The sequence below is a fragment of the Pholcus phalangioides genome, unplaced genomic scaffold (assembly GCF_987345545.1).
Source record: "Pholcus phalangioides strain wild (caught in Gottingen) unplaced genomic scaffold, Ppha-v1.0 ptg000014l_1, whole genome shotgun sequence".
Lineage (NCBI taxonomy): Eukaryota > Metazoa > Arthropoda > Arachnida > Araneae > Pholcidae > Pholcus > Pholcus phalangioides.
In genome coordinates this window covers 26,132,268-26,198,489 of record NW_028301607.1, presented here as the reverse complement: position 1 = coordinate 26,198,489, position 66,222 = coordinate 26,132,268, and the positions used below count along the sequence as shown (strand labels likewise).

At 38.2% G+C, this 66,222-nt stretch overlaps 2 protein-coding genes across 2 annotated transcripts; both read left to right on the top strand.

Annotated features, from left to right (window-relative positions):
• Window positions 1-16,027: 16,027 nt before the first annotated feature.
• On the top strand, window positions 16,028-26,104 carry LOC149078366 (uncharacterized). The gene is made up of 5 exons (XM_089241463.1): window positions 16,028-16,151; window positions 16,276-16,547; window positions 21,334-21,374; window positions 25,791-25,891; window positions 25,987-26,104. Exons 2-4 carry the CDS (start codon window positions 16,277-16,279, stop codon window positions 25,866-25,868), a joined length of 390 nt encoding a protein of 129 aa, XP_089097589.1. The 5' UTR covers window positions 16,028-16,151; window position 16,276; the 3' UTR covers window positions 25,869-25,891; window positions 25,987-26,104.
• Window positions 26,105-33,143: 7,039 nt separating this feature from the next.
• On the top strand, window positions 33,144-61,453 carry Pgi (glucose-6-phosphate isomerase). The gene is made up of 16 exons (XM_089242019.1): window positions 33,144-33,639; window positions 36,880-36,973; window positions 38,399-38,536; window positions 39,772-39,906; window positions 42,671-42,817; window positions 45,129-45,200; window positions 48,220-48,264; window positions 49,999-50,052; window positions 51,413-51,473; window positions 54,291-54,370; window positions 56,219-56,465; window positions 56,571-56,647; window positions 57,566-57,694; window positions 59,021-59,096; window positions 60,053-60,119; window positions 61,144-61,453. Exons 1-16 carry the CDS (start codon window positions 33,515-33,517, stop codon window positions 61,259-61,261), a joined length of 1,665 nt encoding a protein of 554 aa, XP_089098145.1. The 5' UTR covers window positions 33,144-33,514; the 3' UTR covers window positions 61,262-61,453.
• The last annotated feature ends 4,769 nt before the right edge of the window (window positions 61,454-66,222 follow it).

The window sequence follows — 66,222 nt, the reverse complement described above, 5'->3', positions numbered from 1 at the left end:
TACTTGAATGGCCCCTTAGCATCGTAGCATTTTGCTAAAGCTTTTCCCCCCATTTTCGCTTTTTTGCGAAAGGAATTTTTTATCCAGCGTAAACCCTGGAACACCCATGTGGGTAGTCCCCTGGCAGGGCTTTTTCACGGGGTCCAAAGACAACCCGGTTTTTTTTTTTTACTGTAAATTCACTATAGAGCAGGCTCACCAAAGATCTCAGTCTAAGGATCCCGGGTCAAGGTTGTGGGGGGGGGGGGCATGGTTAACCATCGAGATGCTCCGAGAAAGGTAAAATTTTATTCCTATATAAAAATGTGCCCTCTAACTTTTCTCCCCAGATAATGGGCACATTCTCTTTCATTGCAAATGCACAGACCTGTTGTTATCCATGCTCTCAGAATTTTGATATCTCGATATCAGTGCGCAATGACAAAAATAGCATGTGCTACCTTATACAAAATGTAGTTCATTTTTTCTTTCCCCGCGCTCCAAAAAAATCTCTGTACACGTGGAAGCATTCTCATTCTCAGACCCTAAACGTCCATAAACTTATTCAGCATGTCTTTATTCAGGTGTCCTTCACAGCTATTTTTGCCCATAACGAATTAACGGGTAAAAATAAAATTTTATCAGAAAAAATATGTTTTCTAGAAAATATTGAAAATAAGTATACAGAGTACCAAATCTCATTATGGTAGGGCCCTCCTATGCACTCAACCAAGGCCATGGGCTATGAATGATTGGGAGCATGTGTTAAGACGGCCCTTACTCTATGGGCAGTTCTGCTTCATTTGAAAGCAGTCACACTTTTTCCTCACCGTGCTTCACTTGAAGCTCAATTTCTTTATATCTGATTTTTTTTAGAGCTAAGCAATCTGTTATGGCTCACTCCCCTCAACTTTATTACCCATGCCCCCCCCCGGAGTATCTCAGGACCACAAGGGGACCCATATAGCCACCCAGGTTACGAAACACTGCACTATTATACAGAATACACACATCCACGCACGTTTATCATCAATTGCTAAAATTTCAAAGCAAATTATGATATAATACATATTAGACTTATTATTTGTAAAAAATTGTTTACAAATAATTTTGATTGAGTGATTTGTAAATATTCCGCGGGACACTTGAGTCATGTGTAAAAGAGTGCTGCGGGCAACTTGAGTGATCTGGAACTGTTTCGTGGGTTACTTAAGTGATGTGGAACTGCACCGCAGGTCCCTAAAGTAGTCTGTAAATGTGCCACTTGGTTCATTTTCACAAAATTTGTTTTGATGTCACATCAGATGACTCCGAGGTCCACATTTGACCCGCGGGCCGGTTGGGCACATATGGACTAGGGTGAACCATCTTCAGCTGCACGATCACGGATATCTTTCGCGATGGAAAGCCGAAAGAAGGACCGATAATTTAAATAAGGGATCTTATCCGGTTATCCCACTATCCGCAGTGGTAAGATACTCCTCTTCCACTATGAAGGTTACCGCCAAGGTCCATGGGCCCGAATCCGGGCAAGAACATCCGAGACACGTGCCCCCTGCTTACTCTTTTGGGCTCTCACATAACCATCGTTTTTGCGGTTTTTCTTTTGCTATAAATTCCCTATAGTAGGGCCTGTGAAATGTCTTGGTGGGGATCAGCCAAAGTTCCCAGACACTGCTCCTTATAGGGACACTGCTCCAGGATGTAGGGGCCCATGCTTGCACACAGGTCACTCTTTTGTTACTTCACTAACTAGTCCCTCGTTCTCCAGGTCACTCTTCTGGTCCTTCGCGCTCCGGGTCACTCTTTCGTCACATGTTTTCACACACACTGTAGGTCACTCACTGGCATTTCTCTTCAGTCTCTAAGTCACTCTTTTGGTCATTCACATGCTTGCACACGCTCTAGGTCACCCTCGTGATCATTCATATGTTTACACACGCCCTCGGTGACTCATGTGATCATCCACACGATCTAGGTCACTCTTTTTATCACTCCCATGCTTCCAAACTCTCTGGGTCACCCATTTCGTCACTCGCTGGCCTAGCCTCTAGCTGTCTAGGTAGAGGCGGATTTATCGAGGGTCATAGCACAAATTTTGCCGTTTTTCTCCCACCTTACTCATTTTCTTGACCAATCGTTCCTCGAATTTACCGCCATTCTGAATTTTCCGCACTGGCTATTGCCCGCTAAACCCACCGTGTAAATACGCCACTGGCTCTCTCTAAGCACTACACACACAAAATACGTGCTATTTGGTGCAGAAAAGTACGAAAACACACTATTTGAACAGGATGTTAATTTTGACGCAATTAGCGCTGAGTTGTTCCCACTCCCTGCAAATCCAAAGGAACATTAATTATGCATTGTTTGCGTAGCATTTTACGTGTCACGTCGAGTTCATAATCACGTGGGGAACTTGAACTTTGTTTTTGTTTATTCATCAAAAACCTCTAGGCCAGGGAGTACACAACCTTCCCAGTCCGCAGGTCGGGCCGCACGGCTCACGGGCAAAACAGGCAAGGGGTTAAATTACGCGGGTTTATAAAAGTTTATTATTTTGCGCCATCTATCAGAGAAGACATCTGCTATTGTCTGATTGTATGATTAATAGATGGCGACATCGGTTTGACAAAATAAATGGAAAAAAAAAGTAATTTACCCACAGCAGTGATATAAACCCGGGTTTTCCTAGGAGCAGGTTTCCTGTGCCGCGCGCAACGTGATTCGCCCAGCGCGACACGCCGTCCACTCACCAATAAGAAAATCAGCATGACTGTTTTCCTACAGAGCGTAATACGGCTCACGACGGCGCTTTACGTCGGGCGTGATTGGCCGACTGCTTCTGAAGGAGTCAAATGCGTCGTGCGCCGCCGGTTTCTCTTCACTCTTGTGTGTTTTCTTTTCCTTCCCTTCAAACCGGAGCATGCAGACGACAGAGTAGCTGATGCCAAAGCCATATACTTTATATAGCCGCCCTGATCTGATGCACCATGCTAGGAAAACACAAACGCGTAGCGTGATTATGTAACACGTTTCTGCCGGCGCGAAATAGTCTAATTCGGTTCACGCTGCGCAACAAACCTATTCCTAGGAAAACCCGGCTTAACACAACCTTTTTCAGTCCACGGGGGTAGATATACCGTATTTTTGCCACTCCCGGGCCGGAAAGTTCTACACATAGGTGTGACCATATGACCGCTATTTTTAAGAGACAACTTCTCGTATAATTTTGGCTATTCCAACTTTTTTGCAACGTGTCTCGTTTTTTCCCGTATTTTCAACGAGATATATAGAAATTTTCGAAATGAAAAATTGAGATTATTTTCATGACAATTTTTTTTTGGCTCTCATTGACTATATTTGCTTTTGACTTTTTTTTGGCTTTAACTGGCAATTTTTTTATCTACTTATAGTCAACAACTTTACTTGCTGTTGACGACTTTTCCAATTGTAATTGCCAACTCTGCTTGCTTTAGACTTTTTTCCTTGGGAGTCATTAAAGTATTAAGTCATCATCGATGGGGGGGAGGGAGTTTCCGATTTGCTGACTTTTGATGACAAGGGGGGGGGGGGTTTGGATAATGCTTACGTCATGAAAATATGGGTTAGGATTCAGAGGGGCAGAGCTGATGAAACTTTTCTGACAAGGGGGGGGGGGTCAAAAATGGCTACAAATTTGCTTGCGTAATACTTAAACGGCCCCTTGGCTGTAACTGACACTTCACTTGCCTTTGACAATTTTTTTTTTTGTATAATATGCAACTTTACTTCCCTTTAACAACTATACTTGCTTTTGAGAACTTTTCCGACTGGAATGGGCAACTTCTTTTTGGCTGCGATTCGCAATATCACGTATGGATCCCAATTTCCTATATTTTTATGAAGGAAATATGGTCATGCCAGGTATTTATCGTGTTAAGCGTGTGTGTTCTTACTTTTCTACCGAAACACTTTTCTCGGGCCTGATTGAATCCCTTAGCGGTAGGGCCGGATTAAGATGTTTGAAGGCCCTAAGCACTTAAATGATTTTGGTGCCCCCCCCCCTATATTTTACACAATGTTGAATCTATCAATGGAAAAAAAAAACATTGAATGAAACTTTGTATTTCAGAAGTAACTAATCTAAGACCAGCAGTAGATCCAGAAGTAGGGTGGGGAGTAATCATCCCTCACAAAATCCGGATAGTATTGTAAAACTTGGTCTGTCCCGTAAAATACGGGACAATCCTACAATCTTACGCAATTAGCCACCCCTCCTGACTCATCGCTGTGGATCCGTGACTGTGTCCAAGGTTGAACATATGATCTGGATATTTCTGAGCACTCACTTTATTTATCTAAAAGTTTTCCTCCTACTTTTTTCTAGATCAAAGTCTTTGATAACATCTTTAAAAGTAGTGTTATTTACCACATTTGTGGCCATACTTAGTAGAGATGAGCCACCATATATTTTTATACACTTTGATCGAGGAAATGGACCCTCAATCAAAAAGGGTTTTTTCCACACACACACACACACATTTTATATTTGCTTCTTAACGCATCTTAAGTTTTATTTCAGTGTTTTGATTCTCGCTTTGAAATTACAATGTTAAATTTTATTGGTTTTTCCATCCCCAAATTCAGCTTGATCTCTCTATACTTTTCTTGATTAAAAATTCTTATGGAAAATTTCTTAAAAGATGAATTTTTGAAATTATGCAAAATAGAGACGCGCATGTCAATTTTACCCTTTTTTTTGAATTCCCAAAATGCACGTTTTCGAACTTTTTTTTTTTTTCATTTTTTAGATAGACCATGTATTTACTATATAGGGTGGCCTTTGTTAATTCGCCCTTCATCTCATCAACTATTTGTCGTAGAGGTATGGTTCCAATTTGAAAAATGCTAAAAATGTGTCCAGGAACTACTCTGCTTCAGTTTTGAGGATGAAAATACGGTGTGTGACAAAATAAAAATAAAAATTGATTTTGCATGGACACGCTATCCTAGAAAATCCAATTAGAAATCTGTTGCAAATACAAAAATCTGATAAAAGTTGGGAAAGAGCATCGTAAACTAAGGGACAAGCATCTTTCCCTTATTTATGCTGTTCTTTCCCAATTTGTCTCCGATCAGGACCGGACTTAGGGGGAGGGGTGCGAAAGGTACGGTCGCACCTGGCCGCAAAATTTCAGGGGCCGCAATTTTTTCTCAAAAGAAACCTTTTTCCTTTCTCTGCAGATGCATTGGAAATTTTTGATTAAAATTTAGTTTTTTTCTCATTAAACTATTATTGATTGTGTAAAAGGAGGTTTTTAGTTTAAAGCCCCAACAATATTATTTTTAGCGTTATTAGGTTTGGCAGTAGCTTATTTCTAAAAGAAAAGAGTGTATGTTATGCAGGTGGTCGCATTCTTTATCCCTTAAAAAGGTCTGGCCTTTCTTTCTGCCGTTAAAGAATAACAGGGCTATATTAACCAAAAATGTAAAAAACATTCTTAGAGCATCAAACGAAAAGGGGGACTAGAAAAGATATCTAGCAATTTTTTCCCCTTGAAAACCTCCCCTCTCGTTGGAGTTACCATCTGGTCTGGAGGTACTAATATTGCGCACAAGGTGAATGTTTGTAGTTTCATTCGGCGATGCTTCCACTATTGATGTTCCATAGTAGACTGAAGCATGGATATCTCTAGATGACGATTGCCCCGGGGCGAGGCAACATCGACTGTCCTCTGGAGTGTTAATTACATACCTTCCTGGAAACCTCTGAACTGTCATGTTTCCCTAAGGAAGCTTGAGAATTTTTCAGTCGTAAAATAAAAAGTAAGACGTTCCTCTCTGATATTTTTTTCTCAATCTAATTATTCACCTAGTACAGGACCAGCATTAGAGATATTTTGTTTCATGAACAGAGTCGGATCTTGAATCCTGCGAACTACGCGGCCGCAAAAGGCGCCAACTGAAAGGGGTGATTTTTTTTATCACCAAAACATCATTCGCTTACGCTTGAAAAATGCCCAGAACTGACCCTGTTCATGAATAGAGAGTTCATGCATAAAAACATTTAAGAGCACAAATTTCGGAACATTTAGGATGTAGGGTACGTTGCTTACAGCCCCGGTAGTTCATTTTGCCTACTATTAAATAAATTATATCTGAGGTTTAGGCTGATTGCACAGCTAGTGTTGTTAATATTCGACACGACCTATTCCAGAGCGTCTTTATGAATTTCGAATTTGAACATTCAAATATTGAGATTGCAATCTTGGATTTTGTTTGTGGCAAGAAACTCTTGGTTTTAAACAAGTAATAACATTGAAGAGCTCATATGCAGTGAATCCCACTTATAGCGTTTTCCAAAGCTTATGAAAAACGTTGTTGGTGGGAAAACGTTTCAACGGGAAATTTCAATGAGTATTAGTAAAAGTTAGGAGATCACGAAAATAAGTCGTACTAAGCGGAAAAACTTTTTAAATGGGACCGTTAAGCGGAATATGCTGCAGTAATTTGAAATTAATCTACATTTTCAAATGTAGTTCTAACGTGTTTCGGAATGTTTTTCTTTATTTTTGTGAAATCCACATCCCCCACCCGACATCCTGGAGCAGGGCCCGTAGGTTGAGATCTTTAGCGGGCCCCAAGCGAGACTTTTCACGGGCCCTTCTGTAATGAATTTATTGCGTGAAAAAAAAGAGATGGTTATTGTTTCGGATCCCGGATCGAAGTTACTGATTTGTTTTTACTATTTAAAAATATTTATAATTATTTTTTAAATTTTACTTTTGTTTAAATTTTCCTCGAACGGCCGCGGAGCCCCTGGAGAGTGCACAAGGAGCCCCAAGGTCTCCGTGGAGCACCGGTTGGGAACCGCTGCTCTAGAATACTTTAAGACATTAACTTTTAAAAAATATTGTTGGTGCTGTTATGGGGGCCATTCAAGTATAACGTCATCATCGATGGGGAGGGAGGGGGTTTCCGATTTGCTGACTTTTGATGACAAGGGGGGAGGGGTTGGATAATGCTTACGTCATCAACCACTCTTTATGAAAATATGAGTTAGGATTCAGAGGGGCAGAGCTGATGACGAAATTTTGCTGACGAGGGGGGGGGGGGAGGGGGTCAAAAATGGCTAAAAATTTGCTTACGTAATACTTGAACGGCACCTATCTACTTTCAAAATCAGAAGTGCCTTATGTGATGATAACGAAGCTCAGGTATAAAAAACTAAATTCTTCGTTCAGCTTTTCTCCTTATAAACAAAGCTTATAAACTAACCTGATTTGAAAAATCAAACTTCCAGTTCAGTAATTTTTTCAAGACCAAAGGAGGCGTCCAAAACAAAGGTCCCCCGCGATAATGCATCAGCACACAAGCAGACGACGGAGAAGATCGTAAAAAGTGAATTTTTCCACACTACACTTTATAGTAATGTGCTGCCATCTAATCGCAAATTTAAAAGTGACTCATGTGGTGATGAAGAAGTTGAAAGTAAAAAACTATATTCTTTATTCCGCTCAGTTCCTTATAAACAGAGCTCATAAACTGAACTGGAAATTTAAACTGAAAGTTCGGTTATTTTATTTGAGCATAAGGAGACGTCCAAAACAAAGAACCTGTTAATGAGCAGACGACAGACAAGAAGTCGGTTCCCTACAAGCTAAGCTCACAAACAGAACTGGTAGTTCAAACTTCCAGTTCAGGGATTATTTCAGGACACAAGGAGAAGTCCAAAACTAAGAACCTCTTAATGAGCAGACGACAGACGGTTTGTTCCGTTCCCTACAAGCTGAGCTCACAAACAGCGCTGGAAGTTCGAACTGCCAGTTCAGTTATTTTTTCAGGACACAAGGAGACATCCAGAACAAGTGACCTGGAGAAAAGCAGACGACAGAGATTCTGACGCTTTCATCGAGCTTATTGCTGGAGGGAGCATCCCAGCCGTCGCGACGGCAGCGACATCAAATGCAAGAAAATCACGGACTCGGTGAAAACAAAGTTCGTTTCCCCATAGAAATGTATAGTTCGGTCTCTAAATATTTGGTTTTAAAGATAGAAAAAAACGATAAAGAACTCATCTAAAGGTGAAAAAAGATTCATTAGTAAATTATTTATTTCATTAATACTGGAATAATTTCTTTCATTAATGCTGAAAAATGTCTTTCATTAATGTTGAAAAATGTCTTCATAAATTCCTGAATTTTCCTTCATTATTTCTTGAATTTTCTTTCATTAATTTTGGAATTATTCCCTTTATTAATTATTATTTCTTTCATTACTTCTGGAATAATTGCTTTCATCAATTTTGGATTTGGTTCTTTAATTAATACTGAAATTATTTCTTTCATTAATGCTGGAATTATTTCTTTCATTAATGCTGGAATTATTTCTTTCGTTGATTCTGAAATTATATCTCATTGATTCTGAAATTATCTTTTATTAATTTTATTATTATATTTTATTAATTTTATTATCATATTTTATTAATTTTATTATCATATTTTATTAATTTTATTATTATCTTTTATTAATTTTATTATAATCTTTTATTAATTTTATTATAATCTTTTATTAATTTTATTATTATCTTTTATTAATTTTATTATTATCTTTTATTAATTTTATTATTATCTCTTTCATTAATGCTGAAAGTTATTAACTAAAATTATTAAATAATTAAACGCTCATCGATGCTGAAATTATTTTTTCATTTATTGTTTTAAACTCTTATTTACGCCATAAGAAAATAACGGGGGATCGTGTTTGTTTTCACCGAGTCACGTGATGCTCCGACGAAAGATGTTGGGGGACACCGACGTAATACTCTCTCCAGTAATATAAGCTCGATCTAGATACCTTCTAGAGCAGAAGGTCTGCTTACCAGGTATTGGCTCGATGGAGGCTTGATTTATATACTGTTGGTGCTGCCATCTAATCTCCGGCCGATGCACAATTTTGAGCGGTCCGAAGCTTACAGGAATTCCTCTCTTGAAACTGAAATAGACACGCCATCTAATCTCGAAATTGCAAGCAACTCATGTGATGATGAAAGAGTTTGTTTTATGTTTTAGCATAAAATGTTTTTACGAGACGAAAATGTTTTGGTAACAAAATTTCTACGTTAGCAATAATTGATTTTTTATGTAGAAAAAATAATTATTTCTTTCCAAAAAAAATTCGGACAATATGGATGATCGAACAAATAAGTGAAAATACGGGTTATGTGGTCTTCAGATAGGGTTACCAGATTCAAAACTGAAAAAAGACGACGCCTGGTGCAAAATTTAGGCAACGCCGTCTTAACGCATGCCTCTTCCACCCCGGGCCGTGCCCGAAGGTCCTCAAGAGAAGAGGTTGAAAAAAATGAGACGTAGTTGAATTTTTCTAGTAGGGCCTCCAAAAAATCCCTTGGCTCGGGGGTCCTTGATGCTATTACCACGATCCTGCCTGTCAGCCCCACCTTTGTGGGGGGGGGGGGTCATGGAATTCCTACTTGATTCCTTTACTTCTATTAATTTGCATTAAGTGAACAAAAACAGCAATAAAAAATTCGAAAAATGATCAAAGTTATCGAATTGCAACGTATATTTGATAAAGGGATGATGAAGCGCTTTTAAAAGTATGACAAAAATTTATGTCTGTTCAATGGGATTCGAGCCACGATGAAGTGCCAGCAGGTGGAATACGCCAATTACTATTAATAATTTATGAATTTTGTAAAAATTAATTTAAATGTCATTTCCTCTCAATGGATCGTGTTTAATTACGATCCGCACTATCAACGCGTTCCTGAAATAATGAAAAAAATGAGTGTAATAGAAAAAAAAAATTCCCCTTCAAGATTTACAGATTTACGTTCGTAACTCGAAAAGTTTGTAAGTCGGGGAGCAACTACATAAATTTTTTTAGGGGGGCCGCAATTTTTTTTTTTTGTATTGGGCCGTGAAATTCTCCTAAGCCCGGACCTGTCTCCGATTTTTGAATTTAAATATCTCGGGGAATAACAGTTAAAAACATGTAATTTGTTTGTTGGGCTCAGAAGAGAAAGAGCAACAACTGTCTAATTGGAAGTTAAGGGGGGGGGGTCGTATAAAAATCTACATTTTTTAATTTGTGTACACTGTGTTTCCATCTTCAAAACTCGTACAGGGGGATTTCTGGTCACATTTTGAGAATTTTTAAAATTAGAACCATACCACTGCGACGAACGGTTGATGAGATAAAGGCTGTAACAACATTCCCAGGAGAAACCATTGAATGTTAGAATGGCCATAATATTACCAATATGCAGGGCCGCAAGTAGCGGGGGGGGGAAGGGGAAGCAGGCGGGTCTGGTGCCCCGGGCGCAACACAAAAAGGGCCGCAAATTTCACCATTCAACCTATCCTTCAGCATTATGAAGGGGGTGCCTAAATAAGTGCTCGCCCCGGCTAACCAAGTATCCAGTTGCGGCCCTGCCAGTAGGTATCTTATTTCTGACGAATCACCGTTATATTGGGTATATTTTTTCTTTTAGATACATTCTCAAGTTTGTAATTTACATCTGGTAGCATTTCTTTTACTTCTATAGATCAAAAACTACACAGTTGATCTACTAATGACCCACAAAAATCATGTCCTTATTCTGTAGAACTTGGTATACTGCATGGGCCCATCTGGGCGCTTCTGGCACCGGGGTGTCAAGTGACAATTAGATTACCTCTTGTGCCATCCTTGTGATAATAATCTTCAACTATACAATCAAGTGTTCTTAAAATTTTAGGATCTTCTATCGGATGATCGATGTTGACAAAATTTTACATTAAAAAAAAATACCATTTGATATCTTTTTGTGGTGCCCCTTTAGTACTGATGCCCTAAGCACGTGCTTATTTTGCTTAATGGTTAATCCGGCCCTGCTTGGCGGACCAGAGTTGTGCACCCCCTGAGTTATTTACAATTTATTAATTTCATTTTTCGTTACACACACAAAGGGTCCATGGAACATCCGAGGTTAAGCACCCGTAAAATAATTCCTTTATTCTTTTAATTCCCTGGTAACTTTCAAAAAAGTTCGATTAAGTCTGCAGCTTCACCGGACCTCAAATATTAAGGGCTGTTAAACGAGAGTACAATACAGTCGGACCCCATTGTAGCACTAGGGCCGTAACTATGATTTTTGTGGGGGGGGGCGAAATGATTTTGCTGACCCCACCACTGTGAAATTCGGTGATTTTATAACGGTACCGTGATATTATCTGTGTTTTTGTTAATACCTGAATTTGGCCACCAGGGGACAGACCATCCTTATTCCCCCCCCCCCCTCGTAGTTCCGTTCCTGATAACTCCCCCTCGATGTCACATGAATCCCCACTTAGTACTAAAATTTTTCGACTCAAATTCATGGTAAGCAAACCTTCCATGCAGAGGTGAATAGTTTTGCTGCCCGTGGATGGCTAAACAAATTTTGCCGTCCTTTCTATTCTAATTTTATTGACCACTTGTCCCTCAAATGTTCCCGCCCTTGGTGATGGTTCCTTTGGCAAGGTCGTAGGGGCCCCGGGGCAGACTCCTTCTTGGAGGGCGCCCCTTGAAAGGGTTTTTATTATACACAAAATGAGTGTACATTTTGGGGGGGTGCGTGCCGTGGTTGCCCCAGCCGAGGGCGACAAGTGCGAAGGATCAGTAAATTCAGTTAATTGATTGTTAAACTAGAACAAGGGAAGGGTGGCAAAATTCAAATAGCCCGCAGTTGATGAATCCATAAATCAGTCTAGTGTGTGTGTGGGGGGGGGGGGGCTGACAGTGCTCCAGCCCGCGAACCCATGATCATTATTTTGGTTTTTTTATATTACCACGATATAAATTCAATACGGAGGAGCCGTATTTTGCCGGGATGGAGGCGCTAAAGATAGCACCCACATAATGTAGCACATCACCCTGCTACATTACGTGGAGGCCATAATAATAATAATGAATTGAGTAGTCACCGAAGACAGGGGGGCCATCTTAAGAGCATCAGGGGGCCTCCGGGCTAAAGTGATATTTATGAGGCCCCCTACATGGCCAGAAATGCTTGTCCGTACCAATTTACACGCTCATTCTCTTAAATTTTAACCGGATCTAATTTTCGTGAGGCACCACTCTGCTCTTGAGGCCCATGCGTTAAGACCGCAGGGTCATCTCAAGAGTATCATGGCCAGGGCCTGTTTCTCACATGGGTGAATGGAAGTCACAAATTTTCACAGCCCCAAAATTAGCAGCTTTTCACGTTACAGGAAAGCGCCCCCCTCCCCTGAATCAGAAACGCCTCACTATATATGGGGGGGAGGGCTTTTTCATTAGCATGAAAAGCTACTAACTTTGGGCTGTGAAAATTTGTGGCTTCCATTCACTGAAGGGGGGGCGGGACCAAATATTCATATTTACCCATCAGGGCGCAAACGTTTGAGGAAACAGGCCCTGATCATGGCCCTGGGCCATTTGGAGTGGGGAGCTAAATCCCTGATATTACGAGCACCTACCATTTAAATATGCATTCTCTTAAAAAATCACATTACCAAATTTAATATGCATGGCCCTCTCCTGCATCTGAGACCTCCCGGCAGTGTCCGGGGGAGCCCCATTAGTTAAGACGGCACTGAGGAGGGGGGGGGGACATATTAACGGAACTTGTAGTTACTATTAGAAATTTTGAATAAATTAACTTACTTTTTGAGCAGCCAAAAATATCCGTTCGTTCACTTGCTATGGGAGAGCTGTAGCTTGTGGCCTCTTCCTTCAATTTCAGTTGATCTAGTGACGTTATGGGGGAGGGTGGCTGAAGCACTAAGCAGTATTGAAAGAAAGGTCACCTCCCAACCAACCCCCGTATTGTTGTCGAACCTAAAAAAATGCAAAAGCATGTCCATCTTTATCAAGGGATTATCTGTATCTGGGCCCTCGTTATTGTACTCACGACAGGTAGACATCAGAACTACCCACGACACCCTGGTGGTTATTGGGTAATTATAGCTAGAAGGTAATCCGTTGGACAAAGGCCAGAGGCCATCAATGTTCACTTTACATGACGGGCGGTGCGTACGCAGGACTATAATCTTTAAACGGGGTGTCGCAATGGAAGGTCGATGGGTTTTATGGGGCAAGGCGACGGATATAAGCTATTTCAAGTGGCGTATAGTACGGAACTCTTCCAGAGAAATTTCCTGTTTTTGACCTTCAAGAAAAAAAATAGCACCTTGAACAGGAGGTAAATTTGCAGTCTCTGTAATTGTCAAGTGCCATCCATGCCCCGTGCAAGATCCCTGCGCATGCCCTTAATTAATTAAATGGCAAATTATGAGGTGACACGGAAACTTGTCAGACGTGACATTTTAATGTTTGGTGGAAATTCCGAAGGTGACTTCTTCGTGTGTGGCCACACACACACACACACAAGGTCTGTCAGCCTTGTTCAGGCCGTGGGAAAATGTGAATTTTTGATCCCTCATATGTAGTCTTCTTTGAGGCGAAGGGGGGCACGTGGGCCCAAAATACAAAAAATGGCCAAATTTGTTGGTCCCGAAAATTTGTCAACCAGGCCACAAGCTACAGCTCTCTGGGTAAGTGCCCCTTTTGACCTATGCAAGAAACAGACCCTGTGCGTGCCCTCCTCCTTGCTTACCTCGCAATTAGAAATCACTAAACCCCTTCCCTCCTCCAAAATTGCCGTATCTTTTTTTAATGAAATAAGCTTTCTTCCGATTTTCCCCAGGCGCCAATTAAGGGGAGGGGGTATGGGGCAAAAGTTTTCCATCGAGAAATGAACTTTACAAAATCTCTGATCTTGTCAGTGCTGTGAAATAAGAGCCTTTTTATGAAGACGAGATATGTCGTCAATGCCACTTAAAGGGTTAAGCCGGCATGTGTGCCCGAAACAAACAATATCCAGGCCCCCGGCCTACAAATAGAGCCGTGTAAACAAAGATTGTTCAACCAGTGGGAGAGTGCGGGCCACTTAATGAAGTGATCTGGAACAGCGTCTCAGGTTTTAAGTGATCTGTAAATGCGTCGCGGACCACTTAAGTGATATGGAATTGCACTGCGGTTCACCTGTTGGGGTTTAATCATGTGCATTCTGGGCCCGTGGGCATAGTAATTTTTTAAGGCACCTCCTACCTGGTTAAGAAATGTGCATTTTGAGCCTCTGGGCATAGTAATATTTTTCAAGAGAGCCCCCTTCTACCTGGTTAGAAATGGCTGTCTCTGCCAGCTTCTTTCGAAAATTTTAACCGAGGCCCATTTTTATGAGGGGCCCCTCCCTCTGCACTCCTCCCGCGCCCAAGCGTTAAAGCGGCAATGCCACTGTCATCTATGGCTACCATGGTGTAATGTTGGCCATAACTTTAGTCAGCAAAGGGAGGGTTAAGCGTAATTTCACAGGTGAACCCCCCCCCCTCCCAATTAAAAGCCTATTGTTTAATAACTAGGTTTTGTTTTGCTCTGCAATTTTTTGACGGTAGTATGATAATATTCCCTTCCCCCTGACATAAGAGGGTACATATACCTCCCGCCTTCACCGATAGTACTTTTTTTGAGGTGATCTCCCCCCACCTCCCCTTCGCTGTTTCCACCTATGACCTTAGATGCTGAACCCATGGCCAGCGAGTCAGATGTGGTCATCTGATGTGGCCCGTGACCTCAAACCTAATTTTGCAAAAAATTGACTGAATGGCCCATTACAGATCACTTAAGGTACCCGCGGACCTCCCAAAATTGGAAACTAATTGAAATTTTTGAGAATTTTCCAGATAGGGCCTCAGAAAAATCAATTGGCCCGGGGGCTCATGACGCTCTTGAGACGGCCCTGCTTTTGGTGTTGCCATGCATTAATTTTGCTTTGACCGGATGGTGTTAGACATTGATGATTTTGTTCCAGATAAACGCACCTGCGTTAGAAAAGCAGAGGAAAATTAGAAATTTGTTTGATTCGCGTAGCATGTCTCGCTCAGGCATTGGACTGCATTGTATATGCAGTGCGGAGGCCCGTGCTGTTTTGATTTTACATCATGCTAATGCACTGCGGAAACCCATGAATCTATTTATTTTACATACATATTTAGTATTCGATTAAATTGACAAGAGTCGTCCTCAGGGGGTGTGCGACAGTTCAACATCTGCTAGAGAATTTTCATTGTTATCTAGTAGAAGTTGGGCAGATGCGGCCGCAAAGGGTCCCAGAGCTTGAAGGAGTATTTTTGTACTATTTCAACCGTTTTTGGTGCCTAAACACATCCGGGCTTGCTTACTTACTAACCGAAACGGCGACCCAGTCCATATTCCGAAGAATTTCTAACCGATAGGTCACCGCCGGGGTAACACATCCGGGCTCTAATTATTACCGTAAGTGCAGTCCCCACTCCTATGACAGTGCCGTATTAACGCATGGGGGCCCAACCGGGCACGGCTCGGGGGGGGGGGGTACCTCAAGCAGGGCCGTCTTAAGAGCATCATTATCCCTCGGGCCAAGTGATTTTTCCGAAACACTACCAGGCGAATTCTCGAAAATTTAAACCGGTTCTCATTTTTGTGAGGCCCCTCTTTTCTTGAGAGGCCGTGCCCGGGTGGGCCCATGCGATAAGGCGGCACTGGCCTCAAGAGAAGAGGGACATCGCAAAAATAAGAACTGGTTGATATTTTTGAGAATGTGCCAGGTGGGGGGCCTCAGAATAATTAGTTGGTCCGGGGGGGGGGGGATGTTCTTAAGACGGTCCTGCCCACTGGGCTAAACAGAACCAGCCGTGACCAGACTGGAATCCGAAGCCAGACCTGCACGGCCCAAAGCTCTCAGTCGGCTTTTTACTTTAAGCTTTCTTTTCAAATGCATTCTGATTTCTCTCAACATTCACGCTGTGATAAAACGTCCAGAGAATGAAAAAATTACACCTTTTTAACGAGAAGAATATTCACAGTATATGTAACGGCGCGGGGTATATGTATATACACCATATTCGGATTTTGTGTAAATTTCATTTTGATTTTTTTTTCCCACGAGAATGCCATTTATATGCAAATTATTTCGTCGTGACGTCACATCTTAAAAATACGAATCAAAACGAGTTTTTATCTGATTGTATTCGGAGCCCTACCTCTAGCTCTATCACAGTTGATTTGAGATAGCTTTGATCTCGATCACACAGGTGCTTACGTGTTTTTAGCTAAGCTGGTTTAAGGTAAGTGCCGGTATTTACCTTCAATTTTAGTGGCTAGCACTGTATTTATGCCAGTATTCTAGGAATTTTAGTGGCTAGTACAGCAATGATCGGGGTTTTTTTTTTTTGTATCGTTTTCGGTCAGGATGTCCGACCGAGCTGTTCATTCGCAGAAACGCCGCAGGAGAGATTCCGAAGACGATTCCGACGAGACCTCGATGCATGCCTCGTTCCTGGCGAAACACCGCTTCCTCATGTCCAAAATCGAGGAGGTCGCGGAAGCGGAAGGAACATCCCGGAAGGACGTCCTCTTGTCGGTTCTTTCCTTCGTCCTGCGCGAGACAAACAGCGACCTCAGGACCGGTCTCTCGTGCTACTGGGCGTCCTTGTCGGAGTCCCTGTGGAATAGCGGCAAAGGTACGGCAATCAAGTAACACAAGTCTATTTGTCCTATGTACGGTAGTGTTCAGTGGCTCTCAACTTCTAGGCGCTAATGTGAGACGATCTTCCCCGTTAGTCTCGCAACAGATATGCTTATAACGGTAGTTATTCGATCATTACATTTCAACTAGTAGTAAGAAAAATTGATGGCAACACTACACATGACCAGCATTACACAAAAAACCTCGCGTTGTTTACCCGGGCCGTTATATAGGTCCTGCACAGAGCCCCGCAAGAAAACTAGCCAGGAGCTCGTACTGAATTCAATAAATTCTTGCTTACTATTTTTGACCGGAGAAGGAAAAAAAATATGCTCCATAGGGTGTCATGGGTAGGGAAAAAGACTAGAAAAACACTGCTGAGAAAAAATGAATTCGTCGAAGGAAAATAGAAATATCCGGCTACCCCCATACGAATAATTTCAATCTTTTTCCTGACAGGAATTTAGGGGGATCGGGATGAGTTCAAACCCTTGGACTCGGAACCTGAAAGTCTATTTCTGAATACCTGATTATTGCACTGGTGAAGCCTGTTCAGTAATCCTGCGTCTTCGGGCTTGGAGTATTCCTCTTCAGCATATGAATCTACCTTTTACTGCGTCCAAGGAAGGGCATGTTTCTATGTCAGGGCCCTGGGCAAATATGAATCTTCGGGGCCCTTGTACCGCATTAGCCGCTCACTGGGGAAAAAAGCGGGAGGACCAGAATTGAATACCCGTTTTTTCCGGTATGCCGAAAAAAATCTAACCACACATTACGGGTAGTTCTTAGACTAAAAATTTAATCAAATTTATTGATTTTGAACCTTTTCTCTTCGTTTCGGATCCATCTATGCCAGACAATGCGGGAAATACTGTATATCCACTGCTCTTTGAGGCAGAGGTGTTGGGGGGGGGGGGGAACCCCCACCCCCGTTATGCTTTTTACACAAATAGGAAATGGCAACTTATTTCGGGACACTGAAAATTTGAGACCTTGAGAACGTGCCCCGTTTGCCCATGTGCAAGGCTTGACTGCGGGGGCGGCGGAAAAGTGTAAATTATGGCACGCTGCGACTAAGGTCAAAGATTTTTCTTTTGTCAATGAATACATGTTCGAATTCTGGGCGCCCAAAATCATGGGATCCTAGGCGAATTCTCCACTTACCTATGCGGAAATCGGGGTTCTGTTCTTGTCTTTGCACAAAACTTAGTTTAAAAAAATATTGAATTATTTTATGCCTTCCGGTGATCCAGTGCAACTCTAGTCCGATACGCGCCGGTTGAGTGGATCAACGCCATTTTCTCAACCTTTTCAACTCATTAACCCTGTCAAAGGCTCCACGGCCCTAATCTACGGTATGATCAAAGAGTCCCTTTGTATACTCATCGAATTCAGTTTAATTACTAAATTTATAAAGAAAAGTTCTATATGATCGATCTCTGGAACCCTGGGCGAGAGACTGATCCAGAAGGTGATTATCCTTCCCAAGAGCCTATTTGTATGGGAGAAAATAGGTCTGTAAAATGCAGAACGAACTTACTCAAATTGGCCGTTCCAGAATATTACCCTGTGTGTGCACCTACCCAGGTGTTAGTGAAATAAAATTTAGTGAGCTCTTGAAGACAGTCGTGCCTAAACCCCCTTCCCCAACATGGGTCTCCGGGCAAAAATTTTTTTTTTTGGGGGGGGGGGGTGATACTTAGCAGCTTAATATAGGGCAGCGGGTCTAAACCATTTTTGACTCGTGGAGCCCTTTTCACTATATAATTTCTATGGCGGATCGGTTTTACCCGAAGAGCCATTTTTCATACGTATTTTTTATGGCAGAACCTTGTAGGCCTCCTTATTTACTTATGTCAAATTTACTGATTCATTTTAATTTCCTCGAGTCGCCGCGGAGCCCCTGGGAGGTGCCCATGGAGCACCGGTTGAGAACCGCTGATATAGGGTAACTATCCTTGTGGAAAAACTAATATGGAAAAGTGTTCCGTTTTGAAGGATCGGGCAAATAAAGGGAGTCGTAACATTCTGAATTTTTGTGACTTATCATTTTTGTAACGGCCAGTTACGCGCCAAACAACCAACGAAAGTAAAATTCTTCCCCAGCAGGGAATTGAAGGCTTTTTGAAAATGGATTCAAATATTCAATCCCGTTATAGAAGCAAACTTCGATCGTCTCAAGATTTTGGCGCTTTTTCACTTCGTGAAAAGCAATGTTATAATAACCTTATTCCGTAAGAATCTCTCCCTCCATATTGGCAAACTTATCGCCAGGTTTGTGAAATGTCAGTCAAACAAAAAGTTGTCTTCCCGAAATCAACATTTCGCAGACGAAACTTAATTTGCTATTAAGTCAAATTTTTTTGAGGGGAAGGGCGTACGTGTTTATTGCAAGATCTTTTTTACGCTGCCGTTTTAATCGGATTGCATGTTGATCAATGAAACGGCAATATTTTTTGAGCAATATTTAAAATTTCATCGCGAAACTGTTACGCGTAAAAAAACCTTCAATGAAGTTTGTAAAAATTGCAGCTTGAAGCGCGCGCAGCTGGTGGAAACGGTGCAATAGCGATTCAGTCACTTTTTAATCAAATTACGATAATTATACAATTGATTATACTGTAATCAATTACAACGGATAATCATTGTTATATAGATAACAAATTTGATTTTTTTCAGAAATAAAACGGGCATTCCAAATAACGGCCACTTCCTAATAGCGGACATATTTTTACGGTCCCGTTAGTGGCCGTTGATTAGAGGTTTTACTGTATTCATTGGCGTACGCAAGGGGTATTAACCCCTCCCTCAAGCAGAGATTATAGTGTTATTTTGCAGGAAAAACTTACCTACACCGCCGTGTTGAGAAAGAGGAAAATTTAAGACTATTTTTGGTTTTTTTTTTAGAAAATTCTGCGTATGACTATGAATTGACATTCGAAATTAGGTTTCACTTTTTGATGATTATTCAGTCACATTTTCATACAGATTTATGCACCTGGCAACAAAGATTTTCAATTTCCTTGTGATTGCAATTGATTCCTTTCACGCTTAAATGTTGGTAAATTTACTTAGCTTTATTTTAAGATATTTCGGCACGTCTTCAAAATTTATCCCGGCACTGCATGATCCGTGCAGAATCTGGTCATATTTTTTCAGATTTTGGGGCGTATTTATAAGGGGGTAGTTGCCCCTCTTAACAGAGACGGACTTCAGGCTCTTGCCACCCCTTTGAGAAGCTCTTGTATTTCGTTTCTTAATTTTTTTTCCCCGGAAAGTCGTGCCCCTCTTCCCCAAAAGCAAACAAACGCGTGGATAGGAGCAGATTTAGCTGGCCATCTTTTTCTCACCTGACGAATTCATCTTGATCCTATGGTTGTGCGTCGTCTTGACAAGACTGTTCTTATTGCCGAAGTGTGTGTTGGGGGGGGGGGGGGGGGTAATCGCACATATTTGTAGCCCAATTTCAATTTATTCCTTTGCGTTATCGAATAAGTTTCGAAATCGATTTTCCGAACACCCTTCAGTCCCGATGTGTTCGGATAATCGAGGTTCTACTGTACAGTGAAACCTGTCTTAGACAAGTTTCCGTCACATACGGTATCAATCTTAAACCGAATCAAAATGTAGTCTGTTCAATGATTATTGCTTTCGTCTGCACCTTTTTTATAAAACGGAAATCTGTCTAGAACGGAACATTATTTGTCTCTTGACGTTCCGTCTCGTACAGGTTATTACAAAAAATTTTGGGTTAATTATTTTTTTTAAATAAAATGAATTTATAGAGTGTAATCGTGAACAAGAGAACAAATTTCTTTTTTTAAACGCGATTTTCTCAAATTTCGCAACCTATAATTCACCAACCTATGACCCCGCGGGCCAAATGTGCCCTCAGTCATCTGATAAATTTTGTATAATAGAGGTTTTTAATTGTCATTTTTTAAATCTGTGTATATACTTTTTTATGTGTTTATAGATACATAATGCATGAATATAAAATCATCCGGGGCAATGGCTAAAATTGGCGATGGTGGATAGTCTGGGCGGCGCACTGTATGAAATTTAAGTAACACGGTGTAGTTCCACGTAACTTAAGCGGCCCGCGATACATTTCCAGATCAATTAAGGGACGAGCGTGATATTAACTTGGCCACCAGACGAACCGTGGCCCCCACCCCCGCTCTGTCCCACTAGGGGATATAAGCTGGTCCGTCTCAGGAGACGTGGGCCACGGTGAAAATCCAATGACATCCAAGACCAACAAGCCAACCAGGAGTAGAACCCCTCATACAATTTCACCACACTCTCTTCCCGACTTGATCCGCGGCTCAGTTCCGGATCAACAAAAACCCGCGGTATTTTTACAGATCTCTTGTTACAGAACTTCAGCTGCCGGTAGCGTAGTTCCACATCAAAGTTACCCGCGGCACGGTTTCAAATCACTCAAGCAGCTGGCGATAAATTTACAGATCACTCAAGCGACCGATGATGCTGTTCCAGATCACTCAAGTAGCCCGCGGTACGTTTTTGAACCAATGAATTGACCCGCACTTCCCTAGAGGTTGAACACCCTTGTGCTGTAAATTGATAAATGTGAAACACAAAAAAATCTTAATGTGACGCGACTCTCTCATGTAACCTCGCATTTCACGCCATACCGGCAACGGACCAAACTTCAACAAGCTGGTTTCCCAGTTTTGACGGCTAATGCCGGAAATGTTAACTTCTATTATAATGTTTTTATATAAACTTGTCAGTAAATGTTTTTTCCTTGCTTATAGGCTCCGATGTTTGCGACAGTGCTCCAACCCGAGACCGTGAGGTAGGTATGAAACTTCTATCTCAACTAGCCATGCTCATAGACAAAGTACAATCGAACCCGGTTATAACGCCATCAAAAATTCCGCAAAGATTTAGCACCAGTTATCACCAAAAAATACCGCCAACTGTCAGTCAGATCACCAAATATGGCTAATGAATAAACTAACGAATCGAACAAAATTCCACTACAAGGACGAAAAATGTGTCGTTATACGTTTACGGCATTTTCATCGACGTTATAGCAAGGTTCATTAACATTCTCTATGGCAGAGGTTTTAACGTATGGGTCGCAAGGGCTTCCGAGATGGTTCGTACAAATCCACCTACAGCCGGGATTCATGAGCTAAGAGTGACGACGTAAAACTTAAGACGGCACTGACTGAATCGACGCATGGGCCCGCACTGGCTGGGGGCTCAAGAAACGTAGGTCTTTCGAAAAATTTTAACCAGATCTCATTTCTGTGAGTGAACATGTAAATTTGCCTTGTGCGGCCTCAAGAAAATAACTTTCCGGTAATAACACCGGAAAATAACTAAAATAATTTAATAGCCCGGGGGGTGCGGGCTATGATCTGATTTCATCCAGAATATCTTGAGCTATGGTTCATTACCAAAACTTGATTCACAGGAGCTTCCTATGGATTAGTCGTGTAAATCCATTTACAGTCTATTATAAATGCACTGCGTCGCTGGTTTCATTAATTTTCGAAGAACAGTCTCGCTGGTAGCAAAGCTGACTTTTTGATTTCGGGACGTGACTGAAAACAGTTATAAACCCCTGAATTATAGCTTGTTCCAATAAATAAAAAAATATGCAGCTCGCGTTCGAGTGCTAATCGCTCATCTACTGGGTCTGGGTGACAGCAACACTTAAACAAATGGATTTCTCAGTCTTGAGTAAAAATCTCTCAATGCGCTTCTGTAGTATTGAAACGTCTGTTGAAGATCATTCGCATTGCCGATTTCACTCCGGTAAAGGCGCGTATAAACTAGCGCGCCGATCTTGCAACGCACCCCCTACTGGAGCGGTTCTAATCCGCTCGTGGGTACACAAACTTCCTTTGTGTTCGTTGAAAAGATTTCAGGTGGGTCCATCGAAAACAGCTCAAGAATCGTTCACAACACCGTACAAATTACTGAACAACCAATTGCGAATGCTTTCATTGCGTGATTCCGCGCGCTAGTGTATGCGGACCTCAAGTCGCGTTCGTGTCTGGTCTCCAAGGAAAATAGCCTCTTTGAGGTCTCGCCTAGACTGAAGTAAGTATAAGTTTTTTGGGATTAACATGGTTAACAACCTTAATCGGGCCGCGGGCTTCCAAAGTTTTTCCTCTTGTGAGTGGAAAGCCCGGTCATACACATTACTGGTGGGATATGAACTGAAAAAAATAAAACGACGAACCACTCGTGGCTCTGTTTGACTTGATGTCAGGGCCCAGTGGTTGGAGAAACACCGGTTTAGACGACCCTGTGTATAGGGTGTCCCGTAAGTCCTAATTCAATCTACAGCTTGAGATGTAGAGGAATGGTTCAAATTTTTGAAAAATGCTCAAAATATGTACTTTTTTTCGTACCATTTTTGGGAGTGAAAATAGTGTCACGAAATAAAAAAATTTAAATTTTCTTATGGACACCCTATCCTGAAAAACACTAAGTTGTTGCCCAGTTTCTTCTGAAGCTAACAAAAATTCACGTTTCTAAGTGCAATATTTGCAGATATTTGTATTCAAAAATCGGAGAAAAGTTGGGAAATAACATCATAAACTAGCGGAGAACCCTCTCTCTCGTTTATGCTGTTCATTCCCAACTTATATCAGATTTTGGAACTCGTATCTCTGGACATTGTGCTTAGAAACTTTTTGCTTCAGAAGAGAAGGCAAAAGCTAATTGGGTTTTATTAGGATAGAATGACCATATAAATTTTATTTTAATGCCACTTTTTTTCACTCTCAAAACTGGTAGCGACTTATGAACACATTTTGCGCATTTTTTAAACTGTAGCCATACCTGTCGATGAGATAAAGGCCGAATTAGGACTTGTAGAACGCTATATAAACTGGTCAAATTTTCTCTCGTCTTATCCATTAGATACGATATCGTTCAAACTGAAGTTATTTTACATTGTAACCGCAACCAAAGTCCTACGGCTTGTTGTCGAATGCGAAAAGTGTAGACCGGGGAGGGGGAGTTTTCAACGCAATAGTCCGTGGGCAACATTCGGCCCTCGAGCTTTTTGTCGTGGACCGCCGATCATTTTGAGAAAATGGTTTGAAGACATTGGGAAAACGGTGTCGTTATGCTTTTGTAAGGCGATTCAGACAAGGAAGTCGTCCTTCAATATCGGAAAAACGTTCTTTGCTTGGCTTCTCCTTGACCCCCCCCCCCCCCCCCCACATCGTGTAATAAGCTAGAACCACCTTAATTCTTCTACATAAGTTTCCGAAAGTTGGTTTTGCTCTTTCGCAAGTGAAAACCTCACTTATGGTCATCTTCAATGACCAATATACGGTAATCATCCGCCCCGACATTGACTTAAGGTATCCTGTTTCTGAGGGGAAAAAACTTGTGAAACAACTGAATTGCCGTAATTCTTACCTATTCAAATCGTTACGTGTATTGCGAGATCGGCTGATAATCACGCAGTTCAAGGATAACTGCCTTAGGGAATTATTTCCATTAGATTTTTTCCCTAAAGGTTTATGCAGAGCGAAGACTACGGTATGGTTAATCTGATAATTCGAACCTTGTACAAGTATTATAGTGTTCGTTTTTCCACACCTTTCTCATGAGCACTCGAGCTTTGAATACCACGGTCATTCATCCATCTTCTGAACGAAGTGTGACGTCGGTATTACCGCTAGGGCTCCTGGGTAACCCAGGCTGGCTTACCCGTCATTTTTGTTCGAGGTGTGACGTCAGCATTATCGCTACAACTAAATCGCTGTTCCCTATTTTTTTTCTAACGAATATACGTCACAATCAAAAAAATTGTTTTTTTCTGCCATAAGATGGCGTGTAACTCGTCTATGTACCTTATTTGCATATAGAATGAGATCATTTTAGAGATCAAAATATGGGGGGAAAACTTCATTCGTCTCATTTTCGTTTATTTCGATGATATTCGTCGGGGGAAAGACTGAATTCGGGTTTTGAATGTGGCAGCGTTTCTCAACCTTTATAAGCCCAAGGACCAGTAAAGTATCCGAAACAATTCGACGGGCCTATATTATAGGACATTCCAGTATATTTTCAGTCATTTCGAATTGGTTTATGCATTTGTCCAGTTCTTTCAACGATGCTCATTGAAATTTGTAATGTTTACTGAAATAGGAAACAGTTTTCATATGTATGATAAATTATGGCTATAAATACAAATTTTCATCTTGCGTATTTGTGAGGATCAACGGTTTTTCCTCAATTTTTCAGTGATTTTTAACTACAACTAGGGATTTTACCGAATTAACTGTCTAAAACGGGGGGTGCACAACGTCACGTCGGAGGCTTGATGCGGCCCGTCAAGGAGCTCCATCCGGCCCGCGGATGGAAAAGTAACTATACATGCAATACGATAAATACCAAAGCTAACCATATGTCATAAAAAAAAAAATTGTTAAAAGTGAATTGAAAATTACAGCCAAAAATTTGGCAGCGGCAACTGAAATTGCTAAAAAAAATTGTTAATCGTCGAAATTGACGTTTTTGATGAAAATCGGTGATTTCGCCAAAAAATTGGCGAGTGAGATGAATAGGCTACATATGATTATTATGAGACTTTATAATTAGTTATAATCTTAATATAATATTTGTCCTTTATTCTTGTTCTCAAATTTAGCCCCTTCGCTTACAATCGATTGGCAACAATTTCGAATCTCCTCTATTTGATGAATTGACGATAAATATGGTGACCTAAACCGCACGTAAGGAAAAAAAACAGTAAAACTATAAGAGTAGGCATAAAGTAGATTTTCCACCCTACCTGTTTTTCACTCTTCTAATGTTCCTTTCTACTATATACATATGTGGGGAAAATATAGGGTTACAAAAAAGCGCTTCAGGATAAGAAGAAAGAAAACTTGAATTTATTCTCCACTGGCGTTTGGACGTAATATTACGTCCTTGCTCGTAGATTGATTAACCAAACTTTGTTGAAAATAGGGGGAATAAACGGGATATTTTATAGAAAAACGTTGGGACGTCCAAAATCACGGAAATGTGGGTCATATGGTCTCTATACAAGTTTTTGCCCGCGGAATGGAAAGGTGCTTACCTGCTCTAAAATGTTGATCTCTAGCTCAATGATTTCAGACCCTCCCATCGAAACGGGACCCATATTTAACCACCCCCAAATGAAACTGTTCATTTTGATTTTTAACTCTGCGTGCAATCCAAATAATCTTGTCGATTTCTAATTATTCAGGGCCACCTGAGTTACTGCCCGTATGCGGCCATCGTCAGAAGCGCTAAACATATTTGGAAAAGCTGCAAGAAGAGTTGATTTTTAAGCTTTTTGAGTACCAGGTAAATTTTTCTATCTTTGGTACAGTTTCCAAATCCATATTGTACTTGCATTAATGCAATTTTCACTTCCGACTAAAAATGCTTTCTCTTTTCAGCAAGCGTATTTGGGTATCCATTGATGTAAACTTGTCGAGATGGCCGTTTTATTGGAAATATTTGTTTTTGTTTTTAACTTTTTTTGATTCAATGTAATAAAAATGGATTCTGTTCGAATTTTCGCTGACTTTTAATCACGATCGAATTTATTCGATAGTTCGGCCATGCCGATTGAGCATATATGGCGTATAAAAAAAAAATACGCCATATATGCTCAACCAGTACCTCCTAGAGATAGGCCTCAGCAGTCTGCTTTTGACGTCAGTAAGTAGTCCATTTTCCCTGAATATTCAGGGAAAAATTCCCTGCTCCTGCCAGAATCGTCGTTGTGCGAAAAAAAAAATGATCTGGCTCAGAATTGGCGATTTCTATGCCTTACATCCAATTACCATGCGGTATTTGTGAGCCAACCAGGAAAATTCTACGCCAAAATAAACGAAATAAGGGGCTGCGGTTCAAAATGTGGGAAACTTGTGCTAGGTAATCCTAATGACGTTACAGATGAGCTGGACAACCCGTGCTCTAGAAAGTTCTGCTTAAGCCGGGGTTTCAAGAATCCAAAGATTCCAAAGAACCCCTGCTCAAATATGGTGGATGATTTCAAGGAGCTGTGTCTGCCAGTAAGGTGCCAGAAAATACTTTTTTTTTAATATAGAGCACAACTCGGGTCTATCGCCATAGGCAATTTACTACCTAGCGAGTTGTGCCGGAATTGTAAGTGTGTGTACCTAAGTCTGAGTGCGTATCTAGTGTTGTGTATGATTTTTCAGTGCTGCCATCTATATCTCAGAAGAGAAGTGAGTGATGTGTAGCGACTGAATATTTGTACTGTTTGTAGGCCTGTTGCTCTCTGTGGCGAGACTTTAACGTGGAGATCGGCTCGCATTTGCGCCTCGAAGTTGGGAACCACAGAAAACCAACTTCAGCCGACCACGCCAGAAAATACTGGGTACACCAGTCTTCCATCTTGGAACAACAAAATATTTTGCTTTAGTGACATCCAAGCATTAAAAAAAGGATAGGAAAACGACTGGCCGTGTATGTATATTAGTAACGCTGATGTCACGCTTCGCTCAGAGGTGAATAAGTCCCACCACACAATGCGTTAATTTTTTCTTACCTGTTTGCAGTAGATGCAAATGAATGCTTACTGAAATGAGTTTTTATTTATTTTATAGCGCTACTGTATAGAGATAAAACCATATCCATGTAGTAATATTCACTTTATATGGGGACGTATGATTCAGTGTCGCTACAAGAAGAAAAATTTACAATGTCGCCGGTATCCATATTTGACACGAGCTTCCCCTAATTTTTAACGGGAAACAAGTGAACGCGGCGCTCTCCGTCCATTAGATCTACATTTAAAATGAGCATCGTTCCGTTACGCAAGAAAGTATACCATATAATTGTGTTACTGGTGAAGCATGTAACTTAAATAACGCGCCGATGCATTCCTGTTAATTTTAATTACGGGGTTTTTTAAATGTAGGCTTTGCTCTGTTTAAGAATCGAATATCTGAGCGTAATTGGCGATTTGCTTGAACGCGCGGGTCAACCTGAATTTATCAAAACTTGACCACTATTATAACGACAGGATTTTTCCGATGCCGTTATGAACCTTGTACAATATTTTTCCTTATACGTATAGATTACCTGGAATTGGCCGACTTTTGATGAATTTTAAAATAAAACGAAGGTAGTACTTCTCTTCTCGAACGATTTTTTCTGTAAAATCCTATCTCCTACAAGCTTGTCACAATTAAAGTGAACTGTTTACTATGATCTTCCCCCGACCTTAAGTCTTAGGGGTTCTTAATCTTGCGAATAGAGCCTCTGGCCTAAGCGATCGCGAGTTGTCTTTGCTCTTCCAATCAAAATGCAAAAATTTCCAATCAAAAACATGAATGAGCGGCTTTTATTCTGTACCACGTTAAGACTAATTAATTCACGTGATACAAAATATTTTTTCGTGTCACGCACGAAAATCGTTTTATTGGTTTGAACAAAAGTTGCTGTGCGGTCGAGTGGGCAGCGCGTTGGACTCTCATAGATAACATTACGCATGAATACGGTTCGTTTAAATACAGGGTGCAGCATGCACAGCAAATTACTGGTGAACCGTTGATCCGCATACTTCCAATTAGAAAAAGTATCCAAATAACGTGTAGTACTCGGATACGTCATTCGTGTGTTGCAAGGGATTCTACGTATATATATAGTTATGAAATAAAAATTTATACGGACACTCTGTGCTCAAAAACCCAATTAGAAAGTTGCTGCCCGGTCTCTCCTCGGGCTAACAAAAGAAATACATTTCTCCTTAGAAACGTAGAATTTCTTTCCTTAGAAAAAGGGTAATATTTTGAGGGTAATCGAGATTTTGAATTGGAAAAACAGTATAAAATAAGAGAAAGAAAGCGTTTTATACCCAGGTGATCTCTTATTTTTTTTGTCATAAATTTGTTGCAACAAGGTGAACTCTTCTATTCTACGGCACCTTTTTCTTACCGCGTGCACGCCGCCGTCAAACCAGAAGAAATTAATGTGCCGCCTACCGGACTGTCTCTTGTCACAGCACATCGAATTTCGGCCAAGGATCTCCTCCAGCCACTTCGCGAAATGGCTACCCAAAGTAGGAAAAAACGCTAGTCATTTCTAATGATCGAACTTTGGCCACACCTCTCGTCCGATTCGCAAAATAGCCTGACTTCGGGTTTTGCCCGTAAGATATACAGGGTGGATAGCAACCGCGCTCACCGCAAATTACTGGTGAACTGTAGATCCCAGAGGCATACTTCCAATTAGAAAATATATCCAAACAACGTGTAGATTTAACCCTTTTTAAGCGGTTTTTAAAACTTCGCCCGATTCGCATTAAAACTGCCTCAGTGGAAATCACTAAGCCTTCAAGATAATTGCCACCTATTTTCCAAAATATTTTTTTTTTGATTGGTAAGCTGATAAATGCCCCCCCCCCCCACACACACGCAAAATAAGGAAACAAGGAAGAGGGGAAAGAAACTACAGTTTTCTGCCATTTATGCTGTAAGCATAAACGTATATTACCAGCAAGGGAAACGAATAACATCCTTTCTGTCCCCCGTTCGTTATCAGACTTTGAACAAAAGCTGACTCCGACCTCTGGCAGTTGATTGACAGGATGGAAGCGGAATGAAAACATGTTATCGGGCAAAGTTCTCTATACAGAGATATCTGGGCTCGAAATTGCCAATATGAGAGGGTTGTCGCTGTAAGGGTAAAGGTAAGTCATTCGTGTTGCAAGAGGAAGAAAAAACTCTCGATATTCAATTCTTCCAACTTTGGCTGATCGCTGCATGCCATTTCGTGAACAAGCTGGCTAAAGCCCGAAATCAAGAAATGATCGGACATTGGTTGATCAATTTACAGTGTGATTGTCCATTTCGTAAACTGGCCTATTCTGGCTTTGGCATCATCTTACATTTTAGTTTTCACTCAACAAAAACTACGCACATTCCGTCTGCACCGAATCGTTGGAAATTTCTCGGAGAAATGTTTATGAGGTGTATGTATGGTTAAGAGTGGTACTGTAATAGTAGTGGTCAGAGGCGGGGAGCTTAGCCAACACCTTCTATAGCAGGAAGCCTCCGCGAAGCACGTGATGTCACTGAAGTCGTCCATTTCACCTATCATCATTGGATGTATTGCAAAAAAAGGTAAAGCTTTCTCACGTCAATCTGCTTTATCCAATGGCTACAGGTGAAATGGACGACTTCAGTGACGTTAAAGCTTCGTGCGGAGGCTTTTCTGCAAATTTAAGAAATTAGTGAAGAAAAATAAGCCAAACCATAAATCTGCCTAGAGCGTGAGGTCAGTGAGCGATCTAACGTGAGACCTACAGAGTATGTAGGGGGAGGGGGGCTACCAACAGAGCGACCTAGTGAGTTTGCAAGCAAGGAATTGACCAAAGCAATGTGGAAGCATGCGAATGACCAAAGGACTGACCTCTACAAGATAAATAACAAATCAGTGAGCAACTAAAAGAGTGTCCTAGAGAGCGAGTGACAAGATCAATAAAAGACCAAGAGTAAACTAAAGAATATGTCGGCATGTCAATAACCCAGCGAGCACGAGTAAGAGACCAGGTCAGTGAATAACCAAAAGGGTAGCCTAGAGAGTGTGCAAACAGGACCGTCGTGGGTCCCCGGATGAAGTAATTTTTTGAGCCCACTACCTGACAAAAAATTTCTGCGTCCGATTTCCATGCTTACTCTCGAAATTTTCATGAGGGCCCTCCAGGGGGCACTTGAGGCTCCAGGGCGTGCCTAGGTGAGCCCATGCGTTAAGACGGTACTGTGTGCAAGCATGTGAATGGCTGAAAGATTAACCTTAGGGAGCGAGAGAACAGTCAGTTAACAACCAAAAGAGTGACCTAGAGAATGTGTAGGCATGGGAGCAGGGTACACATTCTCTAGGGTACACGCAACTAGATGCTTGGTCACCCGGGGCAAGTGCGCATTTTGGCGCCCACTTGTAATGTTGAAGGAGAGGTTTTAGAATGAAATTTGTGGCCCCTCGGGTCTAGCGCCCGGGACACGAGACCTGCCTACTCTCCCCCCCCCCCCCTAGTTTCGGCCCTGCATGGGAGTGACCAAGAAAGTTTTCAAGTATCGGTAAGAGTGAGTTAGAGATAGAGGTATATTAACGAGAGGAGGGGGGAGTAGCAGACTGTAGGTAGAGCCCAGGGTGGAAAATCAAAGCAATGAGTCTTCAACGAAATAATTAGGAAGAAATGAGAGAAAGTTTGGATTAGAAAAAGAGGAATGGCGGAAAAATTCGCAAAGCGCCCACAGGCGACAAAACCATAAATCCACCTCTGGTGCTGTGGCTGACAAGGTTCCAGCCTTCTTGTCGATCCAATCTCCCCGTTTAAAAGTCTCACCACAGAGAGCATCAGGCTACCAACAGTACAAATATTCACTCATTACACTTCACTCCTGAAATACAGATGGCAGCACTGAAAAATCAGACACAACACTAGATACGCACTCAGACTGTTAGGTACTTCCGGCACAACTCACTGGGTAATAAATTGTCCATGGCGATAGACCTGAGTTGTACCCGGTTTGAAAGAAATAAAACAAAAGCCTTCTGTCAGACGAGAGGAGGCCCAGACTCTGTCCCGCTAAGAATTTATTTATTTATACAATATTGTTGGCCCTGAGGCCTATACAAGAGGATGCGATTGAAAATGACAAAGATATTGTTTGATATTGGACAAAAAACTAGTGACAGTGGGGGATTCGACAATAGAGATTGGGTGTTTGTTCCTTTCACCAATGATATGAGGAAAGAAGCTGTATTTAAAGCAGTCACGTGGAAGCAAAAATACGTTTTACTTTAAGAGAATGGTTGAGTCTTCTGGGGATGTAGGATGGTTTGGCAAGAAAGCAGAAGTGAAGATGACCATGGTAGATCTTATATAACAATGTTAATCGAGAAATGAGACGGAGTAGAGAGAGGGAGAAGATGTGAAGTTCCTTTTTAAGACACGGAAACCAAAGATGACCAGCAGTCGTGCGCAAATCGGGTGGATTATTTTGGATTGATTCGTTTGCCTTTGTTACTGGAGATGTAGGGGTCCCAGATTTCAGTGGCGTAGGAAAGAACGGAGGAGATAAAAAGAAATTTAAGCCCTTTATGGAGTTGGATTGAGTCATGGGCGGAGATACGCCTATACATATATACATATCTAATGTATGTATATATGTATACATGAATTGACGTCATCATCATCATCGTGCCCCCCAGCAATAATGGCCATGCCTCCCCCACCCCCACAGACTTCCAATTCTATCTCCGCCTATGAATTGAGTCCTTGGACCCGTGACAATTCTCATCATTTTTTTTTTTTTTTCACGTAAAAATTTCAATAAGTAGGGCTCGTGAAAGATCCCAGCCTAGGATCCCTGCTCTAGGATGTGGGAGGTTGTGGGTGGCAGGGCCGCCCTTACCAGACGCGGGGCCCGGTGCAAAAATGATAGTGGGGCCAGAAGCGTCTTAATAATTTCGGGAGCCCCTTAGCCCGGATTTTAAATATTCTGTGGGAAAAGGGAAAAATTACAACATTCAAAATGCTGAAAAATTTCCGTACAAAAAAAAATTATTGACACAAAATTGAATTAACAAGAAAGTTTTTTTCCTTCTTCTGTGGAGGCACATCATCATTACACCCTTACATTTCAGAACCCCTCCAGTCATTTTCGCTCTCCTCCGCCTCGTTTACTATGTGCGGACATGTCTACCTCCACTCCTATGCATTTCCTCCTTCCTAGTCGCTATTCTTTTAACTCGTATCTCTTCGCTCCACTATAAGCGCAGCTTTATGAATGCTGGTGTAACCAAGTTTAAGCCGGGTTTTCCTAGGAGCGGGTTTCCTGTGCCGCGCGCAACGTGATTCGCCCAGCGCGACATGCCGTCCACTCACCAGTAAGAAAAGCAGCATGACTGTTTTCCTACAGAGCGCAATACGCCTCACGACAGCGCTTTACGTCGGGCGTGATTGGCCGACTGCTTCTGGAGGAGTCAAATGCGTCGTGCGCCGCGGTTTTGCCGATATTCTCTTCACTCTCTTGTGTGTTTTCTTTTCCTTCCCTTCAAACCGGAGCATGCAGACGACAGAGTAGCTGATGCCAAAGCCATATACTTTATATAGCCGCCCTGATCTGACGCGCCTCGCTAGGAAAACACAAACGCGTAGCGTGATTATGTAACACGTTTCTGTCGGCGCGAAATAGTCTAATTCGGTTCACGCTGCGCAACAAACCTATTCCTAGGAAAACCCGGCTTTAGGTTCACTTCGTTCCCAAAGCTGATATTAAACGTCCCAACATCCCTGGAGGATCGCGGGGTCGTGATGCGCTTGCGGGGTCATTCAAGTATTACGTCATCATCGAGGGGGGGAGGGGGTTTCGGATTTGCTGACTTTTGATAACAAGGGGGGAGGGGGGGTTGAAGATTACTTACGTCATCAACCACCCTTTTTGAAGATATGAAATATTCTAAGCTGCTGACAAAGGGTGGAGGGGTCAAAAAATGGCTAAAAATCTTATTACGTAATACTTGAATGGCCCCCGCTGCGTGGGGATGGCAGAACAGCGAGCCGTCACGTGTCGTCACAAAATGAAAGCAAAATTGCATCGACCAACTTTTTCTTCCAGCGAAATCGCCAATCAACTTTCACGTTTGGCGATAAGTTGCTGATCGAAGCACACGCTCAACGCTGCAGCGAGACTCTCGTATACACAAACTATAGTATTATTATTTTTCTTTTCCGTCATCTCTCGACTGAGTTGGCAGCACTGACGCGGCGACTAGGTCAAGTCAAAGACGTTTGAGGCGCGAGCAGGTTTTAAAAGGCATTTGTAAGACACCGACTCTCCCTTTCTTTGCTTCGAACTCCACCATACTTGCTGCGGCCGCCGCTGTTTACGATCGTGTATACTAAATCTTTCTATAATAAATCTTGCAAATCGAAAGAAAGAGATGGCTCAGTTTCTGTCGGACTCTGCCGAGTTTCAAGAACTTGCCAAATTCTGCAAAGCCCACAAAGATGAGATCGTCATGAGGAAACTGTTCGCCGACGATCCGCAGCGCTTTCAGAAGTTCAGGTGAGAGAAGAACAATTTACACGTCTTTTTTTACCGTTCATTTTAACGCCCACATTTCCGCCTGGTGGGTAAACTGAGATATTATTCGACCAGTCACATTTCATATCAGCGTGGCCCAACTCATGGGGGGGGGGGGGGGGGTACAGTGCTTACATTTTCCCCTCCACGGGACAGAACCTGGGCCATGCCTTGTTTTACAGTCACATTTCACATTGGGGGGGCCCAGAACAAGGGACGAGGTCAGTGAAAGGCCAAAACCATGGTCCCCCTCCCCACCTAGGAACCATGTTGTAAAATGTTGGTGTCTACAATATCTGTAACGCCATAATGGAAGGACTTTTGGGGCTACACTGTCTGATTATCTGCCCGAGTTTCAACTAAATACTCTATGGCAAGCATTCATTTTGCTACCCCCTCCTTCACCCCACCATGTAGTTTTATATACAGTATGTCGTTAGAGTGAGAATTCAGCGCTCTTTCCTGTCCGGTGCCCGGGCCACCAAACCCGTGTACATCTTAACTTGGGCAGGGCCTGTTTGTTTCTTGCATTGACATTTCGACCCGCAAATTTTCAGGGTGATGAAATTAGCTGCCTTTCGCATTATAGACACAGGTTTCTCCCACGCCTCTGCCTCAATGAACACTATGTATGGGGGGAGGGCCCAAAAATATATTTTGCTCAGAGCTAGAACTTATGAGATACAGACTCTGGGTTTGAGAGGTTGTCAAAATCCTAGACCTATAGGGTCTATTTTGTCTTGGACAGAATTTTAAGCTATTGTAACTTGATGTAATCAAAGTATTTTTAATCCATTTTGCTGTCCCTTACAATTTAGCGGCCCGGTGCGGCTATACCCTTTACACCTGCATAAGTCTGGCTCTGTTTTTTACATACATTCAGTCAAACAAAAGTCAATCAGTCAGCTGAACAGAAGCAGCTCGCTACAGTACCTTCTTGTTCTTGGAGCAAGGCCCCCAGGCTAGACTGGTGGGGGAATAGGGACGATATATGCTGAGCATGCTTGCCATATCCAGGAATTTCTCAACTTTCTTTTTTTTTTTGGTTTTTTTTTAATCAGTTACTTTAGAAATCATCACTGGTATTCGTTGAATGTATTCATTCCCTGTTTCCCTTTCACGGGCTTCTTGATGATGAATTTATAGGGTGAAAAGACAAAAAATTATGAAAATCATCTAGGGCTGGAGCTCTGTCAGCCCCACCCTTGTGGGGGGGGGCCATCATGGCCCACAAGCCTTGGAAGTGTGGGGCCCATGGGGGTGATCGAAAGAGTGATCTAGGGAGTGTATATAAGCATTAGTTACCTACGGAATGTGTCAGTGACGAAGTTAACCAGTGACCAAAAAGAACCCCTCTGTCAGCGGTTTGTGGTCGGCTGAAGTTTGTTTTCTGTGGTTCCCTCAACTTTGAGGCTTGAATGCAAGCCAATTTCCCCCCCCCCTTGTTGAATGGTCTTGTCCGCATGGAGCAGTAGACCAATAATTTCTCATCAAGATCCATCATTTCACCTTTTCTTAATATTTTGTTTAGGATAGTCACTCTGGCACATATCAATTATTTTCAACTGGAATAGTCAACAATGCTCATCTCGTAATAGATGAATCGACGGAGGAGCAATCTCTTACTCACCATTGACCCAACATCCACATAAGCGATGCGATTTACGAAAATCATCTGGTTTACAAGTTCTGATAGAAACGTCATCTTCGTCCTCGACTGACTTGCGAACCTTTGATTTTGGAATCTTACTGAAAGCTACAGCACATAATTCCACTGTCAGTCATCATTAGCACGTTAGACAAATCAGACTTTTGCATATCCAAGTCATTTCCAGGGCTGGACAAATACTAGGTACCGAGTTGCCATGGTGACTAAAAAATTGTTTTTTTTTGGCACCTAGATGTTTGAGAATTTGTCTAATCTGGGTCTTGTCTCTGTATTACAGAGACAAGACCCAGCTTTGAAGATAAGATTAAAAATGACAGGCCAGCCACCAACAGTTATAGCGCACTATAACTGTTGGCGGCTGGCAACAGTTCAAATAATAGTTCAAATTAAAATTAACATCTCAAGATGGCAACATTCAAATGAAATTCAGTGATGAACAATTCGAATAACGTTGACCAACAACGATTCGATCATCTAATCTGATCATAAGTGGAATTAAAAGGTATTTTTTCCATGAAAAATAGTGACTATAAATGAGTAACCGGGACCTTCTCGCCAGAGTATGGGGTCCACAGTTACATTTATAGTTTTTCCGCCTGCAGGCCACTTGAATTTTTTTGCCCTTTCATTCCAGTCTAATTTTCTAGACTAGTTTTTCCTCGAATTCGTCACTGTGCTATAACCCTCTTTACCTCCCTCCACTCTTGTACACCTGTCTCTAACAAGTCACTCATATGCTTGCACACGTTCCAAGTCACTCTTTTTGTTTCCCATTGGCATGGCTCCTTGCTGGGTCACTCTTTTGATCATTTACATGTTTACACATGCTCTAGGTCATTCTTTTTGTCATTAACAAGCTTGCACACTTGTGAGGTTCTGGCAATTGAGAAACACTGACATTAGTTGTACTGGGCAGTGAGTGATTCACTGTTTCATTTTTTTTCTCGTGTATCACTGCCTTCCACTCACAAAAAAGGAATCGACCAGGCGTGTGCTTCCCAAGGTTGAGATCCACTGCTCTCGATCGCTCTTTCGTTCGTTCAGACGCTTGTCTGCTCTAAGTCACTCTTTTGCTTCACTCACATGCTTGCAAACTTGCTAGGTCACTCGCTGACCTAGACTCTAGCTGTCTGGGCAGAGGCGAATTTGTTAAGGGTTATAGAAATTTTGTCGCACTTCATGGCTTTAAAAAATATGATAGAAACGGGCAAACAAGATGAAGTGTACTTGTGTGTGGGAGCTCGTGTGTGTTCCTTTCCCTCTGCCGTGGAAAAAGGTGAATGACTGGCCTGTTTGCCACCCCCTCTGAACTTGCCACCTGGGGCTATAACCTGGGCCCGACCCCCCTGTAAATATGCCACTTATGGGATGGGGGGGGAGCGTTAAGATAAACTTAATACTCGTGGAAATATTGAGATGTGAGGCCATATGGAATCTTTGGCACTAATGGCACAGCCCTGTTTTCTATCGTATTTTTCTATCATTTCATTAATCACATTGCATATCAATTTTCAGTAGCATTTATAATTTTGGGTTCGTTTTCATTCCTGTAGCATTTTGTTGCAGACCCCATCATCTGGCAAAATATTGCTGGATTATTCCAAGAACCTGATCACGGATGAAGTATTGAGGCTGCTCTTTGCCCTGGTGAGTTTTTTTTCCATGCACGTAAAATAAGTTGATTCAATGTACCTGTACATCAGTAGATTTTCAATTTTCATTATTTTAATGAAAAATACATCTGTCCAGTTTCTTCTAGTAAGAGTACGTTACTTTTTCCAGCCATAGCCAAAATCTCCAACAGAATCAGCTTTGCGACCCATGAGACTATTTGTTTTTATAATTTAGTGAAACCAGTGACACAATTAGCACATTAAAAATCTTGTCTGTAATGGGATTTGTACAATTCATCTAAAGGCCGTTACGCAATACTCTGATGTTGTGAATTCTGATTTTTGGAAATTCCCTCTTATAGCCATGGATTCTTTTGAGCCCTGTGACCCATACCTCGAGAATCCCCGACTAAGAGGGTTTGTACAGCCCATTTAAGAAGCTGTTGCAAATCAATTTTTGTGAGTCAAGAATATGGGTCAATTCCTGAAATTGATTCACAGTGCCATCCGAGATGCTCTGTAAAAACCCTCTTATAGCTGAGTATTCTGGAGCTATGGGTCACAACAAAAATTTTATTCTAAAATTGGTAGTAAAAATCTACTTGCAGCCAGGGATTCTTAACGTGTGAGTCATGGTCCAAACTTGATTCTCGAGGGGAAGGGGCTTTCAAGATAGGTTGTAAAAATTCATTTGTATCCAGGGATTCTTGAGCTACAAATTGAGCTGACTCACAAATTTGATTCACAGCGGCTTACTACACGAATCATTTGAGGTGATTTACAGTCTGTTATACATAATGTACCTGTTGTGCTACTGGTTTCCCTGATTTAAAAAAAACAAATAGTCCCATGGGTCGTGAAACTGATCTTTTTGTTGATTTTAGGTTACAGCTGAAAAAGGTTTGTTTAAACCCTCTTGTTTAAAGAGTGAAATTTACATCCCTTGTGGCACCAGTCCGACTAGTTTGCGAATTGGCTGAGAGGTGCCACCAAAGTCCATTATTAGAAATAACTAGTGTCTTTTCTACTTTGGCCGGCCATTTTTGTCCATCTCAAACCATTTTCAAGTTATGGTGAATAAATTGATTGTGAAAGAAAAATGTGTCAGGTCTAAAAAAACAGAATTTGGGTAGTTTCTGAAAGATCTATACGCAAATTAAGCACATACTGGAAAAGAACAAAAAAAAGTTCCTATAAGCTGATGCCATTTCCATCAAAATATCTCAATTTATTGGCAAGCTACATGTGCTAATTGGCAAATTTCAAAATTGAATTGTTGCCAAAATTTTTAATTGCCTATTTTGCAAATATCCTACTAGCTAAAATTGATCAAATTTACCAAAAACTTGTCCATTGCACCAGATTTCAAAATAAACCGTATTGATGTTCCGATTCAAGAGAAATTGAACCTCTCGTGTATTTATTATTGCTAAGTCTTTCGTTGTTTGTTTATGCATAGGCCAAAGCTCGCAAAGTGGAGCAAGCAAGAGATGCTATGTTCTCTGGGGAAAAGATCAACTTTACGGAGGATCGAGCTGTTTTGCACATTGCTTTGAGGAATCGCTCTAACACTCCAATAAAAGTGAACAATGAAGATGTAAGTTTTGTGTTGCCAATATGATCATACTGTCAAACCTTACTGTAACTAAGTTCAGAAATTCTTCAGATTCTTAAATTCCCCTGAGGAATGTTTACGAAGTACATGTACAGTTAGTACTTATTTCTACAAACCTGTACTAAAGTAAAATTGAAAGTTTGTAAATGGAAAAGACATTTGAAGTATTAAAATATTTGAAATACAAATATTCCTTGCTTTACACGGTTTCGTTGTAACATAACTTTTGAAAGTTGATTTTAGGAATTCCAATCTGTAAAATTAGGCTTGGAGTTTAACTTTAATCCTGAAAGTGGGCTTGCAAATTGAATATACAACATAGTTGAAATCATTTGACAATAAAGCACGTTGGATTTGATGTAGCTCAGACAAATGTGAGAAATTCTCAGATACAACTCGCCATATCTCACTGATGGGCAAAGAGAGAAATTTGATGGGAAAAAAGCTGTTCCAGTGAAACTAGAATTTTCATATTTGCGAGAAAATGTGCAGAATTCTCTGGCTTTTTGTTACTGAAGTTTTTATATGGAGACAAAAAATGCTGCTTGTCAGCAGAATCTCATGTTTCATCAAGAGTTGTCATCAGTCTATCGTACCAGGCTCTTCAGGGAAAAAAATTCATACTCGCTAGAATCAGTTGGAAGTTGTGAAGACAGAAAAAGTATGAATTTAATTCATTTATATTGCCTAAATTCACAGGATTTATTCATAAATTTTAATAATTTAAAAAAGTTATGTGTTAAATCGGTGTTGCCCAAAGTGGGCGATCCATACCCCGGTGGGTGATGGAATGATCCAGGTGGCGAAAGAAGCTGTAGACTTAATATAGGATCCTATGGGTTCACTTGAGTTGGGGGCGATGAGAAGAAAAAAATTGCTGTTGAAGGGGGCGATGTGGAACAAGACGTTTGGAAAACTATATGTTAAATGATCCATGACTTTATTTCGAACACAAAAAAGGCAGGAGTAATAGAACATTTTCCAGCAACATGAAAAAAAAAAGATCTGAAGGTGTGTTCAGTCCAAGAAATAAGTAATTTTTTTTTCCTTTTCATACTTTTGAGGACAACCAATAGCTGCAATATTAATATTGTATGAATACAAAATTTCTAAAAGGACCAAAAATGTTGTCCTTTATTATATGTGGTTCTTTTCTCTTTGCATATCACTTTTACTGCCAAACAAAATTATCATATTCTATTTTCTTTACATTTCAGGTCATGCCTGGCGTAAATGGTGTCTTGAAGCACATGAGGGAATTTTCAGAATCTGTAAGGAATGGCGATTGGAAAGGTTACACAGGGAAAACCATAACTGACGTTGTTAATATAGGCATTGGTGGTTCTGATCTGGTCAGTAATGCTTATTTTAAATCCTTAATGCCCTATTTCAAGGTGCTACTAATCACAAAAAAAGATTTAGGTACCAGCTAAATGTCTTTGAAACTAAGCATGGTTTTTTCCCAAGAAAAAAAAATCCTAAATTTTTTTTCTTCCACCTTTCTGGAATTATTGACTCCTTCAAATGGTGGAAGAGACATTAAGAACAAAATTTTCTGATTTTATAGACTTCAATTTAACAAGCACATATAGTATATTTTAGTCTCAATACAGATTTTCTACTTGCCATGCATACATGGCCTTCGTCAAAAGCCCTGCTCTATGTACGATAACACTGAATAACAAAAGTTTTACAAACTTTCTGCGTCCAAAACAAAAACAATAATTCCTTATGTAATTGGTATACTGAATGTGAAATTGACCATAGAAAAGCTAGATTGACTGTTTTCTTTTGAAATTACACATTTTAATACACAAAAATAATAAAATACATTATGAAACACAACATAAGTATATAGAAAACAAAATAAATATACAGAATATATATATAAATAAACAAATACATAAGAACTTCACCAATATACAGGGTGATTCAAAACAACATACAAACTTTAGGGGAGGTATAAAACACAAAAACAACATAATTGCGTAGGAGTACATGACCGAAAACCCTAACCTGATCAGCTGGGGGATAAATGAAAATGCAGAAATTACAAGACAATAATGGGTGAAAAACTCTTTTGATTAGTGATACTTTACATCTTGGAGGGGACCATGAAAGCCAGGGTCTAAGACGCCCATTGACTGAAACCCAACCTTGTCGCAAGAATCGCTGTCATAGCTGCAAACGTCTATAAAATGCCAGGTATTTTTGAAAGGGTTTGACAATCAATGTCTTCGTTGTGAAACATGCATAACTGTAGATGGTAAGAACTTTGAGCACTTGTTGTGAAACAACGTGTACACATATTGTCTTTATGTAAAGTATCTAAATAAAGCTTTTCCACCCATTATTGGTTTGCCATTCCTGCATCTTCGTTTATCCTCCAGCTGATCAGGTCTGTGTTTCCGACCTGAAAATAAATTATAATTATGCAATATATAAATATATGTATTGCATTAAAGGACCAGACATGTCTCGTTTCCCATTTCAAGGAGAGAAACAACAAAAATACATAGAAATGCAAATGTATTGCAGCATAATAGTTCATTTATCAGTGTCTGACACGCACTTCATTTTGCATTGCACTTGTACTGGACATAAAGAGCATCGCTCGTAACTATCTAACTGTAGTCAGCCAGCGTCCAGGTTGACAATTTTCCCTATCAACATTGTTGTAATTGTATTTGTCACTTTTTCTCACTACACAATAACACATCTGAAGCACTTATAGCTGTTAACAGGTGAAATCTCAAACAAAGCCAATAAAACTTTTTCATGGTGATATTCATGTCCAGCAGGTCAAACCATTTGGAATTGTATAATGTCATGTCAGATGCAATTTCACTGTTATCCTGTGTAATTCACCTGTACTGTCACAATACAACACCTAGATGACCGAACATTGACTTGGACCAGGACTCCATGTGATGCAGATGTGATATTGATCTGGCATTGTACGACCTACATGAAAACTTGTGACATCCAATGCACATTGGATGACACGAACAGACTGTGCTAACAAAACGTTGATTAGCAAGTCCAGGTGAGCTCTAAGGGCGCTACAATATCAATTTAGACTTTGATTCTTGGATTACGATTCATCATAATTTTATTCATTTATACACCTGTTGACAGGTTTCTTGTTACTTACTGTTATACGAATTTATGCATACAGTGAAACCTCGTTATAATTTTTTTTGGCCAAGAAAAAATTTAGAGGGATTATCGTTATATCAAGAGCCAATATATTGTCATGTGTCATCAAATTTATGCTGCTGTTTGCATATTTTTAAATCTGCATTATTAGTACCACCAAAAAATGTGCTTTTTAGTATTTGTTTCCCACAAAAAAATTCAATTGACAAACGAAATTCATTTAGATGTATTGTCCTTGTAAAGAGGTTTAGTGCATTATACTTTGATATATAACACAAAGTAGTAGTGGTACTGGAACACTTTTTGGTGATCAGGTAGTTCCAGTATTATTAGATATCCTCAGAACTAAAAATGTGACCAGTTTAAAAATATATCTAAGAATATTTAAGCGAAATATAAAATCATTGCAGTGTTTCTAAAATCTCAAAAAATATCCTGATAGAGGAATTTACCATAGTAAAGTATTGTATATTGAAAAGAGTTTGACATTTGACTAAATTTTAATAAAATTTGGCTATTCCCAACAAGATTTGAAAAAATAAATGCTATATAGAGATTTATCGTTGTATCAAGGTTTTACTGTAACAGTAAAACTTGTCTATAACAATATACCATCAAACCAAAAGATACCCAGACCACATTGCCATATGGAAATATTTGCTCATTGTTATAACGATATACCTGCCTATAACGATATTTTCTTTTGTTCAGGTGTAATTCCTGTTCTAGTGCAAATGTTCAAACTGTCTACAAGGATAACCACTCTGCAATAACATTTTTTCTAGGTCCTTACAATATCTTTATAGACAGGTTTTGCTGTATATAAAAAAAATGCATGTACTTGATAAAGACACTTCCATCTTTCGGGATTACTTTATCTCCTTGGGATGGGAAGTAAGGTGTCTGCTCTTTCAATGTTCTGTCATAATTGTGTTTTTTTATCTGCATAAATTTTAGGGTCCACTCATGGTGACTGAGGCATTAAAAGCATACCACAATAAGGGTCCTAACGTACATTTTGTGTCTAATATTGATGGCACTCATCTTGCTGAAGTACTGAAGAAGCTTGATCCAGAAACTGCTTTGTTCATTATTGCTTCAAAGGTGATTTCATGATTTGTTACTTATTAATTTGATCAACAAATTTTGAGTGACTTAACTTTAAATATTCTTATTCAGAGTTTTTATCTAGGAAAGTAATGTAGCCTTGCGATAATAACTATTAGGGATGCTCTGATTCATCTATTAATAGTCAGTTAATTCATAAATTATTAATTGCAGTTAAAAATTTTAGTTGTTATTTAACTCAATCAATCTGACTAACAAAAAATTGAATTGAATTTTAAATGTTTGCAATTCTAATCGGTTTCATCAAATAAATCAAGTTGATGTCTTGAATTACGACCTTGCACATAACATTTAAAATGTGTGACCATATTTGAAAATTTTTGGATTGATATTTTTGTCTAATTTTTTGACATGGGGAAATACAAGTATATTCAGTGAAAACTGGTTATGGTTTGGTTAAAACTGGTTTCAAATTGAGTTTGGATAAGATTAAAATTTATTGTATTTGAAATGAAATTTCTGAATGAATATTTTTGCAAATCTGTGAAAAGGTTCAAATAGAAAATATCAATTACTTGATGTTTTCTATTTTATGCAGTCGAATTCCGACATAAAGAACTGATTCTATGAATTTTAATTCTTTTTTCTGAAATTCTGATGAAAATAAAAATACCCCTCATTTACACTTTAAGTGGTTTTTAAAATTTTCCTGATCCGCATTATAATTGTTACATTAGAAATAAAGGCTTGTTAAGAATCAGATATTTCATGGTGACCGAAATAAAGATCAAGTTTGTGATCTCAGGATTACAACTGTTAGGGTTGAAACAAACAAACCCTTAATATAATGATTCATTTTTGAACTATCCTTAAGTTTTTCTTACTTTTCGACAAACAAAAACCACAATTCAAAGTTATGACTTCCCAGGTTTTGATCCTCAGCTCTTTATAGTCGAACAAAAAAAGAAGCAGAAATCTATCCGTTTCTGAGTATAGGAGGCAATAAAGTCATTTAGAGTAGGAAGGTTTCAGTGGCCAATTGTCTGCATGTTTGGATTTAAGTAGAGAAATTAAGTTACTTCAAGAGTTTGCAAAAAATGTCGGGTCATCTGAAAAAGGAAGTGTTTACGTGGTTAGTGAAAAAAATTGCAATTTTGACAGAATTTGATAAAAATTGATGCATCGAACAAACTTCTATCAAGCAATTTTTTCATCCTTCTCAATTTTATTCTTAAGTTATTTTCAAGTAGCTTTTTAAAATTTACTATTTCGAGTGTTTATGTTTTTAATGAATTCCCCACCCTGATTTAATAATTTCTCACATTTAAATAATAAAATTGGTGTCTTCCAATCTGTTAAATCAAGGTTCAACTATATATCAAATGTTTATCGTTTATCTGAATTTCAATTAATTATAGTGAGTCTTTTTATAATGACAGTTCATAATCAGAGAGAACATTTTTGTTATAACACTTCTTACTATAAACGAGTTTTAGTTTTTTGCAATGTAGAAACTGTTATTTTCCCCTTTATAAACTAGTGGATCCAACTTAGTATGGTTTATTTTCATGGTCTCAATTCGTACTAATACTCATTGAGATTTTCTGTTTAAGCGTTTCCTATTTGTAATGTTTTTTATGACAATTTTTTGAAAAATATAAGCAGGATTAACTGTAGATAAATTTACCCTTTTTCCTTTTATTTGAACTACTTTTTGCTGAAATATGCATCTAAAGTTAACTGCTCATGCATGCATAATGTTGAACTTTGTGGAATGCAGCAGTTTCTGCAACTGAGTATTCGTTTCACCATAAGTGTCCAATAACATTTAATTCCGAGAAAATAAGTAAGACTTGTTTGCCTGTATCCAGTTTTGGAAGATTCCAAGAAAGGAAAAGAAAAAGGATTTTTTAAGGGCGACAACAATGTCAACAGAGGTAGTGCCCCACGGACACAACCAACACATCTACATATAAAATGCTTTTCTCCACCTCCTACATAGATAACCAGAAGATAAACAGCATGTGGTCTTATCTATGGGAAGGTACTGATATGCCCTGTTTATAAACATCTATGAATAGGGTGAAGAGATTTAAAAAAAGTACTTTCTAGTCTATTTTATGTATAGTTAAGGAAAGGGGAAGAAAACATGTGCTTTTCGAGAATTTGCAATATCATTATAGCAAATTTGTTTTGATTTTCATTCATAAATAATTTGCTATAAGCAAATATTTTTTTATATTTTCATTAATTTTTGGCAATCGCTTTCAAATTACTCGTAATATCGAGATTCTTGTTATTAGCTGTACTTGTTTTTACATACATTTACTGTAATTGTCTTTTGCAGACGTTCACCACCCAAGAAACCATCACAAATGCTGAATCAGCCAAAGCATGGTTTTTAAAGAAAGCATCTGATGTAACTATGTTTTAATGATTTTTAATCAATGAGTTTCATTTCATGTTTTGAAATTTTATTGTGCACTGATACATATCAGTTCAAATTAACATTTTTAATCAGGTTAATCCCTTCCTACGTATGCCTAGACATCTTCATGGGTTTTCTCGTAGAGTTAAAAAAACTATTACACTAAAGTGACTGAAAATAAAAACAATAAAATTGGTCGCCCCATACCAGAAACGTGAATGTACAAATTTCAAATTCTTGGTAAAGGACATTTCGATTTTTACTCTAATCACATTATTCATCTGTTTTATTTTCATAAAACATGTTTCAATAGGATACACTTTCGTTTCTAGCGAAACTTAGGCAACAAAATAAGGGATCCAACCAGCTAATTAACTCAAAAGTAAAAATATGTGATAAGAGGACTGTATGTATTGAATATAGTATATGCTATGCAAAGCATTTTCACAAGTTTTATTTCAATGAACTTTTTATTGTATTAAAAATTATCCAGTGAAACACCTAATATAATGGTTAGGGATATGTAAATTTTTTTCTGTAATCTATTTACAAATTTACAAAATAGAAGCGATAAATTCAAAAAATTCTCATTTTTTGATGAACAAATATAAAAACATTTTTTACACTTTTCCAAAAAATATCACCTGAATTCTATCTTGTGACTTGCGAGTTCCCTTGATTTTTATTTCTGACCAAAAAATATGGAACTAATCGACTATTTGGAAGTATCAAATTGCCTGCATACATTTTGTGCAGTAAATTAATAGACTATAAATATCTTTTCCAGTGTCATAGTTGAGACCATTTTTACAAACAGTTTCGTAAATTAGAATGGTAAAACTTATGAAGAGCACATTATTATGCTGTAGACAGCAGCAAATGAGTTCAAATAAGAAGGGACTGCCATACCTACGAACAAAATTCATTCTAATTTTTCTCAGGAAAATTTTGAGATGTAATTTTCGTCCTAAGGTACAACAACCTCATGTACCTATGGACACACCCAGATTTACATGTGGAACATAATGCCACAAAATATTTAATTTTTTTCCCTCTAATAAATCAAAAGCACATGGTTGCTGACTAGTTTCATATAAAAAAAAAAAATTCAATTTAAAAACTCTTGGGCAGGCCATATAACTCCTTTTTATAACTTTACAATGAGGCTTTATTATACGGTTTTTACAGAAAACTAAACTAAAAATAAAACGCTATTTTGTAGGAAAATTCAAAGAAAAACTAAAAATAATGAATTAATAATAAAAATAAAAAAAATGACAGATGTACCTGAGGTCACAAACGATTGTGTCCAAAACTCTAAAATTACAACAAAAGTCATTGTTTTCTAAAGGGAGATAGCAACAAGTAGGTTAAGATTTCTGTGGCTTTAAAATCAAAAATAAATCATGAAAACCTTGATAATAAACTACAACTATAACAAATAGTCATAAAAAAAATTGGAGGGAAATAAAAAAAATAGATGAGATAAAAATGAAGATATATCGTTTTAAAATGAAATGTGTCTGTAGGTACAACTTTCCTTAGGTACAGCAGTCTCCCCTATAGTTATTTAATCTTGGAAAGGTATATATGACAAAAAAAAACCTTGTTTTACATATCATTGAACATAAATGTATTGTTGACAGTGCCGTCTTAAGGCATGGGCCCACCCAGGCACGGCCCGAGGGCCTCAAGTGAAGAGCGGCCCTCACAAAAATGAGATCTGGTTGAAATTTTCGAAGTTATTTTGGTAGAGCCTCAGAAAAATCCATTGGCTCGGGGGCCCATAATACTCTTAAGATGGCCCTGATTGTTGGAAGCTTCTTTCAAAATATTTTTCCTCAAAGCCATGTCATGAACTCATCGATGAACAGTCATACAAGAACTTTCAATGGCATGCCCTTCCCCACAATGAGGCTGACAGGACCAGGGACAACTCTCATCTGTTTTTGTATTTTTCATGTTATAAATTAACTACAGAAGCCCTCCTTGTGAAGATCAGAGCCTAGGGCCTGCTCCAGGATGTGGAGGCCATGTTCGGTGGTCAGTCAAGAGACTTTGGTTAATGTCATGTAAATTTTGAACGCAATAAAATGCTGTTACTTTGACTGCAAAGGCTGCTATTCAAAGTCTTTGTAGTTCCACTAATAACATGGATGCTGAGATATATTTTAGTATTATATTTATTCAGACTATATTAGTATCTACAACAGGCATCTCTCTCCAACCTGTTACGAGCACCACGGTGTCCCCAAAGCATCTAGAGTGCTCAGGTCCAATTTTTCGCTTGCATGTGAATCAACACCCCAATTAAATATCTTGTACAAATTACACTCAAGGATTAAAATCCAGATTTCATACATGGGTGTTAAACTTGCCATAATGGCGTTCTTTTAATGTTGGGTACAGGCAGTGCTCGTGAATAAAAAATGTTGAAGACCTCTGATATGCAATGTCGTTATTACTGACAGAAGGCATAAGCTAAAGGAATAAAGGATATAGAAACCACTGAGAAATATTAGTTTTAGCTAAGTACAGTGCTTTAATCCTTAGCCTCTTAATTAAACACTAGAAAAAAGCTCTAGTTTTTGCAACTGAATGCAAAATTTCCGATTTGGGGAATTTTTTTTTTTTTTTTTTTTGTGAAATTTACATCTCTCTGATAATGATACTCAAGTGACTAAAAGAAACTTATCATTATAAAGTAGTTAATGTTGGTAGAATATATTAACACAATATATATAAAGTACATTGGGACAGAAGTATTTTTATACATGCAATTTCCACGTAGGCGGAGATGGACTTGAAAGTTTGGAGGGGGGATGATGACAATGGCTGGGGGATAATGTCAATTTGTGTGTGCGCGCGCGCTAGATCAGTTGGCTCCACCATTATCGTTGGGCTTCCCCTCTCGTTATTTCTGACCATGGATTTCCACTGTATATAGAATTTAAAATTTTGTTTGAATGTTGGAAAATGTTTTTATATTTTCATTTAAATACTTTTTCAGGTTTCGGCTGTTGCTAAACACTTTGTGGCACTCTCAACTAATGGAGTAGGTTTAATTTTTACCATTCCTTTGTTTTCTGACCTGTAGTAGTATTGTTTATGCCATGTATTTTGAATCTCTGCAATTTTATATACCACACATACTGTCCCAAATTGTTTGTAAAGCAGATGCCTCTGCATTTGTTGACTTTGAAAACTATCTAATTTAAATTGTTTTTTAAATGTGTTGTACAGTTACTCAAAATGGATTAAATTTCTCAAGGGGGTCATAGGCATAAAAAGACATAAAGACATGATGATTTTTTTTTAAATTTAACTTCCTATGTAGACACTGTGCTAAAACTTTCAATTAGTGAAATGTAAATACGCCTTTGATACAAAAAACATTTTACGAAAAATTTCATATTTTTGTATGTAATATTAAGAGATATTTGAATTTTGAAGTCTTCAAAATTTGTAGTCAATGATTTGGGGGGGGGGGTGTAAGGCTCACAAATTGTGAAATACAAATTAAATTCTAAGTTGTCAAAAAAATTTAAGTTATTTATTATGGATGAAAAAAAAAATGGGCAAGTTCATCCCATTAGTTATAGCCCCTAAAAATAACAATTTTTGAACCAATGAAAACTCATTGACATGATGATTTGCCAAAACATAGTGATTTCATATATTTAACTCTTACAACAGCAATCCCAAGATATCTCATCTATTTAAAACCCTCTCATTTCGGCAATCGCGAGTGCAGCAAGCTCTGTACTTTGAGTTTTGTCTAAGTTTTGCCCAATTACATGTTTTTCCTTTTCCTTTCAATCAACTGCCAGTGGGTGGAGTCAGCTTTTGTTCATAGTCTGATCACAGAAGGGGAGAGAGGATATTTTTTCCTTTCCCTTATTAAGCGTATAACATAAATAACAAAAAACAATATATAGAAATTACCACAAATAACCAGTCTTTTGATGAATCTTGTATTGACAAGTGGAGAGGACGTTTCTATATGCATATAGCCATATAGTTGGCCTTTGTCATTCACGAGCTATTAGTTGATTGTTGACGCAGTCTATGTACGGTGCCTTTCAACATATATATACGCTCCAAAGTTGAAATATTCTATCTGCTTCCATAGCTTAGATGGTAGAGCACTCGTCCGGCAAGCGAGAGGCCGGGATTAGAGTCCCTGTGGAGGCAGTGATGAATTTTCTTCCTTGTAATAATCTCCACAAATAACCAGTCTTTCGATGAATCTTGTATTAAAAAACAATAGTTTTCCTCTTCCTTGTTCTTATTTTGTGTGTGTGGGGGGGGGGATATTTATCAAAAAAAATAGGTGGCAATTTCTAGGAGGTTTAACGATTTCCACTGTGGCAGTTATAATGTGCATCAAGAAAATTTTAAAAATTGCTTAAAGGGTTAATATCTTGATAAATATTGCATTTAAAAATATGAAATATTTTGCAAATGACTTTTTAAAGCATGATTTTGCATTTCAATGATTGGAACTTTTTGCACAAGGTGACTGTATAAAAAGTTAATTGTTTAGGTATATAACCCCACAAATAAATTTTAAGATTTTTGTAATTAAGAATATGTTTCTTAAGTCGACGGTTGCAGAGATATCTGCTGTGCAAACGATGCACAGCCTGTATATAAAATTACAGAGCAGCAATTGAACTTTATGCCAAAAATGAAAAGCCATGCAAAAGTCTCAGCTTTATTATGTACACTTCATAATCATTGTTATAGATTTAGTTTATTCTTTATTTTTGTTTCATTTTCAATGTAGCCAAAAGTTAAAGAGTTCGGCATTGATGAAAAGAACATGTTCGAGTTTTGGGATGTAAGTTTTGTTTCTTTGCATAATTTGAGTACATGATGTTGCTTTAATTTAAAACTGATAAATCTACTTTGATACTAATTACAGGACCCTGTATTATAATTTTTTGAAAGTTGCTTTGTTCCACCAAAAATTTATTTAGAGAATTATTTTCAATGTACACATTGTATAGTGAATTACAGAAAATATGAGCATTACTGTAAAAAATGCCATGGCCCCAACATCCTGTATTAGGTTTCTTAGGTTGGGATCTTTTACTGTGATCTTTCGACAGTAAATTTATAATATGAAAAACAAATGATGAGAATAGCCCTCGTAGTCCTACCCTTTTGGGGGGGGGGCCATGTCTATAGCTATATAAATATACTGCATTTCCCCACATCAGCTGTCACGCTGGGAAACAGTGAGGGAGACCAGCATGTCAGGAAATTTGAGTCAGATTCCAAAAAATTTCTAAACGTCTGGACTTTGAAGAATCGACTAAATTGGTTGATTTAAATCTCGTCTGTTCTCTGGATTTTAGGATCCTTTGTGTTTTATGAACTCATTGTTGCTACTATTTTATTTTTTGATCCATGTTTTTATGATCTGAATAAGCAAAGCAAAAAAATTGAAGAATGTACAGCCAAACATGATATTATAACACAAAAGTGACAGCATAATTCCTTAATCTCTGAACAAGAAAAAAAACATGAAAAACCAGTATATATTTCAAATGAAGCTACTTCACCAAACACCAACTCTCTGGCCATATCGCTATGTTGCAGTTTACTGCCATTAATGAGATGGGTTGGAAATGAAGGCACTATCTGGTTGCGTAAGCTCGTTGGGAAAAATATCTTATCTATATATATCTTCCCTCTGGTTTGAATCTGGACCATGACAGCAACCTTCATGGTGGTAGACAAGATTCTTACCACCATGCCACTGACGCTTTCAAATGGGACTGGTGATAATTAGATTAGAGCAATAAGTCAATGCTTAATTTAACATGTTTTTGCTGCAATAAAAACCATTTTATTGTGATTTGATTCAATATAATCAGGCCTATTGTAGTTATGGATTCGATTCGACATTCAATATATTAATTGATATCAGTCTTCCGAGAGGGAATTTATCATGATCGTTATTAAAACTCTGGTTTTCTGGCATACCGAGAATGGACCAGACTCCAACACTATATATAGCAAGCATTACACAAACTTCATGTTAGGTTCACAACACGTACATGCATATTCCATGCAAATTCTATAGCAATAAATTTCACTTAAACATGGTTGTCTTCAAGTTTAAATTTAATATTTTTTAATACTTTTATATTAGATGTGCATAGTTTGTCTCACACAATTTGTTATTCTTCTAGTGGGTTGGCGGAAGGTATTCTCTGTGGTCTGCCATTGGCTTATCCATCGTTCTTTATATAGGTATGTGCCTAAAAAGAATATAAAATATTTGCAATTATTACTAAATGATTCAAATTATGATAGTGATCGAAATAGGTTTATCATATTCAGAATCTTTTACACACGTAATGAATTACTGGGACATCTGACATACTTAGCTAACACATTATACAGGATGAATTTCACCTAATCTGCCGAAAGAAAGGGGGTGATAGACAAGCCTATGTGGAGCATAAAACACCATAGCACATAGCAATTCAGTTCTAACTCTTTTGAATTATGGTGTATAGAAGAGAAATGTGCGAGAGTCTGAAAAAAACAAATTTGTGAAATTTATGAAAGACCTACTTGCAAAATAAGTGCATATTCAAAAAGAGCAGGAAAATCGTATTAGTTGGTCATTTCCATCAGGATATCTGAATTTGAAGGTAAGCTACAAATGCAGAGAGGTTGACTCAAATTAGAAAGCGCGAAATTGAATGTAGTTTGAAAACCACATCTTCATAATCCATGATGTGTATTTATTTCTAAAGACGATTTACTGCAGTTTTCTGATTTAGAGTCCTGAATGCGAGTAGGTCTTGTATTTAAGTCTTTCCATGGACTGTCTTTATGCAGACAGAAGTTAAACACAAAAAATCGGACGCCTACTGATTTTTACCTCAAATTTGAAAGACAGCCTTTGTGTGGGCATCTTGATGGACTTGCATTGCAAGATCCCAGGCTCGATTCTTGCAGGTGGCACAGCAGTGATCAGTTGAAGTTGGTTTTCTATGGTGTCTGGACTTTGAGGAACAAATGTTTCTCTTTTTGAAAAATCTTTCCACAGCAAATAGCAGGCTTTACAACGTTAAAATTTTGATCAAAATAATATTCATTCGCTACCAGTATAGTCTTTAAAGATAGATAGCAGCTCAACACATACATGCGCGAAACTTGCATAAATTCATAGTTGGGGTTCACATTAATTCTGGCAGTCACCTCTTCAGAGGTAAAATAGTAATAAGTTACTTTTTGACAATAGAACGGGTGGTGTACAGTTGGTAAAGCAGTATGGAGGACAGAGATCACTTCTCAAACACCAAACATTACCACAATTTCTAGTCAAAATATTGGATCTAACAATTATATGGTCTGACTTTAATTGTACATTGATTGCAGAAAAACATTCCTTCCCACACACTTATCAGTATTTTCTACACCCCAATCATTCACGATCACATCTTTTACTCACAACAAATTGCAGCCCAATTTGTTTTACATGATATTATGCCAGAAGTTGTGCAGTTAGAGAAATATTCCTTTTTAGTAAATTTTCAAAAATAAGTTCAAGCAAAGTTCTTCCCCCCCCCCCCCTCTCTGATTTGCATTTCATCAGAGGAATGATTACTAGGTGCATGCACAATTTAGTAGCAGTGTGTTTATTTACAGTTGAGCTCACTTAACCCTAAGCAATTTTTAAAATTTCCCTGATTCACACTATAACTGCCGCAGTGGAAGTCAATAAAATGCCATCACCTTTTCAAGAATATTTTTCCTGATTTTTTACAGCTGATAAGTGTTTCCTCATCACCCCAACACCCAGAATTTTAATACAATATTTTTCTTCCTTGAGCTGACTAGTTGGGGGAAACAGAAAACATGTTATATATTTTCTTCTCCTGATAGCATTACAAAAAGATACCTCTTATAGGATAAGGTTGTCATATTTAGCATCTGTAACTTTCATGAATGAATTGAATAGACAGTAATACCTCAACTTGCGTCACACCGCATTTATGTCCGAATCTAATCCTAAAGATTATTTTTTGTAATTACATATATTAAGAATCAAAAAAAGATAAATAGATAAGAAAGAATAAAGAAAATCTAAATTTACCTCCCTTCTCCAGAGAAGCTTTACTATTGGGAAAAGTAGAGATGTGAGGTGAGAATATTCTTGAAGAATGATAATGTGCTGAGAATATTTTCTCCTGGATGTAAAAATTGGAGAATAATTGAAAATATTCATTATTCTTATAAATAATTAAAAACTTTGTACTAATTTTGTTTATATTATGAAACATAACTGTTTTCAAACATTGGCAGAAATATTTAAAACAAAACAATTTTTGGCATAATTAACCTCATAATGACACCTTTCTGTTTGAGAATATTCTTGGTCATAGTGAGAGGTTTTTAAAAAAAAAATTTTATTAAGATTTTTCAAAAATTTTTAAAGATTAAACAGTTTCTTTTTTAAAATGAAGTAAATTTTCAGAAATAAGTTCCAAGCAAAAATTTTAACCAAATTTGATTAACAAAGGAAGCTATTCTTATATTCTTTCATTCTAAGAATATACTGAACTGTTGTTTTCTTCAGTGTATATATACGTAAATTTTTTTATCACTCTTCATGAGAATATTCTCTGGAAGGACTGCTATTATAAAGTACTAGAAAATATTCTTATCGAAAATAATTATTTTCAAGTTATTTATAATAGTTCTTCCAAAGAATATTCTCCTGAATGAGAATATTCTCTGCTTATGTTTGAGATTATTATAATATGTGTTATATAAATATTCTTAAGGATTTATTCTCTGAAATGACTATTATAAATAACCGCATATACTTATCAAGAATAATAAGAATATTTTTAAGTTACTTATAATAGTAGTCCTTCCAGAGAATATTCCGAAAGAGTATTATTGGGATTTTTACATCTCTAGGGAAAAGTTTACTTCAACTTATGTCACCAGTCTCTTGGAACAAACTACTGACATAAGTCAGGGGTATAACTGTACAAGCTTTCACCAATCCAAGTAGATTTTTGTTTTATTTGAATTATTATTCTATAGGAATGGATAACTTTGAGGAACTCTTGAGCGGAGCTCATTTCATGGATAAGCATTTCCAGACTGCGCCTCTAGAAAAAAATGTAAGCTATATTTTAGTTATTCAATTCTTCATATAGGTTTCCCATTGAAATATTGTCTACTTATCTGATTTTATATTGGAATCTGGACAAAAAATTCTCTATAAGGGAAATACTTTTTGAGCACAATGTAGAAAAATGGAATCTAATGATTATCACTCGCAATACAAAAAATTTAAACACCAGTCACTTCAAGGCTAAGTCCCTTCTTCAGTGGAAAATGTTCTGATATAGCTCAGACTGCTCGCTGATATAAAAGCATGTAGTTGTGTGGAAAGCCGATGCATGATGATGGCAGAAAAAGAGTGACAATTGATATAATTATGATTATTAGACAAAGAGGCAGGGAGGGGGAGAGAATTTTAAGAGTAGTCCATTGGGAATATTAGAGATATATGGAGTGCTGGAGAAATCGTTAACCAGATATCTTACATACTTGTTTCTGGTATTACCATAGCTGCCAAGTCTCCCGAATTTTAACTTCATCGCTCAACCTCCCGAAAAGTTCTTAAATCTCCCGAATTTTTACGAAAATCACAAAAATCCCTAATTGTCCCTAAACATTCCCTACTTCATTAAAAAAAATCCCCGCTTATGAAAACAATCCCTAAGAAATTTCTTGTGGGGCATGAAGCCTATTTTTTTTCCCTTTCGAAATGACGTCACACGTCGTAAATGGGAAAATTCCCTTTTTAAGGAAGTTTTACAAACCCTCTGATGGTAACAAGAAAGTTGTTTGTCTTATCGTGCAGGGAAATGGCTTAGCAGCCAATAGTCCTGGATAATAATTGAAGATTATAGTGACGCGTATATGGTCAAAATTTCTTTTGTTGAAGTTACGTACGTGCGATATAACAAAGCATGAATAATGATAAGCAAAAACATATTTAATCAATTTTAAAGATACTTATTCCGATGAATTTCCTTTCATCAAACGTTCCAGAAGAGGGCCGACTTTTCCTTTTTGTGCAAGTTGTGTTACGGACATAAACATCGGTCATGGAAAGACTGCCATCATCACTCGTGAAATGGAAAAAAAAACCATCAAGCAAGCGTTACAAAAAGTCGGTGTTCTTCAAAAATTGACTGTGTTTCCTTCATCTTCCGATGATTTTGGGGTCATTCGCGCAGAATGTTTGTTCACAGCGTTTCTGATTGAACACAATATTTTGGCCTCCAATTTCACTTGTTTTTTGCCAAGGAATTTTATTCCCAAGGGTTTAACTTCCATGTGTGTAAAATCCCTATTTTAATTTGACTTCATTTTTTGAGTAGGGATTTTATTCCCTACGCTTTAACTTTTATGTTTGGAAAATCCCTATTTTATTTGGAAAAATCCCTATTTTATTTGGAAAAATCCCTATTGTATTTATTAGGGAGTGGTTTTAGCATAAAATACGGGTTTGCGCGAAAATCTCCCGAATTTTCATTTTCAAAAGTTGGCAGCTATGTATTACGGTCAGAGGCCCTGTCTATTTTCTCAAAATTTTTCCTTTGTCAAAGTATGACTCAAAAGCACTTATACTGTGTTAAATTTTGGGGTCTTAACTAAAGTCTATGCTGCTGTACCTTATAAGCTGCCGCACCCCTTGACCCTCATTCGAGCTGCCCCTGATGACTACCTGCTTTTATTCTAGTGAACAGTCTGCAATATATCGGACTATTTTCCCCTGAAGAAGGAACTCTTAGCTTTGAAATGACTGCATTTCAATTTTTTTTTTGTATTTGAGAGATGATCGTTGGATTCCATTTTTCTAAAAAATTTTCTTCTTAAACAGTTTATCCTCTTCTCCGATATCTTCTTAAAAATGTCTGGCTCTATTTGTTTCTATTTTCTTTCATGGATAACAGATCCCTGTCATTTTGGCCATGCTCGGTGTTTGGTACCACAATTTTTATGGAGCTGAGAGCCACACTCTTTTGCCTTATGACCAGTACCTTCATAGGTTTGCAGCCTACTTTCAACAAGGGGATATGGAATCAAATGGGAAATATGTAACCCGAAGTGGTCAACAGGTGAACTATTCTACTGGGCCTATTGTATGGGGCGAGCCAGGAACCAATGGACAACATGCGTTTTACCAACTGATCCATCAAGGTTTCTCCATTTCAATGATAAAAAAATAGTCTTAAATTTTTTTACAAAGTCTTATTTAATTTCTTTGTGAAATTTTATAGGCAATATATTTCATGTTTTTTGCAGGAACGAGGCTCATACCTTGTGATTTTATCGCTCCAAAGCAGACCCACAATCCCATCAGCAGTGGGCTGCATCACAAGGTATACTCATAATTTTGATGTATCAATAACGTCTATGTTTGATTTATATTTAAGAAAATACTTTTTATATTTGAATCATCCTTAAATTAAATGCAGTTGATGCTGCTTAGTAGAATCACTGATAACGTTATCATTCGGGTATTGTCATCAGTTTTGCAAAGTACAGAACTGCCCAATATCGTAACATGGAGAAAAATTAGTTTATAGTTGTCAGGACTGGTTTGTTATCAATTTTTTTTTTTTAGTTTTTTTATCAAGGTTTTTTTTTTTTTGCATTATTGCAGAAAAGATAAGATTGAATGAGACTCATTTTCTTCCTCCATAAGTTATTTTTATCAATCTAGACTGTGTAGGAGGTCAGAAGGCTCCCTTCTCAAAAGTCCCTTTCTTCAGTTCAGTCTGTCTTTCCAGCTAACCACATTCACTGTCCCTCGGAAGACTTTCACATGAGCATCTGTCGAATGTGTCGTACATTATAAAAAGTAATGAAATTCATAATACACATTAGACAGATAACTCTCCAATTTCTGAATAAAAAAAAAGGATTTTAGCTTAAGGGGGAATCCTGTTGACAGAACAATTATCATTTTGAAACCTGTTATTTTAAAATGAAAAACGCAGTTGTCCCATTCAACCAAACACTACATATTTTCATCATAGTTACAGCCAGGATTTTTTTCATCTATACTTTTCCATTGGTTATTGTTATCAGAATCCCTGAATCCCACTATGATCACATTAAGCTGCGTGCACTGTATTATTGTATTGATAAATATTAAAGGCATGAGTAAGACGCTGCCTTTCTATTTTTATGATGCGTCGTATCTTTGGATAATGTTATTGGCCGCATTGTTCATCCTCTTTTGTGTTTTATGCTGCAGATTATTAGTATCAGTTACATCATTCATTGTATTATAGATTCTGTTGGCTAATTTCTTGGCTCAAACTGAAGCCCTTATGAAAGGCAAAACGAAAGCCGAAGCTGAAGAAGAGCTAAAGAAATCTGGAATGAGCGGAGACAAGCTTGCTCAGATATTGCCTCATAAGGTCAGTGTAATTGATTGATTTGAAAAATGTTTTCTGGATTTACTTCTGGCTACAGATTGCAGTGGATAAATACTGTCATGGATCTCATTTCCTTTTGGCTATGTTTGAAATTCTTCCCAACCATCTCTCTAAAGTTAAGAAATATTTCTTTATACTTCCTCTAGCTTAAGTCATTGTGATAAATCCTTGTTAACTGTAAAAAAATGAATGTCTTGTCCTGAAGATTCTATGAAGACATAGTTCCTTGTTATTCGCTATCATAATTCTATCGCTGTCTTTTTTCCTTCTGTAGTTATGATTATGGGTTATTTTAAAGACTTTTGTCTTTAATTTTAATGCTTTCTATATAAGGCATCGACTTTGTACTATTTTTCGGTATTATGTCTAATGGCAAGAACCTGGTCTGTTTTGTTTTTTACTTGATTACATTGTATGTATAACTAGAGGTAATAATATAGTCAAGAGTAGATATAACGAAGTTGCATGAAAACATGAAAAAGTTTTGCTATACCCGATATTTGGTATACCCTGTACACAATAAATACTCTAGTTTAATGAGAGGAATCCACTTGAAGTAGCGTTTCTCAACCTATGGTCCTCAAAGATTGAGCAGGTGATGTGCGAAAAAGCTTGAATAATTTTCATTTTCAATTAAATTTTAATGTATGTCACAAATAATGATATTCATATATAGGTTTGAATGAAATTTCAGACCCATATACTGCAGGTGGTTCTTTCCTATTAGATTTTTCTTGCGAGCCGTGGATAAATGCTGATTGAGGTAAGGGAGCTGCGAGTGGCGCAAGTTTAAGAATCAGATGTTCAATTGTCTTTTGAACTTTTAAATACATCTAGTACATTTTAATGGCCTTGGGGTTCACAAAGATCAAGAAACGCTGCCAGAAACTGGTTATACCTATTCCTCTTCCTTCTAACAGTTCTGGGAATGAGCAGAACCGCACACTATTTATTGTTGGAGATAGACATCTAGCTATAATAATGCTGACAGAACACTTTGTTATATTCAATTCCATAAATATAGTAATTTGTTGTGATATTTTTAACATTATTTTGGTATTGCAGATTCACTTGAATGAAGAAAAAACTTTATATACCGATACACTTTGTAATATGCGATTTCATTATAAGTGAGCTCGTACTCTATAATGGGGGAGAGCATTCTTATAGTTCAGTATATCATGATAAGCAACTAATTTTTTTCTTCATTGTACAGTGAATGACGTTGGATTATGTACAAGTAATTTTAATATTGTAAGGAATAGAAGCCACATTTAATCTTGTACTTATTGTTATTTCTATTTCTAGGTTTTCCTTGGCAATAAGCCTACAAATTCAATTTTGGTGGACATTGTGTCCCCTTTCAATCTTGGAGCTCTGATTGGTATGTTTCCAGATTTATTTAGATTACTTTAATGCTCAATTAAATTGTGATGCATTATTTACATGTTTTGTTAATTTTACATTTAATACACACACACACACAGGGTGCATAGCTAACATCTCTTGTCGCAAATCTTTGATCCTAGAGGTATACTTCCAATTAGAAAAATTTTCCAAATAACTGTAGAACTGAGATTCGTCATTAATTTTGCAAGAGGTTGTATAGTTATTTAAATTTAAAAAAATAAACTTTTTATACGAACACCCTGTCCTCAAAAACCCAATTAGAAAGTTGTTTTCCTGTCTCTCCTGACATCAACAAAAAATCCTTTGTTTCTAAGTGCAATATTTGCTGAGATATTTTGAATTTAAAAATGAGAAATTTTTTGAAAGGACAGCATAATGGACTTTTCCGTTAGTTTATGCGACTCTTTCCCTCATTTTCAGCGATTTTTCTTAATTCAAATATTACTTAGAAACATTGAATATTTTTTTATTGACATCGAGAGACAAGGTAACAACTTTCTAACTGAGTTTTTGAGGACAAGTGTTCATATATGAAGTTCTTGTGTATATACAACTGCAACCTCTTGCAATATGAATGGCCTATCTGAAGTCTACACGTTATTTGGATACTTTTTCTAATTGGAAGTATGCTTTTCTAGGATCAGAGGTTTGCTGCGAGAGGAGTTAACTAAGCACCTATGCATGTATATTTCATGCCTCTTGGATTCATCATTTTTTTTTATGAAAACCTATTTGGAAATCCTTCGGGTAAATCATACATGTCTGGATGTCTATGTTCTTTGAGAAATTTGTTTAGAAATAAATTAGGTTGACTAACTACATGGTGCCTTTTTTTTTTCATTTGCATATAAAATTTCGCTATTGTATTGTCAATTGGCAAATTGGTTATTTAAACTATGATTTTATAATATAATGCATGTTTTCTTCTAGCAATGTACGAGCACAAGATCTTTGTTCAAGGCATCATTTGGGACATCAATTCCTTTGACCAGTGGGGGTAAGATTCATTTCAATGTCTCCTTAATTAAATTATTTCTGTCATCAATTTCAGCATGTCTATTTTTTGCTCATTTTGTGTCGTACAGGGCCATCTTGGTATGTTCAGGATCATTGGAATTTTCATGTCCCCCCCCCCCCAGTACTGAAATTCTATATGCACTGTATCAGGACAGGAAGGCATTTGATTTATTAAATGCAGAGATGTTGAAAAATATCTACACAAGAATATGTTCAAGCTAAACAAAAATTAATGATAATTCTCAGAATTAACAAATGAAATAATTCCGGAATAAAATTAAATGTATATTACAAAAGTAAATCCAGAATTACTAAAGGAATTTAAAAACTAGTGAAACTTCGGAGGGAATTGCGAGATGATTCCAAAATTAATTTATTCTCTAAACTTAAGATACAGTATTTTTCCCAGCCTGTTATCACCAGACCAGTCATGACACTTAAGTTTTTAAAATCTGATGCAGACTTAATTTTAGTTTCAAAAACAAAATTTAAAAAATTGATTCTGAGCATTATTATAAAACATTCAAATATACTAATTATGGTAAATGGAATTTTACTTGTTCAGAAATTTATCAGATTTTGAGGATTTAACGAGCATTTCTCAACACATATTGTTTTTAGAATAAGAGAAAACATTAATTGGATAAAAGTAATTTTATTATTGAGAAATGTTGCCTTTATGCTGTTGAGATGCATATATTATAAAAAAGTGGGGTCACCCCTCCCAACTGGCATAAGCGGATACAGATTTTGAAAGGGGGAGTGGGGATTTACCTCCACTTTGCCACCTATGCTAATAATACAAATGTTTGGAAACCAGTCTATCCCCCCCCCCCAAACTCTAAATTAAAAAGAAATTATTTTGATATTGATAGTATTTAATAATATGTGATATTCCTGTTCGACTTGTCCCTGAGCTAGAGTCCCGTTGGCCCAACAATGAACATACCACAGGTTTGGGCAAAACTTTTCTAAGACAAATTTTATTTTTCCCACTTTTCTAGGGTTGAACTGGGCAAGCAATTGGCGAAGATTATTCTGCCAGAATTGGAAGGAAAGGGTCCTGTTAGTAGCCATGATAGTTCTACAAATGGATTGATCAACTTCATCAAGGAACATTGAAATAACTTTCTATTCCCGGTGTGAGTTTCTGAACTCTCTCCCCCGCCCCTTTTTTTATTTCGCGTCCTTTCAGCTTTTTGAGAGTTTTCCTTTATTTTTGTTTGGTTTCCTTTGTTGATACATATACTTTATAAATGTTGTAAATGATCTATGTGATATGTTGATTTCAACGTAATAAAGTTCTTGACAGAATCTGTGTGATGTGTTTTATACAAATACAACGCCACAACAGGCAAAATGCCCAATGAGGTGGCTGAGAAAAAGATGCCCATAAAAATATGGATGTTATATATTTCAAAAATACAGCAACCCAATTTAAAATGCAATTAATAAAAATTATAAACAATATATACACGTGAAAAATATTATACAATACCCATAAAGAATACTTATAGTTGTCTTATTCTAAGTATGGATAGCTTCTCAATTTACCCCAACATGTTTATCGTATTTCTTTTTAAACGTGTCAATTGGGTTACAATTTACTACCTCCGGGGGTAAGCTATTCCATTTATTAACAACCCTATTAGAGAAAAATTCCCTGCGACACCATAACCTTGCATTGTCCCTCACCAATCGATACTGGTGTCCCCTTGTAAAAGCAATCGATTGGCGGTGTACTAAAAGTTCATGATGTAAGGGGTTGTATATTTATCAAAATAAACTTTTTATACACACCCTTGTGCTAAGAACTCCATGAGGAAGTGGGGAGTTAAATGTGGATAAAACTCATTTTATATCCACTTTTAACATTTGGTTCACAACACTAACATTTACCAGCATGACACCGCAGATCTCATCATGGCACTCTAAGGCTTCTCTCCATCTGGGCCGGATTAAGCATAATAAGCACGTGCTTAGCACATCCGTACTAAAGGGGCAAACAAAAACATATCAAATGGTATTTTTTTCGATATTGACCATTCGATAGATCATCCTAAAATTTTAAGAACACTTGATTGTATAGTTGAAGATCGTTAACCCCAGGGGTAGCACAAAAGATGAGAAACTAATAATATTGCTAACCAGACCACATTATATTTTGCTGAGTTTTTTGATTAGCTTTTCACAATTTTCGTAAAGTACGCCCGGGCTGTCTTAACATTTTCATACGTCCACATACAATGCGATTTTTCTGAGAGGCACTCCTACCTACCTATTTGCATATTTACTCTTGAAAATCGGAACCAGATCTAATTGTCACTTGATACCCCGGTGTGCCAGATGGGCCCATGAAGTAAGCCAAGTTCTACAGAATAAGGACGTTATTTTTGTGGGTCATTAGTGGATCAACTGTATAGTTTGATGCCAATCTTAGAGGAGAAATAATAAACTTATATTGGCATATATATATATATATATATATAATCTCTCAATGATATCTTCTAAAGCAGAAGGGGGTGTTGGCAGTGCTGAGAACAGTGTCCCCCAACATCTTTTGTTGGAAGATAACGTGACTGGGTGAAAACAAACACAATTCCCCCCCCCCCCGTTATTTTCTTATGGCACATCCACAGGAATTTAAAACATTAAATGAAAGAAATAATTTCAGCATCGATGAGATATTTCCAGAATTAATGAAGGAAAATTCAAGAATTGGAAGAAATTATTCTCCTTGCATCAATGAAATAAATAATTTAATCTTTTTTCACCTTTTTTTAGATGAGTTCTCTATTTTTTTTAATCTTTAAAACGCAATATTTAGAGAACGAAATGTAGTACATTTCTATGGGCAAATTTCCAGGCGGGAACTTAGTTTTCATGTGATTTCCTTGCATTTGATGTCGCTGCCGTCGCGGCGGCTGGATGCTCGCTCCAGTAATATAAGCTCGATGCAAGCCTCAGAATCTCTGTCGTCTGCTTCTCTCCAGGTTACTTGTTTTGGACGTCTCCTTGTGTCCCAAAGAAATTACTGAACTGGCAGTTCGAACTTCCAGCTCTGTTTGCGAGCTTAGCTTGTAGGGAACCGACTTCTTGTCTGTCGTCTGCTCATTAAGAGGTTCTTTGTTTTGGACGTCTCCTTATGCTCAAATAAAATAGCCGAACTTTTAGTTTGAATTTCCAGTTCAGTTTATGGGCTCTGTTTATAAGGAACTAAACGGAATAAAGGATATAGTTTTTTTAATTCAAACTTCATCATCACCACATCAGTCACTTTTAAATTTGAGATTAGATGGCAGCACATTACTATAAAGTATAGTGTGGATAAATTCACTTTTGACGATCTTATTCGTCGTCTGCTTGTGTGGAGGTCCTTTGTTTTGGATGTCTTCTTGGGTTTCGAAATAATTACTGAACTGGAAGTTTGATCTTTCAGGTCAGTTTATAAGATCTGTTTATAAAACTAGCGGCTAAAAATCCGACATTCCCTAGTGAACTCGACCAATCACAGAGGAGTGGGAATGAGTTACTCTCGAACCGTAAATTTAGCGGCGTAAACACTGTAAGAGAAGTGTAAACAACAGATTGAAACCTTCCGAGCCGGAGAAAAGTTAAAATAGTTCCAGAAGGAAGTGGTTGGGCCGTAACTATAGACCGTTCAAGTATTACTTAAGCAAAATTTTATGGGTTTTTACCCCTCCCCAACCCCACTTGTCAGCAAAATCAAGTAAACTGGACCAAAACCTTCTAGATTAGTACCGTTATTAACCAAGGGGGCTTCGGCTGCCCTCCCATTCTCGAGAGATACGCGGGTGGGGGATATAATGATATATTGTATAATGGGTGACCTCCAAGAGATAAAAATTGAATTTAAAAATTTAAATTCAAATAATTTTAATGAAATATCGTATAAAAATATCTGTACTGTTTTCATTAATTTCTGTAAATTTTTAAAATGTTTTTTGAAAGCTTGTGATGAGAGGAAATATTTTACCCTGTACCCCCCCCCCCCTTCTTTAAAGGTAGGTCCTGTGTAAGCCCCCCCGGGCCCTCTTTACTTTTGTTGATCTGAAGCAACCTAGTAGAATAGATCGGGATTTCAGGACATTGCTCTGCTGAGGTGAGCACCTCTACCAATCAACAAAACAACCATCAATTCCCATTGTGCTTTATAATATTTTACTAACATCTTTTGCCAGCAAAACTAAAAAAAATAACTTTTTGATTCCTTAATAGTGCATGTACATTTCGAATGCCCAGATGAGCATCGATCAAGTTGGTTTCAAAACCCCTTTCATCTAAACCAGTGTTTCTTAACCTTTTTCAGCTCATGCCCCCCCCCCCCTGGATCACACTTTTTTCTCGTGGCCCCCTGTCCTATCCAGGGCCCCCTCATCCAAGAGTGAGATACTCTTTATTTTTTATTATGAATGAAATTTTAATAAATCAGATCAATTTCTGGAATCCTGGCTAGGCACGGATTCAAATGGTGGATTATCATCTCTCCCAGAAGTCAAATTTTATTGTAAAAAACGATCTGTGTGAAATACAGGACGATTCAACGAACATGCACGATAAATCGACTCTACCAACACATCAACCGTTGTTCTGGCGGCCCTCCATACTTAGCTTTAAGTAACATCTTACATATGAAAATCATAGTAGCAGATCCCATATAGTGCAGTCCCCCTCCCTCCATTATAGACATGAAGATCCGGGTCATGCCCACATAGACCCAAGGGTTAAGACGCCCCCTTCTATGGACGAATCTGATGGATTCTGAAAGTAGTAATATTTTTCAACTATGTTTCACTTTTAAAGCTTTTCTCTTCACAGCTCTCTATGACTTCCTTCACCACCTGTCATGTATCACCTTTCTTTTGATTTTCTCCTGTGGCCCCCCTAGAATATCCCAGGACTGCAAGGGGGCCATAAGGCCCCAGGTTGAGAACCACTGATCTAAACAATAATCTTCAATGCATGGTTTGCTGAGCTGTTTACTAATATGTGTAGCATATCTAAGTGCCCTGTGAGTTTCATTTCATTAAAATGTCAAATGTGGTCAAAATCTGGTCCAAGTACTGATGCATCATTTTCCAAATCACATATCAATGCTTTGATTAAAAGGATGAAAAATGATTCTATTAAAAATCTATATCAGTGCGATTAATGCTCAATTAACAGGAAATTTTTGATAATTATGTCTTTAGTAGTATGAGATACTGTATTAGATTTGGTTGGAAATGAGGACAGGGCTGCAACTGGGGGAAAGACAGGCGGGTCTGGTGCCCTGGGTGCTGAACCAGAAGGGGCGTCAAATTCACTCTTTAACTGCTTCCTCTACATGCAAGGGGCGCCAAAATTCCAGCTTGCCCTGGGTGACAAAGTATCTAGTTGCAGCTCTGAATGAGGATACAGTACTGTATGAAGAAATTCGCTCCAGAATCACTTTTGTTTGTTGAAACACAATTTCCCATAAGTTTCTATGGAATATTGTTTGATTTATTCCAGGTATGGCTCAAAATTTAAAATACCAAGTTTGTTTTTTAAAATACCAAGGAATGTTATAAAGACGATAAAAACTGACCAAACGCTAAAATGAATAGCTTTGAGAGCTATAAATGAGAATTTATAGGAGTATGAGATACAGATATTTTTATTTTAAACTATGCACACAAACACCAGCTTTATTCTGCTTAAGCCAGTGTTAACACAGTCGAGTGTGTAGGTGTCCCCCATCCATTTGTGTTTTTGTACATCTGGAGAACAGATTACACAAAAGGGGATGTGAGTAAATCAATGCTCAAGTAACATTCTGACAATGATTAGCTTAAATTCATCTCATGATGCAGCTGATTTATGTCATTGCTTGCATTTGTATCAAAGAAAATGTTCATTAATCACATCTGTTAGCCAATGCAGAAAAACTATGAAAAAAAAAAATTGTTAGCCAGGTACTGTAGTTATATATCCTCGATAAACTGATATATTCAATTTTCTTCAAACCCGATTTGAAGAAAGCCATGCCAATATGTTCTCATCCAAATGCTTAGATAATCTTCATTCCAGTCCCTTCCTTC

Coding starts and splice junctions, on each gene's coding strand:
- Pgi (XM_089242019.1), top strand. CDS start 33,515: ATGGCTCAGTTTCTGTCGGACTCTGCCGAGTTTCAAGAACTTGCCAAA. Junction 51,474..54,290: donor ATCCATCGTTCTTTATATAG/GTATGTGCCTAA, acceptor ATTATTCTATAG/GAATGGATAACTTTGAGGAA. Junction 56,648..57,565: donor GCAGTGGGCTGCATCACAAG/GTATACTCATAA, acceptor ATTGTATTATAG/ATTCTGTTGGCTAATTTCTT.
- LOC149078366 (XM_089241463.1), top strand. CDS start 16,277: ATGTCCGACCGAGCTGTTCATTCGCAGAAACGCCGCAGGAGAGATTCC. Junction 16,548..21,333: donor CCTGTGGAATAGCGGCAAAG/GTACGGCAATCA, acceptor CCTTGCTTATAG/GCTCCGATGTTTGCGACAGT. Junction 21,375..25,790: donor CTCCAACCCGAGACCGTGAG/GTAGGTATGAAA, acceptor CTAATTATTCAG/GGCCACCTGAGTTACTGCCC.